Source organism: Dendrobates tinctorius, unplaced genomic scaffold (genome assembly GCF_039654945.1).
Source record: "Dendrobates tinctorius isolate UK_male_01 unplaced genomic scaffold, ASM3965494v1 ptg000196l, whole genome shotgun sequence".
NCBI classification, from domain to species: Eukaryota; Metazoa; Chordata; class Amphibia; order Anura; family Dendrobatidae; genus Dendrobates; species Dendrobates tinctorius.
The window spans coordinates 15341378-15413466 of NW_027361863.1; the positions used below are offsets into that span (position 1 = coordinate 15341378).

The following is a 72089-nucleotide window of genomic DNA, read 5'->3' on the forward strand; positions in this document are numbered from 1 at the left end:
TCCGCTGACTCCAGGGTGGCAGACTGGGCAGTGGAGGCACGGGACATTTGAGACCGCACTCAGGATGCTATCCGTGCCTCTAAGGAAAGGATGAGGGCGTCCGCCGACACGCATCGGCGACCCGCTCCAAGCTTCTCCCCTGGCGACATGGTGTGGCTCTCCACCCGAAATATCAAACTACGGGTCGAGTCCCCCAAGTTCGCGCCGCGATATATTGGACCATTCAAGGTCCTGGAGCGACTTAGCTCGGTGGTCTACCGCCTGGCTCTTCCTCCACATTTAGCCATTTCAGATGTGTTCCATGTGTCCCTCCTCAAACCAGTTCACATGGCCCGGTTTTCCGAGTCATCGGCCGGGTCGTCAGACTTGTCATCTGACGAGTTTGAGGTTAATGCCATCGTGGGGCGCAGGTTTGTGCATGGCAAAAAATTCTATTTGGTGGATTACTGCCCTGAGGCTCGGACCTGGGAGCCAGTGGAAAATATCCACGCACCGCTCCTAATTGCGGCCTTTGAGCGCAGTGGGCCTTAGGAGGGGGGGTAATGTTAGGCGTCGGATTCCTGACGCTGCACAGCGGGAATCCAGAACCAGACATCCGGTGGTCCCCCATTCCGCTCCGACCGCTCGGACTCCTGCTCAGCAATCACAGCGAGCAAGGCATTTTGCTCAGACTCGTTCTGTGAGCCTGGATGTTGCTGCCACCTCTGGTGCAGCAATGGTAGCGCAACCTGCTCTGCAGGGAACTGCTCCAGAGGCTAAGTCCTCGTGCCATGCTACTGGGCATGCCCGCAACTTGTCCTCTCAGTGGAGAGCAGGGGTCACATGTCCAGGTCCTGTGTCGGATCTGATTGGTTCTTCCCAGGTTACTGGAAGGTCCCGGAAGCGCATGGCTATAAAAAGCCCGCATGGCGGCTCGGCCATGCGCTACTGTAGACCTATTATGCTATGTGTGAATGGTGATGGATGCATGTTCTGGTGACTGACTTATTGGAAACCCCTACCCTCTGATATTACGAGTGGTGACCGAGTGTGTATAGTCAGCTCCAGGTAGTGGCTTGCTATTGGCCACTGTGCTACCGCACCTTGCACTAGCGCCCGTCGGTGTCCGCCCTGTCGGCACCGTCGTCTAGCGGCGATCATGCCATTCCTGCGCTTAGCAGTTCTGCCACGCTGCGCTTAGCAGTCCTCTGGCGTTCGCGGTTGCGACGCCACCCACTGGTTACCTTGTGCGCTTAACAAGGCCAGCGCCTTTGTATTTATTTCTTTAAGGTTCTCTGTGTCTGAACAGAGCCGGCCTTAGCAGCTCGGGTGACGTTAACCCGAGCGCACTACTTCACCCTTTGGAGTATCTGCCATTGTCAAGCAGCGGTATTATCATCTACCGCACGGTGGAACCCGGGCGGCAAACGCACCTTCTATTATTTTTATTAGGTGCGTTCCGCCGTCCATAACAGAATGACAAATCTTGACAGAGAATAAAAGGTGGTTGTGGTCAGAGAGCGGGAGAGGGAAGTTAATAAAGTCATACACTGAGAAGACCCGGGCGAAAATAAGGTCAGATGAGCGGCAGGTGGAGAGAGGGGATCACCAATGGGGGTGTTAAAGTCCCCATCGTGAGAGTGGGGATGTCACAGGATACAAAGTTTAGAAGCCAGGTGGAAAAGGAATCAAGGAACTTACAGGAGGAGCCCGGAGGGCGATACACAACCACCACTTGCAGGGAGAATTGCTGGCAGTGTCTGACAGCGTGGACCTCAAAAGGAAAGATAAGGGAGAGTACTGGGCAATGACCTGAAAAGTACATTTTGTTACATGAATTAATCTGGGTTTATTCGACAGAGGAATATACATACAAATATTAGGAAAGTGTTTATCATTTTATCTTTGGAGGCAGAAAATAGGGGATCATTGTCACGCAATGCTACTAAAGCATTTGATTCTTTAGGATGGGATTATTTGTGGCATGTGTTAGAAATGTTTGGGAAATGGGTGTAATTGTTATATACGTTATTAGTCATGAATGTTGCAGTAAATGGGACCATGTCCCTGCCTTTTGTTGTGGATCCAGGAATTGACCTCCAGATCTCTGCTTCTGTATGTGTTAGCAACTGAGTGACTAGCATGGTGTGAACGTGAACATACTGATGTTGAAGGGTATAGATATGGGAATCATGAAGAAAAACTCATATATACAGATGATTGTTCACTGTTATTTTGAGATATAATACAGCTTTGAGAAAGGTGATGTCATTAACCACATTTGACTTTACGGACCGGGTCTCATTTTTCAAACTTGACATATGTCACGTTATCTGGTAATGACTTTGGAATGAATCTTCCAATGAAAGTGAACAAAAAAAGTTTGGTATGACCCTGAAGTACACAATAAAGCTATTATTAAATACTACCAGAATACTAGAAACATACAGGCCATTAACACCCAGAAACTTATGAAGAACTTGCAGTCTTCATTGGCCCCTATCTCCTCCCTCTCATGTCCGGATTCTGCATTGAAGCATTACAATGAAACACTTCAAAGTGCCCTGGATGAATTTGCACCCCCTATAAATAGAACACCTCAACGCAGATGGCGACAACCCTGGCACACGGTGCAAACACGTTTCCTGCAGCGGTGCTCCAGGTGCGCCGAACGTCTGTGGAGAAAATCCAATCTACACGATTTCATCCATTTTAAGTTTATGCTTAGAACATACAACACTGCCCTTCACCTCTCCAAACAAACCTATTTCAACACCCTCATCACCTCACTGTCAAATAACCCGAAACGTCTCTTTGACACTTTTCATTCTCTACTCAATCCAAGAGTACAGGCCCCAACCACAGAGCTCAGAGATGACGATCTGGCCAATTACTTCAAAGAAAAAATTGACCAGATTCGACAGGAAATTATCTCCCAATCACCTCATACCACGCACTGTCCTCCCTCCCCCACTGCATCTAGCTCACTCTCTGATTTTGAACCAGTCACAGAAGAAGTAAGCAGGCTCCTTGCATCTTCTCGCCCAATTACTTGCACCAGTGACCCATTTCCGTCACATCTCCTCCAGTCCCTTTCCCTTGCTGTCACCCCTCACCTAACTAAAATATTTAACCTCTCTCTCTCTTCTGGTATTTTTCCCTCCTCATTTAAGCATGCCATCATACATCCACTACTTAAAAAACCATCCCTCGACCAAAACTGTGCCGCTAGCTATAGACCTGTCTCTAATCTTCCCTTCATCTCTAAACTCCTGGAACGCCTGGTCCACTCCCGTCTTATCCGCTATCTCTCAGAAAACTCTGTTCTCGACCCTCTCCAATCCGGTTTCCGCTCTTTACACTCCACTGAAACTGCCCTCACTAAAGTCTCTAATGATCTGCTAACAGCTAAATCAAATGGTCATTACTCCATGCTAATTCTCTTGGATCTCTCTGCAGCATTCAACACTGTGGATCATCAGCTCCTCCTCACTATGCTCCTTTCCATTGGCCTCAAGGACACCGTTCTCTCCTGGTTCTCCTCCTATCTCTCTGACCGCTCCTTTACTGTATCTTTTGCCGGTTCCTCCTCCTCTCACCTTTCCCTTACTGTTGGGGTCCCCCAAGGATCGGTTCTAGGCCCCCTCCTCTTCTCCTTGTACACTGCCCCTATTGGTCAAACAATCAGTAGATTTGGGTTCCAGTACCATCTCTATGCTGATGACACCCAATTATAAGCTTCTTCTCCTGACATCACGCCAGCCTTTCTAGAAAACACCGGCGATTGTCTAAACGCTGTGTCTAATATCATGTCCTCACTATATCTGAAACTGAACCTGTCAAAAACTGAACTCCTGGTGTTTCCTCCCTCTACTAATGTACCTATACCCGACATTGCTATTTCTGTGGGTGGCTCCACTATTACTCCCCAGCAACAGGCCCGCTGTCTTGGGGTCATACTTGATTCCGAGATTTCCTTTGCCCCCCACATTCGATCACTGGCTCGCTCTTGTCATTTGCATCTCAAAAAAATATCTAGAATTCGACCTTTTCTTACTTTTGACTCCGCAAAAACTTTTACTGTTTCTCCCCGTCTCGACTATTGTAACTCTCTTCTAATCGGTCTCCCTCTTACCAAACTCTCCCCTCTCCAATCTGTCTTGAATGCTGCAGCCAGGATCATATTCATCACCAATCGTTACACCGATGCCTCTACCTTGTGCCAGTCATTACACTGGCTACCCATCCACTCCAGAATTCAGTATAAACTTATTACCCTCACCCACAAAGCCCTCCATGGCTCAGCACCACCCTACATCTCCTCCCTTGTTTCAGTATACCACCCTACCCGCGCCCTCCGTTCTGCTGATGACCTGAGGTTAGTATCCTCAATAGTCAGAACCTCCCACTCCCGTCTCCAAGACTTTACACGTGCCGCGCCAATTCTTTGGAATGCACTTCCCAGGTCAATACGATTAGTCCCCAATCCCCACAATTTTAAGCGTGCCCTGAAAACACATTTATTCAGACTGGCCTATCACCTCAACACATTAACCTAATCTATACCTGTGTGGCACAGCCAAAAGTTTTACCATAACCAGATTTCCCGCATCATGTTCCCACATGCTTTATGCATCCATTAGCCCTCTGTGTCTGTACTGTCACACACTTAACATTATGGCTGGTCCATACAATCAGGGCAACTGTTACCACCCACCTTTCGTGTCTACCTCTTTCCTCATAGACTGTAAGCTTGCGAGCAGGGCCCTCATTCCTCTTGGTATTTGTTATAATCTACTGTATGTGATTATTGTTATGCTGTAATGTCTATTGTCTGTACAAATTCCCTCTGAAATGTAAAGTGCTGCGGAATATGTCGGCGCTATAAAAATAAAATTTATTATTATTATTATTACTACCACAGCGTGGAATGACTACTTTTCCAGCGTGGGCAATTAGAAACATCAATTGCTTTTACTCCTCACTGGCTTTTTTAAGACTACTTATTTATGTTAGTGGTAAATTTAGGGCAATATGTTTTGTGTTTTATTTAAAAATATCTGAAATGTACTAAAAATGTAGAAAAATTTGCAATTTTCAAACTATGAATTTTTATGTCCTTTGAACAGATAGTCGTAACATACAAAAATGTTAAAAATCAATTACCTAGTTTCTCCTTTTATCAGTATCATTTTACAAGTGTCATTTAATTTTCCTTAAAGGATTAAAAGTTTAGCAGCAAGTTTTCATTTTTTCAAAGAAATTAAAAATCCTATTTTTTCAGTGCACTCTTCACTTTTGAAGTGACTTTGATGGACAGTCAACCCCAACCAAGACCCAATTTTAAAACCTGCTCTACTCAAATTATTCAAAACCGCATTGGGTATCCCTCAGATACTTCAATGGAATTAATTGAAGATGGAATAAAAAAAAAAAAAAACTACATTTTTCCACTACAATGTTGTTATAGCCTCACACTTCATTTTCACAAGTAATAGGAAAAAATGGACACCACAATGCTACATACTTGATTATTTTATTTTTTTTTGCATTTTGTTTATATAGTTGTTAAGTGGACATAAGGCAGCTCATTCGAAATTAGTGAGAAACCAAAAATACTTGTGTTCTAAAAAAGTGGATACAAATATAAATTATATTACTTAAATAAAATATTGATTTTACCCCAAATTTTTCAGTTCTACAGCTTCAACAAACAGCTACTGGCTGATATAATCAGACTGGAAAGATCCTTGGTTATTCGTCCCTTCTTAGCCTAAAAATACCATCTCGCAGCCCCACCAAAAGTTATGCATCATATGAGATGTGCCAATTCTGGTGCTTCCCCTTTGCTGTTCTCATCAAAAACACAGCTGGCATCACTCAATGGTATTAGAAATGAAGAGATGTCTATCAGACACCCCCCATTATTAACACTTTCGTTTAAAAAAAAAACCAAAACACAAAAAACACACATACACAAAAAAAATACTTTATTTGAATAAATCCTCCCCGACATTTTCCCCCCAGTTCACCAACTTATCAAAAAAAAAAAAAAAAACATTCTGGTCTGACTTAGTCCACAAGTGGAAACCTGGAAAAACATAAAAAGAGAGAAATAAAAACAAGACACTGTGCGTCGTTCACCAATTTATTAGAAAAAATGTTTCCACGCAGTTTCAACGTAGTCAACGCTTACCACGACGTTCCCTGAATCTGGCTCATGCTTCGTTCAGTGAGACCCAGCAACTGTGATGAGCGGTGACGTCAGTACCGGTTGACGATGATGAGCGATGATGTTATTAACTGCTCATTACAATTATCGGGTCTCGCTGAGCAAAACATGAGTTGGATTCGGTGATCATCGTGGGAAGCGCAGGACTATGTCGGACTTGTGTAGGAACTCTTTTCTAATAAATTGGTAAATGAGGGACAGTGTCTTGTTTCTCTTTCTTTTTTATGTTTTTTTTTTAAGTTTCCATTTGTGGACTAAATCGGATTTCCTGGACTACGTCAGACCTGCATGGGTTTATTTATTTATTTTTTTAACAAACTGGTGAACCAGGGAAAGTGTGGGGGAGTGTTTATTCAAATACGGCATTTTTTTGTGAGTGTCTGTGTTTTTTTATTCCTGGGTTAATAATAGGGGTGACTGATAGACACCTCTCCTTTACTAACACCAGGGTTTGATGTCAGATATGTTTTTTGACAATTCACGGCTGAAATGAAAACACAACCATCATTACCCCGTTTGCGTATGCACCAGGGCAGAGCAAGGGGAAGTGACAGAATTGGCGCATCAGTGTATTACTCTGATTGTACAACCCCTGTTATTTCTTGTTACATATCCAGTTGTAATGAAAATTTCCTCCGTCACTTCCCACATCTCTAGAATTGAGATAAACATATTCAATGTTTTCATGAGACGATCTTCTGATCCTTGATCTGGAAAAACAGGAGAGCGAAATATCACATCAGCGTGGCTTTATCACATCACCAACTTTGTGTTTGATAAGTTATTGCTCACAGTGTAACAATTTTACTATTAACACGTAGGTGTTACATTTTCAGAAAAACACTTATACAATATACTTTCTGTATCAATTCCACATGCTTTCAAGATCTCTACTTGCTGTTGTTTAATCTAATAAAAGAATCTGTTTTAGGCCGGTGTCTCCGGTAGGTGTAGTGACAGTTTTCTCACATACTGGAGACACTGACACACGTAGACCCATTCAAATGAGTGGGTATAAGCAGATGTCAGCATGTTTTCACGGACCGTGTGTCACGGAGACATGACCGTTTTAACAATGAATGGGGAATAAATGGAGCAGAGCACAGACTCACCGCTAGTTACTGAGCATGCGTCGGCTGCTCCCATTCATTCCCCAGTTATTTACAGTCGGGAGCGGCTCTGACAGTAAATGTATTAACCCCCGAGATGAATTTACGTGACTGAGTGCTGGACAGATAATGTATATTGCTGGTTTATTATGTTCACCTTTTTTTCAGAAGATCGATGGCTTCGCAAAGGAATTACCAGTGTAATAAAGATTATAAAAATGTGTGTGTTGTATTCTTTAATTAAAATAATTTATTGTGTGTGTTTATTTAACCCTTTATTTACTGTAGGATTAGTAATGGATCGGTGTCTTATTGACACCTCTCCATTACTAAGCCAGGATTAATGTCACCTTATAATAGAAAGGTGCCATTAACCCCTTATTACCCCACTTGCCACCTCTACAAGGCAAGTGGGAAGAACCGGGCAAAGCTCCAGATTAGGCCCATCTAATAGATGCACCTTTTCTGGGCAGCTGGGGACTGCTGTTTTTAGGCTGTGGGGGGCCAAGATCAATGGCCCCTTACCAGCCTGAGAATTTCAGCTCTCAGTTGTCGGCTTTAGTCAGGCTGGTTGTCAAAAATAGGGGGGACCCCACGCCGTTTTTTAAATTATTTATTTAAATAATTTAAAAAAACAGCGTGGGGACCCCTCTATTCTTCACAACCAACCTTGATGAAGCTGACAGCTGAGGGATGCAGCCACCAGCTGTAAGTTTCGTCTGGTTGGTTCAGAAAATGAGGGGGGCCCCACGTTGGGTTTTTATTCATTCTTCTCTCCTGCCAGCAGAGCAGGAGAGCAGAATGACAGCCGTGGTCAGCACCAGTCACCGGGAACAGGGCTTACTGTAGCGCTTCTTCCCGGCGCCGTCCGTGTGGTCCTGATGCGGCACACGTGTGCACACGGAGGTACCACGTGTGCACACGGACAGCTCCGGTACCGGAATTATCTGGACGTGTGAGACCGGCCTTAGACTGGTGGGGACCACACAGATGCATGGCTGGTTACAGTATCAGAGCTGTAGCTGCACACCTGTATACTTAGTGTTATACTTCGGCAACTAAGCTTGATAGCCTAATGGCATGACCCATATCAGGTCCAGATAAATCCAGTACTGCCATCTTCATAAAATCTGAATTTAATTAAAAAAACTGTAAAAGACAATCAGCTGTTACAACCTCCGTCAGCCGCCGTATGTAAACACATCGTTCACAGCTGAGCTGCGCAGATGCATTCAGTGTGTAGTGACCACTGCCAGGAACTGAAGATATGATTAAATAAGAACTGTTCTGTAACACCTAGCAGTGGGCACTTATTCAGGTTCTTAGTCTTAAATAATGATTGGCTGCAGTGGTGATGTGCACTGTAGTTGTGAAATTACCACTGCAGCCAATAAACAGAGACAGGGCAGCCGCAGAGACAGTGCTGGACTTAGGGAGGATAAATACTCTGTGATTTTATTAGCATTGCCGTCTAGTGGAAGCCAAATCTCTAAAAGTGGAAAACCTCCTTGCAACATACTTGTGTGCTAATTAATGCTTGCTGTCAGGGCCGCCATCAGGGCATTACTGCCCTTACTACTGTATGGGGCCCCATGAACAGTAGCAAAAAGAGGGGCCCGGATGCGCTGGCAGCCCGGGCCCTCCTCTCTTCATACTGCTGTTGGGCTACAGGTGCAATAGTTCATGGCCGCTGCAAGCCAGATACATAACAACACTGGGTGATTTACAGATACACCTACAGTGTTGTTAGTGAATGCAGTGGCCAGAAATCGGTGCTGTACCTTTAAAGCAGCAGCAGGACCAAGTGCATAATGGTCCGGATCCTGGTCAGGTGACACACTGCGTGCTCTTCTTCATTCTCCAGCAGAGCAGCAACATGTAACGTTTCTGGGAGACAGAAGATGCTGAAATCGGCGATGAGGCCGAGGAGGCGGGCAGTGTGTGAGGAATTGGAGGAAGTTGTAGAGGGGAGTGAAGTGAGGAGATGGGAGGCTGCTGAGGAGAGGAGATGGGAGGCTGCTGAGGTGTGGAGATGGGAGGCTGCTGAGGAGTGGAGATGGGAGGCTGCTGAGGAGATAGGAGGCTGCTGAGTTGTGGAGATGGGAGGCTGCTGAGGAGATGGGAGGCTGCTGAGGAGATGGGAGGCTGCTGAGGAGATGGGAGGCTGCTGAGGAGATGGGAGGCTACTGAGGAGATGGGAGGCTACTGAGGAGATGGGAGGCTGCTGAGGTGAGGAGATGGGAGGCTGCTGAGGTGAGGAGATGGGAGGCTGCTGAGGTAAGGAGATGGGAGGCTGCTGAGGAGATGGAAGGCTGCTGAGGTGAGGAGATGGGAGGCTGCTGAGGTGAGGAGATGGGAGGCTGCTGAGGTGAGGAGATGGGAGGTTGCTGAGGTGAGGAGATGGGAGGCTGCTGAGGTGTGGAGATGGGAGGCTGCTGAGGTGAGGAGATGGGAGGCTGCTGAGGTGTGGAGATGGGAGGCTGCTGAGGTGAGGAGATGGGAGGCTGCTGAGGTGAGGAGATGGGAGGCTGCTGAGGTGAGGAGATGGGAGGCTGCTGAGGTGAGGAGATGGGAGGCTCCTGAGGTGAGGAGATGGGAGGCTCCTGAGGTGAGGAGATGGGAGGCTGCTGAGGTGAGGAGATGGGAGGCTGCTGAGGTGAGGAGATGGGAGGCTGCTGAGGTGTGCAGATGGGAGGCTGCTGAGGTGTGCAGATGGGAGGCTGCTGAGGTGAGGAGATGGGAGGCTGCTGAGGTGAGGAGATGGGAGGCTGCTGAGGTGAGGAGATGGGAGGCTGCTGAGGTGTGGAGATGGGGAGATGGGAGGCTGCTGAAACGACCAAAAAAATTCTAGAATTCCTTTTCAATTTCACTGCACTTTGAATTTTTTTCCCATTTTCCAGTACGCTATTTGATAAAGCCAGTCATGTCATTCAAAAGCACAACTCGTCCTGCAAAAAACAAGCCCTCACACGGCCATATTGATGGAAAAATACAAAGTGGGTATATATGACTGGGAAACATCTTTATTTGGGGAATTGTGGTGCATGGACTGGGCGCCGATCTCCTGGCCTGCATCCTCATACATGCTGTGAGGCTGCTGAGCTCTAGTCAGGAGACCCACGGCCCGTCCATGCACTGCGGTCCGAGCGCAGATCGATATCCACCGACAGCTTCATACATGTACAGAAAACAATACAATAATCTGCAATCAGAAATACAGATTATAAAAAAAGTCACAATCTGGTTTCAATTATTTTTAAAAAAAAAGTCTGTGACGCATTTCCTTAAAGAAAAAGAAAAATATACCTAAACAGAGTATTGGGTATTTTAACCAATGATTAATAAGTTACAGTAGAGTAGAGCTCATCCAGAAGAGTCTACCTTGTGGTGGTGGCGGCTTAAAATTCTTTTGGCCAGAACAAAAGCTGCCGGCTATATGTATGATCTGGGAAATGTTAATGTGTGATTGGTGAGGACGGGGTGCAGAAGTGGAGTTTTTCCAAGAGTGGGCAGTGGGACTCTGGAAGATTTGAGGGGTGGAGGCACGGCTGGGGTGGAGCCTGGGCGGAGTCTCAAGGGGGCCCAAACATTTTTACAGTATGGGGCCCTGAAATTCCTAATGGCAGCCCTGCTTGCTGTTGATTGACACATCAATTACATGTTCGTGTATTTTATCCTTGTTACGCTTATATCCCTTAACCAAGATTTGGCTTGAAATGTGTAAGTGGCTGTATTATCTGTTTTTTATTGTGCTTTATTAATCTTGTGGTTTTAGGGCTCACTCACAAGAGCGTATTACACAGACGAGTGCTGTGCGATGTTTTATTTGATAACCCTCGGACCAATATTAAACTATGGGGCAGAGCAGATCTGTGATTTCTTTCTACAGTCCGAATCGATTTTGATAAAACGGGTAGTTGCATCCACAAAATACTGATGTGAATTACACAGGTCACTGGCTTCATGTACAGCTCCGTGTGGGTTGTGGATGTGTGACAGAGCTACATTTACAATGCATGCATTATTAAACAATAGGTATGCATGTAAATATGGCCAGGTGCACTGCTTGTGTGGACTGTGGCGCACACAGACATCATACGGATCAATTATACTGTATGCTCATCTTATTGAACCCATAGTATCAGCACTGTGTCTTCTGCTTACTGGGGCTTTTGTGTGCACATGATGAAAAATATTTTTATCACAATAAATTATTCTAAGCAGGTATCTTATAAATTATGAGCAGTCGGTACAGAAAGTAGTTTCAATGGAGAAAATCCAGCACTAAATGCTGCCTGAGTTGTCTGTTAAGCCCCAAATCACAACTTCCACACAACAGGGATCTTGGGTGCCAATCAAATAGGTAACAAACATTGGAATGTGAGAGAAGGGGATACAATTGTTCCTTTATTAGAAAAGGTTTAGAACATAGCAGCAGACTTGGAATGTGACTGTTTTGGTTGATTTTTCTCTGTGCACATTGCTCAACTACTCTTTACCCAAGGATATGGAAATGCAATTCAGGCAAGTAAATATGTTCAATTGGGAGTTTTAACTTAGAAAAGGGCAGTAAAATAATTTCCAGATTTCACCCCAAAACCACATTGGTATTGTATGCCTGAACTGCAGAAATCACTTTTGGCACCTCCAGGATGACCAATACTTTCAGGGGTGGGTTCTATAACAGAACCTTTGTCGAAATAGGTTGATTAGCTTCTACGCCTCCCCTCCTGCCAAATATCCCTTCTTATTTGAAGAATTTGGGTCGCCCCGTCCCAGGGCCGTGGGGTACTCGGTACCGGGCCGGTGTCAGGGGGGATGCGTGTCACAGCAGCAGTGACCCGGTCCGTGGCCCTGGGCGCCCAAATCAATGGTAGTTTGTGATATAGTTTATATGAATAGTTTGTGACGCCACCTGTGGTGTTTGGCAAGTAAGATGTTAAGCCAATGCTGCATGCAGATCCGCTGGGACTGATGGTGTGGTGCAGCAAAGGTGGTGTAGCTCCCCACAGGTGGAGCTGTAGTCCCAGGGCAGTGTAGGTGCAATGGATGAGGAGAGGCACAGAATGGTATGGATGCTGGTACCCAGATGTAGCGTTGCTGAAGGTGTTAGCGACGAATGAATGGAGGACACCAGGGCTTGCAGTTTCAAAGCTTTACTCACAGTTCGTGGTGCACACTGGTGCCTGCCTCCGTGCCGTGTCCTCCGGGGTAGAGACTCAATAAACCTCCCGGGCAAGTCAGGGCTCTCCTCTCCAACACTCCGCCAACATGTACCTTCCTGAACGACTCCGCCAAAGCACCTTGTGGTGTGAAGCACTCCAGTACTTAGTTACCCTGGAATGCCTCCTTACTAGATGTTCCTAGAACTCTCCTTGTACAGCAGACAGCTGTAGCCTACTTCGGGGACTCCCTTCTCCTGAGTCCCGGCTCTCTATACAGTTGCTGTTGTGCCCCAAGTCTTGGATGGGAGTAGTGCATTTACAGCCAACTACTCCACCGGTGTCTGCTGCAGAACCATAAGTGTCCATACAACCTCGGGGACCGGGCCCCGGCCTTGCGCTGAGAACCTATAGGCAGGGTTCCTCTTCCAATCCACAACTCCTCTCTGTTCTCTCTACTCCTTCGTTCCGTACTTGTCTTTCTCTCTTATGGATGCTTAGGTTGCAGTTCTATGTCTTTCTCTTCTCTTTCCTGTGCCAGCTGGCTCAGATCACTGAGGCAGCCGCAGCACTCCCTCTTTCTCCCCTTCTTCCAGGGATCCTCACTCCTGTATGAGTGGCTTCTTTCTCTCTATCCTGCGGTCAGACTCCTCTGACTGCCTGACCTCCCGGTCTGAACTGAAGTCCTACCTAAACCTTCCCACTCTTTTATATGGATCTAAACTCCACCCACCTCCCAGCACATCTCGTGTTTCGAAGCAGGGAACCACCAAAAGTGCTCTGCTACCCTCTGAGCTAAGAGCCGCAATGTGGCTGTGCCTATCCTGTATGTGGGGTGCAGGTGTTGGAGTGTGGAAAGGAGTTCCCAACTTACCAGGATGGTGGGATACCACACCTTAGGAGAAGGTGCAGTACCTATGTGGCGACTGAGCCTCGGGGTGCCACAGATACATGCAATTTTTTAAACACTTTACAAGAGGTCAAGTGGCAGAATGACTTTGTCTTAGCATCGATGTCGCGAGTCTGTGCACTAGAATGCCACAGGAACAGGGAATTGAGGCTATCCACTCTATTCTCATCAACAAGGACAAAAGCCAGGAATTACTAAAAAAATGTTATTTGTGATGCCATAGGATTTATTCTTATTCAGGTTTTTGGATAAGTGGTATCTACAATTTACGATCACAAAGATGAGTACGATGAGAGCATGTTTGTTTGTTAATCTGTTCTTAGCCACTTTGGAGGACAGATATGTTTTTTCATTGAAAAACCCTTATATCAAATTCATTAGAACTTTTTTGACGTATGTCAACGTTGTTTGGTTGTTGACGAGAGATCAATTTGAGGATTTTGTTAGGTATGTTAATGACATTAATACAGTGACCATGTGATTCACTAATATTTTTGGAGGCCATAATTTAGAATTCTAAGATGTAAAAATCAAAGTTCACGAAGGTACACTCCTTTCAGTGGTCCACAGAGAGCCTTGCTCAACTAAACTCGCTGCTACATTTAAAAAAAAAAATGCTCATCCCCAACATGCAAAGTAATCCCTTCCATACATTCAGTTCCTTAGGTTGAGAAAAATTAACAATGAGGCACATTTTCAGGAACAGGCAGAAGATTTAAAAAGAAGGTTTCAGCAAAGAAGGTATCCAGACCCACTATTAGACAACACCTTACAGAAAACAAGCTCCATCTCTTAAAAAGATTTACAATAGGACGGTTGGAAAGCCAAAAAACAAAAGAGGAAAAAGAGAAAAGGTTTCTTTTTCATTTTAAATATGGTCCGATGGAGAGATACATTTGATCTGTTATTGATAGGAACTGGCATTTATTGGAAAAAGACAGCGATTTACTGGATGTTGCTACACGAAAGAATCTTAAAATCTTCAAACTTTATTATATAATATTAAAAGTCACTAAATAATTTATCACTATACCAATAATGCATCATACCACCACAAACAAAAGATAGAGCACCGTAGGGGGCTAGCCTGCCCCTACACTGACCTACTTGCCCCTGCCTATCAGCGGAGCTTGGAGCCCTATAACCTGCGCAATGCCCCCCCCCCCCGGCGCCTCTCCCTGCTCACCCCAACCACTTGTGAAAATCCCCCCCCAGAAAACATTTATAACTCATTTATAAATCCTGATGAACCTTGGAAGATGGGAAATGCATTGAGTTGTAATATGACCTGGAGTGTCATCTGCTTGTCATATTGTGTTCCTTTGAGCAGTATTATGGCTTAGAATATCATATCTTGTCTGTTCTGATATCTGTGTGTGTTAGGGACAAGAATAGGGACAGTCAGTGGCAGTGTTAGGTCAGCATTGGTAAGGGTTATGGCATTGTAGTTGTGGGTTAGTATTAAGGGGGGCACCATAGAGCTGTATGCCAGATTCAGATTTAGATAAGACAGAAATAGTTAACTGGTTTCAGCCAGAATAGTGATAGTTAAATGTTGGTAAGTGATAGACCAAAAGGAAGGTAGTATGGGAGGCGTTAGTAAAAAGGGTGAGTAGAGCTAGTCTGAGGCAGTGAGGCAGTGGGGAGTTGATGCTGAGAGAGAGTAGAGAAGAACTAGAAGGAGAGTTCTGAAGAATGAGAAACGACGAGGCACAAGCGGATCTAGGCAGTCGGAAAGGATCAGTGGCTAAGCTGTGGGATAACCTCCATGACGTCCCGGACTTACAGTCCAAACAGGATTGGCAGAGGCATCCTGAATTTTCGCCCAAGATGGGGAAAGAGGATGGGAAGCATCTAGAATCAGTTAGCTTGATCGCTCAGGGGACTGCGGGACTTGATACCATGTTGCCAGGACTTGTGATGACAGAGAAGATCAGGGAGAACTCAGGAGGAGAAGTTCTTATGACTCTGGATGATTGTTGGATTAAATTTGTTTTGGAAATTAGTGAAAGTTTTGGGAAAAATGAACTTGGACTATGATAACATTTGGGTGTGCTTGTGACGGATTGGAGCCCTGTATGCTGTGGAGGATGCTGACCCACAGATAGGTGAATTGCATGACACACATTATAAACCACAAGATGGACACTTAAATTATGAAGCGGAGCGTCGGGGTGCTGTGATGGAGCAGCAGCAGCCCCTTGGCATGACTACCACCCTGGCCCCCGTCAAAGATTTTTCCATGGCAAGTCTATAGTTTGCTAACAGTAGAGTTGCACTTTAGTGTTCTGAGTACTGATAGACAAGTAATAGTTCAACTACATATTGTACGTTATAATTATCTGTCATGTGAGGACTTACAAGCTTTCATTATATAATGATCCATCAGTCCAAATCCAGGCCGTATTATCATCAGTACGTCTCATACCGATCCAGTGATTGTCTGTACTCTTACACCGGAACAGAAAATCCTGAAACAATATGGATATATAATTGTTATTATATATTATCCTGTCTGGATATAACAGTTGTTCTATATAATCCTGTGTGGATATATTATTGTTATTATATTAATAATAATCTTTATATAGTGCTAATATATTCCGCAGCGCTTTACAGTTTGCACACATTATCATCACTGTCCCCGATGGGGCTCACAATCTGAATTCCCTATCAGTATGTCTTTGGAATGTGGGAGGAAACCGGAGAACCCGGAGGAAACCCACGCAAACACAGGGAGAACATAGAAACTCCTTGGAGATGTTGTCCTTGGTGGGATTCAAACCCAGGACTCCAGCTCTGCAAGGCTGCAGTGCTAACTACTATCATACGGTTATTATATAATCCTGTGTGGATATTACATGTCTGTTCTGTACATTATCAGTTTCTCACCAGTTCCTCTTTACTTTCTATAATCGCCAGTGATGAATTATGTGAGATGCAGAATTTCTCGCTGTTTCTCCAGGTGTCACGTTCTGTAGAGAAGTAATAACACTTTCCCCGGAACCAGATCCAATAATCCTCACATGGAGCAGATTTCTCGATCTTGATATCAGTTCTGTCTGTACAATGAACACAACATGATTTACACAAATTCACCAATTTATAATTTATATTTGGAATAAAAGGTTTTGATCTTCATATCGTCCATTATACAATAATAATTCCGGTTTTCGCACTGGAGATCTCTGGGGTCTCCGGAGATCACAAGATCCACTGACATTTCTGGTTTTCTGCAGATTATTTTCTTGCAGATTTTGGTCAACAGGAAATTACATGAAAACAAAACTAAATATATCAAATATTCCCTGTGAGATGACACAATACTGATATTACACCGCACAGATCTCGTCTCCCAGGACTCGTATCTGTAGCTGAGGATCCAATGATCAGACGCGCTGTTATCAGTGCATTATATGGTGGATATCGGGGCTGCAGGATATTTCCCCCTCTGATATCTTACAGATCTGGATTATTCCCTGTGTTTCTGATCACAGTGTAACCTCTGAGGACCCCGGAAAGCTGCACTATAGCACAGAGACGGCCGATGTAAGAGAGAACGTGGGAGACACCGAGATATCTACTCACCTGCTGCAGGGGTAATGGTTCGGTGTCCACCGACATCATTATTACAGTCACAGGATGTGGAACCTAAACAGACAAGTATTGGATATTTAGCTATATGCATGACGGTCTACTCACTTTATTTATATCAATTATATTATATCAATCAATTAAGAAACTCTACCACCATCTGACCAGTAATGCTCTATAGTTTTGGTCTCTGCTTCTCCTAAACACTCTGCACATCTCATCTGCTGCAGAACCTCATGTTAGGGTTCATACCCATATGTGAGGAAAAAAAACGGTCCGATATTCCCTGACCGAAAAAACGGACGAGTGCTATTCGAGTGTCATGTGAGTGTCACACAATTTTTAAATGGAACATCAGTATGACATGCGTATGCAATCCGTATGCAATACAATTTTAACATGAGCTTTTACATACAGCAGTTCTCTGTCATTTACACATCGTTTGAAAATGAAATATTCTGCAAAACACACACACACACACACATATATATTTTAGACAGATTAAAAGCCATCAAATGATCTGCCGCATACAGTATAGAATAGAGTAGGTTAGAATAGAATAGATAGAACACATACTGTATATATACACAAAAAATAGTTGTATATATTGTAAAGTAGCGCTTATTGTTCGTGTTGGGGACACTCACTTGGCTGAGATTAAACCAGGTCCGGCACAGGTTTTTTCTCATAAATCAGTCCATGTGGTTTATTAGGCAGCATAAACCATAAACAGAAACAGGCTTATATCAAACAGCATAATGTTCATGACAGAGCTCCGCTCTGTTAAACCTGTGGTCACACAGGCTGTGCTATGTCCGGCACGCAGGCTCTCGCCTAAAACCTAGTTAGTTCACCCTGTCTGGGGTTACCTTCATAGTTGCTTTCTCATTCAGGACGTCCATTCCCTCCTGGGGACTGTCCCAAAACACACAGGCCAATATACACAGGCCTCACCAGGTCCGCAGCCTCAGCATGTGCGCTCCAGGGAGGCAGCACACCTTCCAGCACCTAGGCCTTCCAGGACTTTCCACATGGCCCAATCAGATGTAGGCACACTCTCATGTGACCTACCCTGGTCACCTTATATGGTCCGTAGCCACGCCCACCGGATCACATAGCTATGACCTCATTGCAGGTCCTATTTCACACACCCAGCCATACACACATATACACAGGCTTACTACGGGTGTTTAGACACATGCCCCTGGGTGGGTTTGTAGGTGACTGGTCCCACCCATCTCACCAGCCACCTGGAAGCTCTCCCTGATACTCTGTAACAAAAACCTCAGCAGTACCTCTGCTGATCAACACACAAGCTTCCATCCCAGGGCCACCCACCCTGGGATACATAACGGTCATTCACCATCCTATCTCCATTACCACAATAGATATGCCTGTGTGCACGACCCATACAGTGCCCGCCCCCTAGCTGTCACAGCGGTCACTGCACCACAATATATACTGTATATGTCTGTGACATATATATATATATATATATATATATATATATATATATATACTGTATATACTTTATATTGCATAGAGAGATAGATAGAAGAATAGATGGTAATTCATTTACCGGGTTCTGAGAAATCACAGCCGGAACCGACAGGATAGAAGTCATGGATTACATACACTGAATACATACAAAATAGGTATATATATATATATATATAGATGTCAGTGACCAATACAATTAGTAGTGTGTGTTTGTGTGCGCAAATTAGGGGACATGTATTTAATTAATAAAAGATTCTTTTTTGTGAAAAAATGACGTGGGGGTCCCCCTATAATTAATAACCAGAAAAGGCTAAGCCAATAGCTTCGGGCTGATATTAATAGCCTAAGAAGGGGCCATGGATATTGCCGCCCCGACTAAAAACATCAGCTTTCAGCCACCCCAGAAGAGGCACATCTCTAAGATGCGCCAATTCTGGCACTTAGCCTTTCTCTTCCCACTTGCCCTGTAGCGGTGGCAAGTGTGGTAATAAATGTGGGGTTGATGTCACCTTTGTATTGTAAGGTGACATCAAGCCCACAGCTTAGTAATGGAGAGGTGTCAATAAGACACCTGTCCATTACTATTCCTATAGTTGTTACATGTTAAATAAAGACACAGCCAGAATAAAGTATTTTAATGAAATGAAACACAACACAGTTTCCCATTTTTATTTTACAGCTAATCCATGCGACACCCTCGATCTCCTGTAATAAACATAAAATAAAAAAGCAACAATATACCATACCTGTCCGTCATTGTGTCCCACACAGTAATCCATACCTGGGGTATATACAGTTTTCAACCAGGACAGTGCTAAGATGTGACAGCCCCAACTGAAAACTACTGGTGAATGAGATGCTGCCGGCACTTGCTTCAGTGACTAGTGGTGATGTCACTGAAGCTGCGCTCCCTCACAGCCTGAACTCAGGATCGGCGTTAGGGGCAGGCAGCCCAGGCAGCTGCTCCCCCAGGGGCCCCCAGCTAGCGGCACATCATGCAGCCGCTATGGGGCCCATGAGGCAGAGGGGCCCGCCTGCTGCCAGCGCCGACTCACCCCCGCCGCATTGAACTACACCGGTGTCATAGATGCTGGTACAGTTCAAAGCAATGATGGAGGAGAGATCCAAGATGGCTGCTGAGGGAGCAGGACACGTTCAACTGTGCTCCTGCTCTATCTGAAGCAATCCCCCACACCCAGCCTTGGAGCCGGCGACAAAAGGATTCCGGGACTACCAAGACCATCTAGCCTCATTAGTGGCTACCTTATTTTAGGTCTAAAGCTCATCAGCTCACTAGCGGAGGAGTTTACATCTGGCACACGTGAGAAGCAACAGAGCGTGGAGTGGGTGCAGGATCCCCCCACGGCTGACCGCAAGCTGCAGGAGAGCTGGAGAGAGAGGAGTGGAGAAAGCTCATGTGATAGCGGTGGAAGCAGATGACTGAACGGGAATCCCCGGAGAACTGAGGTCCAGAGGAGCTGCAGACCGTGTGAAGCAGTAGGTGTGGGACTGGCGTCCCCTTTCCCCCACAGCTGCACACGCAGCTCACAGGCATAAGAGCTGAACTGGTTCATTAACCCCTCGTCTCTGGAGAGACTGAAGAAGCGACGCTTCCAAGAGGTGGGTGACAGGTGAAATAGGGGAGCGACAATCTGCCCTAACAATGTGGCAAGAAGTAAGCGCTGCTGAGACCCACTAGAAGGCCCTGATATAAATTCAAAGCGACTTACACCTATACAGCACCGCATAAAGCCTATTCATCCCCACAATAAGCTCTCACCCCATCCCCAAAGGGAAGAAAGATATATAGTAGACTCTCTCAGACATTCTGAGTATATACCACCATCTTCCATTAATATTGGAGGTAACGCTATACGCGGCACCTCCCACCGCTTTATCAAGAATATTTCTCTGAACAATTGCTCACTCTCTCCGTCCCTGACATGATTTAAGGAGCGGATAAAATGCCCGCCGAGGGGATGCATTAATATTAAAAGATTAAAAGAAGAAAAAAAAAAAAGTTCCATGGAGAATGAGAGTACTGGAGCTCCCATGAGTCAGGGGAAGCTACTTACACTCTCATAAAATAATGCTCTCATAATAATGCTAACTGCTGGATAAAATGCCAAGTAGCTGGTAAATAATTATCTTTTCATGCACTGAAGTTTACTACTACATGGGCCACAGAAAAGCCTATGAGTAAAAAACAGAGGGTGATCCCCATCTAGCGGTACTTCTGGAATACATTAGCTAAGAAATTTCATTGCACTCTTGTCCCAACTCTGCTGCAAGATACCACATTTTACATACAGTTCTGATACCTGACCCCAGACCTCTGAATCGCACTACAATACCTGTTTTTTTTTTGTTTCTTCAACAAAAACTGACCATGGTCAAGATTGGAAGAACAAATAACACAGACGTCAATAGTGGGACACAAACAACTAAAAAGATGGAAAAATTTTTCACAAAACAAAGTGGACCTAAACAAGGGCCAACGCACCACAAAGACTCTGGTGATGACCTAGATGAGTCGCAGGAAGATCCTTCTGACATTGTGGATTCAGATAAGCCTATTTCCAGAAGCTTCATTAAAAACATCCTGTCTTCGGCCTTGGCTCCCCTAGCTAAAGATTTATCGACAATCAAAAAAGACTTCCAGCAGATAGGGGGCAGAGTGGAGGAGTTGGAGGAGGCACAATCAAAGTTGTCTGCCTTTGCCGGGGAACTAAAATCAGGTCTACAACAGCAAGAAGACCATATCAATTCCCTCTATACAGCACTGGAGGACGTTGAAAACAGGAATAGAAGAAACAACCTTAGAGTCCGGGGGGTGTCGGAGGCGGCAGACCGGGAGGATGTACCAGCCATTCTTCATGAACTCTTTTTGCCCATGCTGGACCCAGATGAAAGAAAGATGTTAATCCTTGAGAGGGCACACAGGGCGCTGAAGCCCAAGCCTAAACAATCAGAATTTCCGAGTGATATAATTTGCAGAATACTGGACTTCCGTATGAAAGAAAATTCTTAAAAAGACAAGGGCACTAAATTCTTTGGAATACATAGGCTCTAAAATTAGTGTTTTCTAGGATCTAGCGCCGTCAACCTTGTCAAAGAGATACCTATTGAAACCTTTTACGGATGCCCTCAAGCAGAGACAGTTTCCCTTCCGTTGGTTATTCCCATTTGGCCTCTTTATCACAGCGGGCGGCAAAAGATTTACAGACAAATCATCTTCTGACATTGCCAAAGTATGTACAGAACTGGACATTCAACTCGACAGGCTGCCCGATCTTCGCCTCACCCGTACTGATTTCTGTATCCCGGACCTGTCAATGCAAGAACCCTGGAAGAGAGCGGGTGGTTCTAGAGAGCAGAGAAACAAGAAAAGACAAGCAGGAAAGCAGCAATCCTCCAGCGATTGAATGGAAGACCCTGGTCCTCTATCCTTCTATGCATTAATCTTTAAATGTAATCCATAATGACTACCAAGTTAATAAGTGGAACAAATTGAAAAATTGTTATGTTTTGACCTATTGCATTCCCTGATGGGTATTACAGTATTAATAGTAATTTTACTTATTACAATGAAAGTGGTTAATTTAGGGCAACAAGCCCTTTTTGTTGAACACGTGTTAATGTTTTTATCTTTTACCTCTCTTTCTTCCCCTCACCTACCCTCCCCAAGTCCATCGGCGGATTATCTGTTATCTTTATCTGAGCCCCGACGCCCACCGACCCGATATGGCTGACCGAATGCAAGAAACGACAATAGCTTCATACAATGTTAGAGGACAACGCGCCAATTAAAAGAGCTCAGGTACTAGCACATATCAAAAAACTGGGGACTGATATAGCACTCCTGCAGGAGACCCACTTTATACAGGAAAAAAACCCGAATTTCGAGAAACATCACTACAACACATGGTTCCACTCATTTTCCTCTTCTAGGAAGGGGAGAGCGGTGGCAATCACTCTAGCAAAAAACACACCATTTCAGTATCTCGACAGGTTCCACGATGGAGATGGTAGATATATCTTCATAAAAGGGAAACTGGCACACAAACTAGTCACGATAGGGTGTGTATATGCCCCCAACATAAAACAAGACACCTGGTTTTCCAGAGTTATGAGAGAGGCAGGCCAATTTATAGAGGGCACTTTGATTTTGGGGGGAGACTTGAACGTTCCTCTTGAGCCACCAATGGATTCCTCTACTGGGAAATCTAGTGTTCCCAAGAATGTACTAACATGCATCCGAACAACCTTACATCTAAACCAACTGATTGATGCCTGGAGATTTCTCCATCCTACTGAACGAGACTTCTCACAAGCACAATCGTCCTATGGTAGAATTGACTATCTCTTTGTCCCATTCCAAATATCCTCGTATCTAAAAGACACACAAATAGTGTTGAGCATTCCGATACCGCAAGTATCGGGTATCGGCCGATACTTGCTGTATCGGAATTCCGATACCGACTTCCGATATTTTTTCAATATCGGAAGTCGGCATCGGAATCGGAAGTTCAACGTTGATTGACAGCCTGACGTCATCATGATGCGCGGTGTGTGCGCATCATGATGCGCCGTCATTTCGGGCCTTCCGGGGGTCTCTGCCGGCCTGCCGGGGGGCTGTGGACTGCCCGGGGTCTGTACCGGCCTGCCGGGGGGCTGTGCCGGCCTGCCGGTGGTCTGTGCACCCTGTGGGGGTCTGTACCGGCCTGCCGGTGGTCTGTGCACCCTGTGGGGGTCTGTACCGGCCTGCCGGGGGGCTGTGCCGGCTTGCCGGGGGGCTGTGCTGATGTCCGGGGGTCTGTGCAAGCATCGTCCGATGGGACTACAAGTCCCATCTGGCGATGCCTGCTACCATGACAGTGATTGACACATTAGCCAATGATGGGACAGTAGTAGTCCCATCATCCGGCTAATGTGTTAAATGTTAAAAAAAAAAAAACTACATGCATACTACATGCTACATACATACCACATACATACCACATACATACTACATACATAACACATACATACTGCATACATAACACATACATACTACATGCATGCTACATACATACTACATGCTACATACATACTACATACATACTACATACATACTACATACATACTACATGCATGCTACATGCATGCTACATACATACTACATATATACTACATACATACTACATGCATGCTACATACATACTACATGCTACATACATACCACATACATACTACATGCATGCTACATACATACTGCATGCTACATGCATGCTACATACATACTACATACATACTACATGCTACATACATACCACATATATACTACATACATGCTACATACATACTACATACATACTACATACAATACATTCATACAATACATACATAGACATACAGTACATATAACATAGAGTAACATACTTACCAATACTTGTCACATTGTTCCCCGAAGCCATTGTCTTTTACGGAATAAATATTAACATAACAAACCACAAAAATACTCACCCACGATCCGAAGCAGTCCACGAGTGTGTCCCACGACGATCTTGGGTAGAGAACTGCAGCATCAGCTGTTGCTGCCGTTCTCTACGGGCTGCAGGAATCCAATGACGGAAGGTAGGTATCCTTCCGCACTGTATTCCTCCCCCACTTAAAAAAAAAAAAGTCCCTAGTCTCACTTTATGCCATTGCTGTGTGGGAATTTCCCACGCAGCAATGGCATAAAGTGAGACTAGGGAGTTTTTTTTTTTTTAAGTGGCGGAGGAATACAGTGCGGAAGGATACCTTCCTTCCGTCATTGGATTCCTGCAGCCCGTAGAGAACGGCAGCAACAGCTGATGCTGCAGTTCTCTACCCAACATCGTCGTGGGACACACTCGTGGACTGCTTCGGATCGTGGGTGAGTATTTTTGTGGTTTGTTATGTTAATATTTATTCCGTAAAAGACAATGGCTTCGGGGAACAATGTGACAAGTATTGGTAAGTATGTTACTCTATGTTATATGTACTGTATGTCTATGTATGTATTGTATGAATGTATTGTATGTAGTATGTATGTAGAATGTATGTAGTATGTATGTAGCATGTATGTGGTATGTATGTAGCATGTAGTATGTATGTAATATGTATGTAGCATGCATGTAGTATATATGTAGTATGTATGTAGCATGTAGTATATATGTAGTATGCATGTTGCATGCATGTAGTATATATGTAGTATGTATGTTGCATGTAGTATATATGTAGTATGTATGTTGCATGTAGTATATATGTAGTATGAATGTAGCATGTATGTAGTATGCATGTTGTATGTATGTAGCAATTTTTTTTTTTTTTTTTTTACATTCAACACATTAGCCGGATGATGGGACTACTACTGTTCCATCATTGGCTAATGTGTCAATCACTGTCATGGTAGCAGGCATCGCCCGATGGGACTTGTAGTCCCATCGGACGATGCCTGCACAGACCCCCGAAGCCTGCACAGCCCCCCGGCAGGCCGGCACAGCCCCCCGGCAGGCCGGCACAGCCCACCGGAGCCTGCACAGCCCCCCGGCAGGCTGGCACAAACCACCGGAGCCTGCACAGACCCCCTGGCAGGCCGGCACAGCCCCCCGAAAGGCCCGTACAGACCCCAGAGAGGCTGTACAAGGGAAAAACAGGATTTTTCTTATTCCGATACCGGAAGTCCCATAGACTTGAATGGGACTTCCGGTATCGGAATCGGCGATACCGATACTTTTTTTTTTAAGATCGGCCGATACATTCCGATCCGATACTTTGAAGTATCGGACGGTATCGCTCAACTCTACACACAAATAATCCCGAGCGTTCACTCCGACCACTCCATCTTAATAAACAAACTCGTGATAGGTCATAGACCAAACAATAACCCTTGGAGGCTGAATGAAACTTTAATTGCAGATGAACCTTCCAAAAACAAAATAAAAAAGAAAATTCAGGAGTTCTTTGAGATTAATCTGAGTGACAACATCCAATTTGCAACTACTTGGGAGGCCCACAAGGCCGTAATAAGAGGTGAATTGATTTCTATGGCTTCGCATAAGAATAAAAGTAGAAAAAATAAAATTGACTCTTTATAAAGAGATCCAAACACTAGAACGAGACCATAGAACGACACTTGACCCCAATATTTTAAGTCTGCTCTCCCAGAAGAGACAAACTCTTAGAGACTTACTAAACAAAGACTCGATAAAAATTTATACTAGATGGAAACACAGGGTATTCTCTCATGGAGACAAAATGACAAAATTTATAACATCCATGATTAAAAAACGTAAGGCTAAGTCTCTTATTTACACGGTAAAAGGTCCAGACGGAGCGAAAATTACAAGCCCAGACGAGATAGCATCAGCCTTCAGGGAATACTACTCCACCCTTTAACATTTTACGGCCGGAGGAGAGCGCAGATCAATTAGAGAAAAGACGAATCAATATAAGAGATTTTCTACAAAATATAAACTTCCCTACATTATCTGAAGCGCAACAACAGGAGCTATCGGCCCCTTTCACGATCGGGGAACTCCAGTCCACCCTGTCGGACTGCCCTATGGGCAAGAGCCCAGGCCCTGAAGGCCTCCCGGCATCCTACTATAAGACTTTTCAAGATGCGTTGAGTCCGTATCTATTGAAGCTGTGTAATGATGTATTAGGTGGGGCAGCTTTTGCCAGACAGACGCTGGAAGCACATATCTCCTTAATACACAAAGAAGATAGAGATCCTGAATTATGTAGTAATTACAGACCGATCTCGCTATTAAATAATGATCTAAAAATATTTGCAAAAATGATGGCCACAAGGATTAGTCTGATCCTTGACACACTCATTTCACCCGAGCAAGTGGGTTTTGTGAAAAATAGAGAGGGGAGAGACAACTCCCTGAGAGTACTGTACCTGATGCATGGAGAGCGCCCTATGTATCCTGGATAGGACAAAAGAACCTCATTAAAGGGTTCATGTTACCCAAGTACAGTTATATATCTAGAATGCTACCTATTAAAGTCCCATACACGTTCATCCAAAAGGTCAGATCTCTTTTTTGAAGTATATATTCGGTGGCTTAAAACCGAGAATAAGCTATAATACACTTTCCCTACCTAAACATAAAGGGGGCATGGGAATGCCAGACCCACAAAAAAGACCACGCGGCAGCGACTCTGTCGCTGCTAATTGATTGGGTGAGAGATAGTAACCACAAACTATGGACAGGGATTGCGAACGAGTCATTAACAGTACCAATCTCTGCTATTCTCCACACGTCTACGGCTCCCACAATGAGAGCTTTTTCCCCAAACGCAATAACAAGAAATTTAATTAAAACTTGGGCCAGATTTTCCTCACTAATGCCGCTTCCGTCACCACTAATAAAAGTAAGAGACCTGCCTGGCCTATATCTAGACCGCCCTTTAAGTAAGGACACAGACTCTCTACATAAAATAAACGAAAGTCTAGATGTTTTTATAGAAGATGGTGTAATCCTCTCTCTGCAAGATCTACAAACTAAATTCCCACATTACCACATTAACTTTCTTCATTACAACAGGCTCAAAAGTGCGATCAGATCATACTTACAATCAGGACTACCATATAGAGAGTTGACAGGCTTTGAAAAGATGCTGACCCAGAGGAATAAACCAAGGGGTGTGCTGGGTAAACTCTACCAGATGCTCCTAGCTCACTCAACCTCTGCTAAATGGGCGTTTATATTGCAATGGGAAAGAGACCTGGGGGTGGAATTGCAGGATTGGGAGGTGGAAAACATATAAAAACTCGCATGGCCCTTCTGGTTGTGTGAGGGTTCAAGATCCTTACCAAGTGGTATACCACTCCTGACACAAGGCAGATTTGGCAGCCTGATGCTTCCTGATGCTGGAGATGTATCAGTGAGAGGGGATCATTTTTGCACATATGGTGGCAATGCGACAAAATTCAACCTTTCTGGAGTAAGGTACTTAAAATTACGACAAAACTTTGCCAGCTGCCGAACCCCCCACCCTTGAAATTGATATTTCTGAACTGGTCAAGTGATATTGCACAATACAAACACAAAAAGCTTCTTGCGTATCTATTGGCAGCAGCTAAAATGCTCATCCCCTTGCATTGGCTATCACAGAAGAGACCCACCCTGTCAGAATGGTTACACAAGGTCAATCAGATATACCACATAGAAGAAATAATAGCTAGCACGTCATTCAAGCTAGTTAGATTCGGTTTGACCTGGGCGCCCTGGACACTCTATAGCGAAACAGACGAATACTTAAATTTGCTTAACTCTAAGTAAACAAGATTAGTTTGCCTTAAGACTAGTGTTGAGCATTCCGATACCGCAAGTATCGGGTATCGGCCGATACTTGCTGTATCGGAATTCCGATACCGACTTCCGATATTTTTTCAATATCGGAAGTCGGCATCGGAATCGGAAGTTCAAAGTTGATTGACAGCCTGACGTCATCATGATGCGCGGTGTGTGCGCATCATGATGCGCCGTCATTTCGGGCCTTCCGGGGGTCTCTGCCGGCCTGCCGGGGGGCTGTGTGGACTGCCCGGGGTCTGTACCGGCCTGCCGGGGGGCTGTGCCGGCCTGCCGGTGGTCTGTGCACCCTGTGGGGGTCTGTACCGGCCTGCCGGGGGGCTGTGCTGATGTCCGGGGGTCTGTGCAAGCATCGTCCGATGGGACTACAAGTCCCATCTGGCGATGCCTGCTACCATGACAGTGATTGACACATTAGCCAATGATGGGACAGTAGTAGTCCCATCATCCGGCTAATGTGTTAAATGTTAAAAAAAAAAAAAAAAAATACTACATACATACTACATGCATGCTACATACATACTACATGCTACATACATACTACATGCTACATACATACTACATATATACTACATACTACATACATGCTACATACATACTACATACATGCTACATACATACTACATGCTACATACATACCACATACATACTACATATATACTACATGCATGCTACATACATACTACATGCTACATACATACTACATGCTACATACATACCACATACATACTACATGCTACATACATACTACATATATACTACATGCATGCTACATACATACTACATGCATGCTACATACATACTACATGCTACATACATACTACATACATACTACATACATACTACATACATACATATATACTACATGCATGCTACATACATACTGCATGCATGCTACATACATACTACATACATACTACATGCATGCTACATACATACTACATATATACTACATGCATGCTACATACATACTGCATGCTACATACATACTACATACATACTACATACATACATACTACATATATACTACATGCATGCTACATACATACTACATACACTCACTGGCCACTTTATTAGGTACACCATGCTAGTAACGGGTTGGACCACCTTTTGCCTTCAGAACTGCCTCAATTCTTCGTGGCAGAGATTCAACAAGGTGCTGGAAGCATTCCTCAGAGATTTTGGACCATATTTACATGATGGCATCACACAGTTGGCGCAGATTTGTCGGCTGCACATCCCTGATGCGAATCTCCCGTTCCACCACATCCCAAAGATGCTCTATTGGATTGAGATCTGGTGACTGAGGAGGCCATTTGAGTACAGTGAACTCATTGTCATGTTCAAGAAACCAATCTGAGATGATTCGAGCTTTATGACATGGCGCATTATCCTGCTGAAAGTAGCCATCAGATGTTGGGTACATTGTGGTCATAAAGGGATGGACATGGTCAGCAACAATACTCAGGTAGGCTGTGGCGTTGCAACGATGCTCAATTGGTACCAAGGGGCCCAAAGAGTGCCAAGAAAAAATTCCCCACACCATGACACCACCACCACCAGCCTGAACCGTTGATACAAGGCAGGATGGATCCATGCTTTCATGTTGTTTACGCCAAATTCTGACCCTACCATCCGAATGTCGCAGCAGAAATCGAGACTCATCAGACCAGGCAACGTTTTTCCAATCTTCTACTGGCCAATTTCGATGAGCTTGTGCAAATTGTAGCCTCAGTTTCCTGTTCTTAGCTGAGAGGAGTGGTACCCAGTGTGGTCTTCTGCTGCTGTAGCCCATCTGCCTCAAAGTTCGACGCACTGTGCGTTCAGAGATGCTCTTCTGCCTACCTTGGTTGTAACGGGGGGCAATTTGAGTCACTGTTGCCTTTCTATCAGCTCGAACCAGTCTGCCCATTCTCCTCTGACCTCTGGCATCAACATGGCATTTCCGGCCACAGAACTGCCGCTCACTGGATTTTTTTTCTTTTTCGGACCATTCTCTGTAAACCCTAGAGATGGTTGTGCGTGAAAATCCCAGTAGATCAGCAGTTTCTGAAATACTCAGACCAGCCCTTCTGGCACCAACAATCATGCCACGTTCAAAGGCACTCAAATCACCTTTCTTCCCCATACTGATGCTCGGTTTGAACTGCAGGAGATTGTCTTGACCATGTCTACATGCCTAAATGCACTGAGTTGCCGCCATGTGATTGGCTGATTAGAAATTAAGTCTTAACACACAGTTGGACAGGTGTACCTAATAAAGTGGCCAGTGAGTGTATATACTACATGCATGCTACATACATACTGCATGCATGCTACATACATACTACATACATACTACATGCTACATACATACCACATATATACTACATACATACAATACATTCATACAATACATACATAGACATACAGTACATATAACATAGAGTAACATACTTACCAATACTTGTCACATTGTTCCCCGAAGCCATTGTCTTTTCCAGAATAAATATTAACATAACAAACCACAAAAATACTCACCCACGATCCGAAGCAGTCCACGAGTGTGTCCCACGACGATCTTGGGTAGAGAACTGCAGCATCAGCTGTTGCTGCCGTTCTCTACGGGCTGCAGGAATCCAATGACGGAAGGTAGGTATCCTTCCGCACTGTATTCCTCCGCCACTTAAAAAAAAAAAAGTCCCTAGTCTCACTTTATGCCATTGCTGCGTGCATTGCTGTGCAGGCCGGCACAGCCCCCCGGAGCCTGCACAGCCCCCCGGCAGGCCGGCACAGCCCCCCGGCAGGCCGGCACAGCCCACCGGAGCCTGCACAGCCCCCCGGCAGGCCGGCACAGACCACCGGAGCCTGCACAGACCCCCTGGCAGGCCGGCACAGCCCCCCGAAAGGCCCGTACAGACCCCAGAGAGGCTGTACAAGGCAAAAACAGGGTTTTTCTTATTCCGATACCGGAAGTCCCATAGACTTGAATGGGACTTCCGGTATCGGAATCGGCGATACCGATACTTTTTTTAAAGATCGGCCGATCCATTCCGATCCGATACTTTGAAGTATCGGACGGTATCGCTCAACTCTACTTAAGACCAATTATACATGAAGCAACACCAGCTGACTATCTAGATTGGCAGGGCAGAACATCTAACGACTGGACATCCCTCCTGACTAGAATTCCTTCTCCATCCTTTAACATCCCCCCTTCCTCTATCCTTCCTTTCTACCTAACTGTTGTTTTTCCCCCTTAGTTTAAGACTTGTACTTCGTGCGACTGGTATGCACATTTCTACCTGCGCTCTACGTCAAGGTCTTTCCCTTTGACTCAAGATTTCAAATATGAAAACTCGGATAGACACTGTCTGACCTGTTAAAAGATTGGGTACTTCAAGTGATATTGCTTATGATGTTAATATATGTACAGCAACGCCGGACTGGTAACTCATGTAAATAATGTTACTTGATCTTTCTAGTCGCATGTATTGTTTCACCCTTTTGTTAAAACAATAAAAAGATGTTTAAAACAAAACAAAGCAATGATGGAGGAGAGAGCACCAGCTGACGCTCCCTCTCCCATCATTCCCCGCTCTGCCTCTGACACTGCAGGTGCGCGATGATGTCATCTCGCATTCACTGTGTGCCAGGCAGTGCAAGCTGAGACAGGAACTGGGAACAGCACGGGCACGAGGAGAGGTGAGGAGTGTGTTTGATTTTTTAAATGTAACAGTGAGTACTGGACTGTGGGGCCATTCTCCCGGGGGGGGGGGGGGAGATGCAGGCTGTGCTATATACCACGGTGCTGTGCTATATACCATGTGGTACTATGCTATATACCATGGTTCTGTGCTGTATACAATGTGGTGCTGTGCTAAATGCCATGTGGGGCTGTGCTATATACCATGTAGGCTATGCTATATACCATGTGGTGCTGTGCTATATACTATGTGGGCTGTGTTATATACTGTGTGGGCTGTGATATATACTGTGTGGCTGTGCTATATACTATGTGGCTGTGTTATATACCATGGGGAGGTACATTATACATTATATTGTATGGGGGAGGCTGTTATATAATATGGGGGGCTACATTATTTTCTATGGGGAGGTGGGCTGTATTATATTCTATTCGGGGCTACATTATATTCTATAGGGGGGCTGTATTATATTTATTATATTCTATGGGGGGTGATCGCATCATACTCTATGAGGGGGCTATATTATACTATATGAGGAGGCTACATTGTATTCTATGGGGGCTGCATTATATTCTGTGGGGGGCTAGATTATATTGTATGGTGGCTTCATGATACTTTATGAGGTGGCTACATCATATTCTATTGGAGTTGCATTATACTACATGAGGAGAGCTATATTGTATTCTATGGAAGGGCTACATTATACTATATAAGGGGCTGCATTATATGGGGGCTGCATTATACTCTATGAGGGGGCTGCCATATATTCTATGGAGGGGCTCAATTATACTATATGAGGGGGGGCTGCATTATATTCTATGGGGGGTTACATTATATTCTGTGGGGTGGCTGCATTATGCTATAAGGGGTGGCTGCATTATACTATAAGAGGGGGGGCTGCATTATATTCTATGGGGGGTTACATTATATTGTATGGTGGGGCTGCATTATGCTCTGTGGGGTGGCTGCATTATGCTCTATGGGGTGACTGCATTATACTATATGTGGGCTGCATTATACTGTATCGAGGACTATGGGGAATACGTTATACTATATGAAGAACTATGGGGTGCATTATACTATGGGAAGTGAATTGTAATACATGGATGACTGGTGGTGTATTATACTATATGGAGCACTATGAGGAGTGTATTATACTATATGGAGAACTGAGCAGTGTATTTTAATATATGGAGGAGTGTATTATATTATATGGAGGACTAAGTAGTGTATTATACTATATGGATGACTGTGTATTTTAATATATGAAGGGCTATGAGGAGTGTATTATACTATATGGAGGACTATGAGGAGTGTATTATACTATATGGAGAACTGAGGAGTGTATTATACTATATGGAGGACTATGAGGCACATTATATTATATGGAGGACTATGGGGTGTAAACTGTAGATGTGCTGCTGATAAAATGATACTGTATGGGGACAGATTGATCCATTAGTGATCGTTCTGTCCCCATCATTCTTTCTCAGACGGTGGAAAGAGGCTGGGAAACAAGTGTTGAACGACTTCAATATTGTCGATCACACTCAATTAGCATCCTGAACTCAGGGCATGTAAATACAATCGAAATGCTTCTGTGTGATGTTCAAAATGTTAGCATTTGGGGCCCGATTTTAAACTTTGCCTAGGGCCCCACTTTGCCTAAAACCGGCCCTGCTTGAACTGCTCTGAACTCAGGAGCGTGGGAAAATGAACTGGCATTTTCCCATGCACCAGAGTTCAGCACAGTTCAGGCTGTGAAGGAGCACAGCTTCAGTGATGTCACCGCTAGTCACTGAAGGCCTGTTTCACACATCAGTTTTTTTAAATCCGTCAAAATCCGCCATTGTGAAAAAAAAACGGATCCGCCATTTTGTTTGGCGGATCCGTTTTTTTTCTCATTGAGTTGCATTACCGGTGGATCTTAACGGATGCCATCCGTTCGATCCGTTTTTTTGCGGATCCGCCAAAATTTTGTCGTCCGCCGACATGCCTGAATGGACCATGCAACGTTTGTTATGCAGCCGGATCGGCATTTCACATGCCTGGAGGATTTGCCTCGCTCGGAAATTTAACCCTAAACTCTATTCTGGTGGCAAAAAAATTCTCTCTCTCTCTCTCCTCCCCACGCAGCAGTTCCTTTAAAATTCTTCCTTCGACGGATCCTTTAAAATCACTCCAAGAACGGATCCGCTGTCCGCCATTTTAGCGGATTTCAACTGAAGCAAAGAACTGATGTGTGAAACAGGCCAAAGCAGCACCGGCAGCATCTCCTCATTCACCAGTAGTTTTCAGCCGGGGCTGTCGCTTCTCAGCACCATCCTGGTTGAAAACTGTATATACCCCAGATATGGATTACTGCATGGGACACAATGACGGACAGGTACGGTATATTGTTGCTTTTTATTTTATGTTTATTACAGGAGATCGAGGGTGTTGCATGGATTAGCTGTAAAATAAAAAAGGGGAAACTGTGTTGTGTTTTATTTCATTAAAATACTTTATTCTGGCTGTGTCTTTATTTAACATGTAACAATTATAGGATTAGTAATGGATAGGTGTCTTATTGACACCTCTCCATTACTAAGCTGTGGGCTTGATCTCACCTTACAATACAAGGGTGACATCAACCCCACATCTATTACCCAACTTATCATCCCTACAGGGAAAGTGGGAAGATAGAGTCTAAGTGCCGGAATTGGTGCATCTTAGAGATGCACCTTTTGTGGGGCGGCTGAAAGCTAATGTTTTTACCAGGGGGGGCAATATCCATGGCCCCTTCCTAGGCTATTAATATCAGCCTGCAGCTGTCTGCTTAGCCTTTTCTGGTTATTAAGTATAGGAGGACCACACGTCATTTTTTTTTTTTTTTTTTGGGGGGGGGGGGGGCTCCACTATTTTAATAGCCAGTAAAGGCTAAGTATACAGCTATGAGCTGATATTAATAGCCTGGGGAGTTCCATGGGCATTACCCCCTTCCAGGCTATAAACATCTGCCCCCAGTCGCTGGCTTTCCCTCTTATGGTTTTGAAAATTCCACGGGAGCCCAACGCAATTTTTTCCCTTAAAATAATGTTTAATTAATTAACTACATGTACAGTAATTTGCACACATACTATACTAATTGTATTTGACACACATATCTATATATCTACCTATTCGGTATGTATTTACCGTATGTAACCCATCTATTCTATCATTTTCTCGTATTTATCTATGTAATATAAATACATATATACATGTGTGTCACTGACATGTATATATATATATATATACACACAGTATATATGTGTATTCTATGTGTATATATCTATTCTATGTTTTCTATTCTACTGAAATCTGTCAGTGTGATTTTACTGTAGCAGAAAATGAATTGCCGGCTTTTCAAAGGAAACCAATGCGTAAAAATCGAACAGCACTCGCATGGTGTGAGTGCGGTGTGATTTTTTTCTCGCACCCGTTGACTTGCATTGTCAAGTCTCGCCCGAGATAAGCTGCAAATCGCAGCATGCTGCGATTTTTTTTTTCCTCAGTCCGATTTCAGCTGATAAAAAAATGGCAGATAAGATGTAACCCATTGAATAACATTGGTCAGAATGCAATCCGATTTTTTATCAGATTGCACTCGTCCATATTCCTTGCAAATGGATATGAGCCCTTACACACCTCATCTGCTGCAGAACCTCATGTTACAAACCTCATCTGCTGCAGAACCTCATGTTCCACACCTCATCTGCTGCAGAACCTCATGTTACACACGTCAGCTGCTGCAGAACATCATGTTACACACCTCATCTGCTCCAGAACCTCATGTTACATAGCTCATCTTCTGCAGAACCTCATGTTCCACACCTCAGCTGCTACAGAACCTCATGTTCCACACCTCAGCTGCTGCTTAGCCTCATGTTACACACCTCATCTTCTGCAGAACTTCATGTTACATACCTCATCTTCTGCAGAACCTCATGTTCCACCCCTCATCTGCTGCAGAACCTCATGTTACACACCTCAGCTGCTGCTTAGCCTCATGTTACACACCTCATCTGGTGCAGAACTTCATGTTACATACCTCATCTTCTGCAGAACCTCATGTTCCACACCTCAGCTGCTCCAGAACCTCATGTTCCACCCCTCATCTGCTGCAGAACCTCATGTTACACACCTCAGCTGCTGCTTAGCCTCATGTTACACACCTCAGCTGCTGCTTAGCCTCATGTTACACACCTCATCTGGTGCAGAACTTCAACTCAAAAAGGATGAGGACATTTTATAGCAATAAACGAATTGTGAGCAGAAAACTTGCTGAGTCCTGCTTCCGACATTCACAGCCCAAGTACAGACCACAATGTCCGGACTGACTGCAGGATTCCCGACCTAAATTGAACAGCTTCATATAACCCTATGAGACTGAGTTTGGGTCAGGAGATACAGGGATTACTGTGCCAAAAATAAAAAATATACATTAGTAACCGCTCATGTCAGTTTTGTGTGAAATAAAGATGAGCAGGAGTTAATAAGTTTGGTGTGACCTTTCTGCAGTGTTTCTGCAGCACAACATTATAAGATTTATTAATCTGTAGAATAGCGCACGTCCTTCATACATTTCACTCAGAACTTTTCTTGGGCATTTTGCTTGACAAATATATGTAAAAATGGGAAAGGTGTAATAATATTGTCTTATAGTTAAAGGGAAACTGTCAGCAGGATTTCACCCCAAACTATTTATATGCGCATGAAGTTCTATCAAAATCAAGTCCAGCAAAACCTTTCCATGGCCGCTGGTCTGCTCCTCCATTACTGAGGAATCAGGGTCTGAATTGATATGTAAATGAAACTGAAGAGCTATTTGTAGATCTGAAGCCTCCGTCACCCCAGCTCTATTCCTCACCCAGCGACACCTCCTCCTGCGTCACTGACAGTCTCTATATTGTGTTACTTCAGGCAAAAAAGATGTCAGTCAAAGAAGGAGGAGGCAGCGCTGGGCGGGGAATAGAGCTGGGGTGACAGAGGCTTCAGATCTACGCTAGCTCTTCATTTGCATATCAATTCAAACCCTGATTTCTCAGTAATGGAGGAAGGGACCGGCCGTGTAAAGGTTTTGCTTGACTTGTTATTCAAAAAGTTACATGAGCTTTATATATGAATGGTTTGGAGGGAGGTGAAATCTTGAGTCCTTCAATCAGTAATTAGACTCCTGCTGGACATGTGCGACTCTTTCTTTTTTTCACTTCCCCTCTTAGTCGGGTCCCAGTGCACCAAGATTAGAGGCAGAATATCGGCACTGATCACTGATGTGTAATGTACAGCGCTAGTTACACAGACTATTTTACACTCAGTTTTGGAAACCGTTTAGTTGGAAGCAAAAAAAAATGTCTGAAATACATAATAGATCTTGTACACAGCAAGGACACCAAGTGTTTTTACGCAATTTCGGACAGATGTTTTGCACATTTTGCTTTGATTCCCCTCAATTACCATCATGTAAAAAGCTCTTTTAGGCTGTGTGCCCATGTAGCGTTTTTTTAAGCATTTCCGCAGCGCTTTTAGACGCACGTTTCTGCTGCTTATACGCTTAAGAAAAGCATCCAATGTAATATAATGGAAAATGCACATGTTGTGCTAATGATGCTTTTTTTTTCCGCTGCGGAAAAGCTAATTGGAAAAAAACGCAGCATGTTCATTAATTTTGTGGAAATGCACACGTTTTCACATACATACAATTGTATTGCAAAAACGCATAGGAAAACGCACGCTAAAACGCTTAACAAAAGCACTTCTTAAAACGCATGCGTTTTCCCGGGAAGAGGGTGTGCGTTTCCGCTCAGGAATATTCTGCTTCAAAAGCGCAGTGTGGGCACATAGCCTTAAATGGTAAAGTGAAGACCCCAAATAGTCACATTATTTTAGCTTTAGGTTATAAAATATTGATACTTACGAGTCCAGACAATGATGAGAGCCGCTATCAATACGATTATCACTGATATCAAACCAACAATCCGGAGACGCTCTGCAGGAGACACAATGTGGAGACCGATTGTCACTTGTGGATCAATAAGAGAAGAGAAGACAATGACCCAATGTAACAACCCGACAACTGCGGAGCAGAATCTCCAGACGTCACTGAGGAGGCGACATGTCAGGGGCCGTGTGCTGTGTGCAGAGAACTTCTCTCCTATCACTAATGATGACCGATCCTTCCACTTCGGAGACATTGGGTGATGATGCCGGCTGCTCCTGGCCCTGCAGGAAAATAAAAGCTTATCCTACAACTATAAGTAAAAGATTTCAAAACCTCTCATGTGGGAGAAATGCTGAGCCGGAAGATAATGTGCAATGTTTTCTTAATTCTCTGATATTTTTGTCTTCTCCAGCATCTAGTGGTCATTCTTGGTACTGCAACCATATTTTAGTGCCTAGTCTCTGACCTGCAGCATAAGTATTGGACCCCTCAAGGTACTAAGTGACGAGGACACATGACTGTAGGAAAGGGGGTTATTATCTATATTTATGGGGATGAATTTAGGCTGGGTAGTTGTCCTTTTATAAACAGGAGTCTGTGTGGCTTCTACGGTAGGAGGGGACGGTTTATGAAGGAAGGGAGTTCACTGTCTATTTCACTCACCAGAAGAAATGACAGAAACATTTCTCCACCTAAAGGAGTTTAATACGGGGGAATGATCTCACAGAACTGGGAAAATTCACCTCACACCTCATGTACTGGTGTAGTGTCATCTACCTCACATACCAATAGTTTCCCCTCAGACACTGTGCGCTCCTCCGCCATCACCTCATGTACTGGGGAAGTGTTGTCTGCCTCACATGCAGAAGATGGTTTTACCTCAGAAAGTGTTCGCTCCCCCACCATCACCTCACGTATCTGCCTCACTCCTTGCCCTTCATTTTGTAGTACGTGTGCTGACCGGGGGGTGCTCCCTTTCAGCCACGGAACAGACTGGAGGCAGAGGCAGAAATCCATTCAATCAGGTCCAAACTTTATTCGGTGTCCTCTTGACATCCACAGCAGACCCAACAACTTCTGTTCCCTGGCCTGGGTACCTGTCACCTTTCTTCTGCTTCGATTGGCAAAGACCCTCCGGGTTCTTTCACCGTGGCTGCCATTAGGCCCACGGCCACAGCGCTTCCCCTGGCTAAGTCTGCCCGCTGAACACCTACTCACTCTTCGGTGTCCCGGCCGTCCGGTACCCCAAACCTTCCATCAGTCACTGCCGTCCCTTCCTGCGGCAGCCTTCTCAGGACCACCCCACTCTCCGAGTCACCGTTTCTGGCTCTCCTCTATCCTTCCTGAGCTTCTCCTCTCTCCATCTTCTCCTGAGCTCTTCTCACTTCTCTCTTCCCTGTGGGTGTCTCTCTGCCCTGCCCCCTGGGACTCTCCTTCCTTATATCTCCTCTTTTTGGAAATCCCCTTCCCAGTCCCGTAACTCCACCCACCATGACTATACAGTTTCCCTGCCCTAAGGCCTGCTGTTGAGTCATTTTCTCACTACTCTCTGTCTCCATCTTGTGGCCAAAACCCGGTACTACGTTGTCCTGCACTAATTCCCAGCTGTTAACCATCCACATACAATAAAGCATAGTGCACATCATCCTTTACATGTTCTTCCCATCTCAGACAGGTCCATAGGTCAGTTCACCCCCTATAATTTACTGACCCTTCTATGAGCGCTGGTATCAGACACCATGTTATCAGCACTGTATACTGATGCATGGCAGAAAACCCTCACTTCCGTGATAAAACAGGCAAAGAAATATGTTACCTCAGAAAGCATCAGGTACGAGCCCCTGAAGTGTTGTCTATATTCTCAATTATCATCAGTGACATGCTATCTCCCCTGGCCAGGAGCTGTGGTATGTGCAGACCATAATATGTTCATATGTATAACCACGGACAAAGTGAGCACTAGAAATACTTTAAGAACAGTAAAGTTTATTGATTATACAAAAATACATCTAAAATATATGGAAAATTAAAAGCATAGGTGCCTCACATATGAGGGATGCAAAAAATAGACCTGTTCCTATACAGTACCAGTACTGGACATATGTAACATATTGTATGCAAACCTAACTGTTCCTGTGATATCCCCTGCAATAACTGCAGCACCATGTCCAACTATCAGATACGGTGTAGGAGCAGGTCTATTTTGTGTGTCCCTCATCTGTGAGGCACCTATGCTTTTTCATATATTTTAAATCTATTTTTTTATATATAATCAATAGACTTTACTGTTTTTTAGGATTTTTAGTCTTCACTTTGCCTGTAGTATACATACAGTATGTATATTTACCTAGGCATTTTTTATATATCCTATATTTTGAAGTGCAATCCAATATATGGCACTGTCCCATTAATTAGGGCACAATCTTCTGATATAAATAAGAAAATATGTATCATGGTCACATTAATAATATTATCTCAGCACAGGAATAATCTGCAGCACTCCTGTGCTCCTCAAGTGCTGCAGAAAAAAAGTTTTATCTGCTTGCAGTACAGAAAGGCGCACGAGACTCAACCATGCCGCTAGTCCGAGCTGAGTTATCAATCGAGTAGAAGCTCAGGAAGCTGTGAGGCAGAGGAGCTGTGCGCTCCTGCAGAAAAAGAGGCAACAGGCCCTTTAGTGTAATAGTGTACATTTGAATATGTTTACATATATTCTGTATGTATTTCTTATTTCTGGTTGCTATTGATGAGTCCCTTGCAGAGTTCTTTGCATTGCTCATGTAGTAGCTCATGCAGTGCAAATCACACGAACTCAGGTCGCCTGCGCTGAGATAGACAGAGGGGAGCTAGATGCCAGTCTACCTGACAGCAAAAGTGACGTCCCGTCGACAAATCAGAGCGGAAGAGAAGGAACTGCTGGGTTGGTGTGAGGTCACAGGAAGTGCAAGAATCGCCGCCGGGAGAGGTTCTATGATTGGTACAAGGGCAGAATAGGCAGAAAGTTAGCAAATATCCAACAATAAATGCTTAGCCCCACAGAAGAAAAAAATCCTGGATAACCCCTTTAATATGCTGTTTGTCTGAGGTACTTGTCCTCTTCATAGGGAGTCTGTCACCAGATTTTTTTCCTCCCCCATCTATGGGCAGCATTATATAGAGGCAGAGGCCCTGATTCCAGCAATGGGCACACTTACTGGGCTGCCTGCTGCAGTTTTGATAAAATCCCTGCTGCAGATTTATCAGTTCTGTGAATGCTGAGCGGTGTATAGCCCCACCTACAACACTGATTGGCCACTTTGTGTGTAAACTGTGCATAGGCAGAAAGCTGCCAATCAGCAGGTTTACTAGTCCTCTTTTGATAAAATCACTGTTTTGTCTGAAAGAGATTATCAAACCTACAGCAATCATCCCAGTAAGTGACAAGTTGTGTCAGACTCATTAGTCATTAGTACGTTTAATACAACCTCTGAGTACATGTAAATTATTTATTAACAAGTTTATTATTGGGGAATAGAACTAAAATAATATCTTAATATCCAGCACTGCCGCCGCACTCGGGAGCGGAGCGTGCAGTTGCATGTAAGTCTATGCAGTCGCACGCTCTGTTCCCGAGTGCGGCGGCAGTGCTGGATATTAAGATACGAGACTCGTCTGAGTTTCTCACATGTGTGATCCCGGCCTAAATCTGAAACCAAGGAAAAGGTGCAAATATAATAAAACATTGAGCTTGAGTCTGAAATCTTATGATAAAGTGAACAATCTATAAACTTATTGTTCTCAAACTATTCACCACAAAGCCTCTCACCAGCCAACCAGGCTCCTACTTTGCACTGATGAGGGACAGGAACCTGGAAACAGCTGTCTGCAAGTGGAGATGTCTCTCCTTTGGCTGAATATCATGTCACTGGTGCTCATTTATTGGTAGGGAGCCTAACTCCATTAGGTGGCACTAGAGATCTGCGCTCTCTTTTGGAAGAGTCTGTGCCTGCAGTAAGCAGAAGCCAAGCACTGTGTGGTGGGAGTGTGGGATGGAAACAGTTTTGTGTCTGAAATTTCTGCAACTGAAAATCATCTCAAATTTTCTGGAGGGAGATATTTACAGCACATCATTTTCTGAGCGCTCCATTCAGATGAATGTGATAGAGGTAGACATTTCCAAAACAAATCTGCCACATGTGAATAAACTGTAACATGAGACATAAAACTGGAATTCACTGCAGAAATGGATGGAATGTGGCAGCTATTCTTATAGGAAAAGCCATGACCAGGTCCTCCTGTATGATAACATCACAGCGGAGGGTGACTTTTATGACATGGGAGATTCTGGAGTTATGTGAGGAATTACTACTTCTTCCTCATGGCTCATTATAAACAATTGAATCATTGGGGAAATTTCTGAGGAATCTGATGCTGAATCCATTATAAACTTACTACCCTCACCCACAAAGCTCTCCACGGCTCAGCACCACCTTACATCTCCTCCCTCATCTCAGCCTACCACCCTACCCGCGCCCTCCGTTCTGCAAATGACCTGAGGTTAGCATCCTCAATAATCAGAACCTCCCACTCCCGTCTCCAAGACTTTTCACGAGCCGTGCCAATTCTTGGGAATGCACTACCCAGGCTAGTACGATTAATCCCCAATCCCCAGTTTTAAGCGTGCCTTAAAAATGCATTTGTTCAGACTGGCCTATCGCCTCAACGCATTAACCTAATTATCCCTGTGTGGCTCATTTCTAAATTTTTTACTTTAACCTGGTTCCCCGCATCATGTTCTCACATGCTTTTTGCATTTAATAGCCCTCTGTGTCTGTACTGTTACATATTTAGACTGTTAACTGGTTCATGCAGCAACAGGAACTCCCGATTCTTAAACTAGGAATGGTCCAAACAATAAAAGAAATGAAAGCAACTGTTACCACCCACCTTTCGTGTCTACCTCTTTCCTCATAGGCTGTAAGCTTGCGAGCAGGGCCCTCATTCCTCTTGGTATCTGTTATGATCTATGTGATTATTGTTATGCTGTAATGTCTATTGTCTGTACAAGTCCCCTCTATAATGTAAAGTGCTGCGGAATATGTTGGCGCTATAGAAATAAAATTATTATTATTATTATTATTATTATTATTATTAATATTATTAGATGATGTATCTGTTGGTTCTAACCTCTTATTTGTGTTTTGTATGTTTTTATTTTGCTTTTAACTTAAAAATAGAAATAATTTGGAACTTTTGTAAATGACTGATTACCCTGTAATATTATTATTTTATGTCAGTCTCTGTGATATAAATGAGTGGTTACATCTGATGATACCTTATGTGTGTATGTGTATAGGACAGAAACCAAGAGAAGTGACGGATATACAGGTATCATTCAGCTTTGTGAACACTGAAAAATGCAATATCACAGACTAAACAGAATAAAGAAACGGAGCCGGATTCCTCTTAAAAAACAGCAAACAAGTGACTATAATTACTGTATATGACTCATGAAGGAGAATTGCATCACTGTAAATACAGGATGGACCAGCAGGGGGCAGTGACGGGCGGTAACTGATTCTTGTATACTTCTGACTCTCAGGATAAGGCTACTTTCACACATCAGGTTTTCGGCGTCAGGCGCGATCCGGCGTCGTGCCGGAGCGCCGGATCCGGCAAATATTTCGTAAAACCGGATGTGACGGATCCGTTTTTCTGCCGGATCCGTCTTTTTCTTGACAGACAAAACCGGATCCGTCTCATCCGGTTCATCCGGTTTTTGTTCCGTTTTTTGACGGATTACGCCGGATCCGGTTTTTAAAATTGACCCTTGTGGCCTTCCGAACGGGATTGGCTACTGGAAAACTATATATAGCATGTTCCTACAGCCCTTCTTTGACAGGTTGTAGAGGAGAAAGTGCAGGTTGGAGAGAAGAGCAAGTTACTGGCGAAGATGGATGTTGTCATTGGAAATATTTTGAAGAATTTGGCGGATTTTACAGCGGAGGCGAATCGTTTGAGGGTGATTGTTCTGGAGAAGGAGAGAGCGAGATAGCAGCGCATCAGGCATCGTAGACGACGTTTGTGGATCCACCCCATCACAGCCAAGAGAATGACGCGTGGGGTCTATTCTACACTCTGCATGGACCTTAGACGAAACCCGGATACATTTTTTGGATATGTTCGCATGAAAATGGAGAATTTTGATTACTTGGTGGAGTGCATTGCACACCTCATAAGAAAAGCGGACACCTATTGCCGCTTCTCTGTTTCACCCGCAGAGCGTCTGATGGTGACTTTAAGGTAAGCCACATTTATTGGATGTGATCGCATCAGAGCACACTTTCACTGCAATCTTGTTGGTGGTAGTTTGTATCTCCAAGTCTTATAGCTGAGTTTTGGTATGTAATGCTGTGATTTTAAACTAATTGATTGTTTTTTAATTCCCCACAGATTTCTTGCAACTGGAGAATCCCTTTCGTCACTGCATTTCCAGTACAGACTCGGGATTTCCACCATATCTGGAATAGTGAAGTACACATGCCGTGCACTGTGGGACTCCTTAGCTGAACAGTTTTTACCAGAGCCCACAAAAGAGAGGTGGATTGAAATTGCTGACAAGTTTCAACAGATATGTCAGTTTCCCAACTGCTTGGGCGCTGTGGACGGGAAACATATCCGCATTGTAAAGCCAGCTGGATCGGGATCGGAATATTTCAATTACAACAAATATTTTTCAATTGTCCTCATGGCCATCGCTGACGCGGAATACAAATTTATTGCTGTTGATATTGGGGCCTATGGCCGCTCCAATGACTCTCAAGTTTTCAAACTGTCTGCCATGGGGCGTAAACTGTATGGAAACACCTTCCAGTTCCCACCACCTAGACCGCTGCCGCAAACATCTGGTCCACCTATGCCATTTGTCTGTGTAGGGGATGAAGCCTTCCAGCTGTCAGAACACCTTTTGAAACCGTACTGTAGCAGAGGATTGACAAGAACAAAACGCATTTTTAATTACCGCCTCACAAGAGCAAGAAGAATGGTTGAATGTACCTTTGGTATTCTGACAGCCAAATGGCGGGTCCTATTGACTGCGATCAACCTCAAGACAGAAACTGTGGACGAGGTGATCAAAGCGTGCGTGGTACTCCACAATTTTGTTATCTGCAAGGAACCCATTTCCATTGAGGACACCTCTGAAGAAACCACCTTGCAAGATTACCATGACATTACCACTAGAAGTTCTGTGACGGTTTCAGTAATGAGGGACAATTTTGCACTATACTTTATGTCACCTCAAGGCAGAGTACACTGGCAGGATGACAGAGTGTGAAAGATTTGTGCCCTAACCAAACTTGTGTACCTTCTGTACCAACAGTATATACCTTTGCCAACCAAAGTTGGCTATCTTGTCATGGTCTCTATTTTTAGCTTTAGGCCACAGGTGTGTACCTGGTTGTGTTTTATGCAAAGTATTTCACCTTTTAACAAAAGTTGTGTACATTGTTAGGAAATCACCAACAATAAACACAACTTTTTAGGTGAAATACTTTGCTTCAAACACAACCAGGAACACAACTGTGGCAAAAAGCTAAAATTTACCCACAGTTATATACCTAGTTTTGAATACCATTTCACCTTTTAAATACCCTGTATTTAACCTTTTTCGCCGCAGAAAGAAATGACAGACAACCAGTGTAAAATAATTTAACTTTTATTGAAAAATGTTTTTTTTAGTAAACTTTTTTAAAATTTTAATAAACTTGTTTAATAAAGCTTTGAAACCATAAAACTGAAACCATAAAACTGGTCATTTTTATTTAAATACACACATTATAAATCTGTGTAGTGTGTGGTGGAAATACTGCTGTAGGGGCTGCGGGACACTTCGACACTGGGAGTGTGGAGAGAGGACTGGGATCGTGGTGGGGAAGGAACAGTTAGAGGTGAAGGTGTGGAAAAAACTACAGAATGGGTGGACATGTGGGAAGCAGAAGAGGTGGTGGGTGGTGGAGTGGAGGGTTGGGCAGGGACTGTAGGAGCAGATGATGTTGATGGCAAGTTGTATGGGGAAGGAGTTTGGTACAGGGCAGGTTGCTGGAAGTGGGGAGGAGTTTGGTACGGGGCAGGTTGCTGGAAGTGGGGAGATGTCTGGTACGGGGCAGGTTGCTGGAAGTGGGGAGATGTCTGGTACGGGGCAGGTTGCTGGAAGTGGGGAGATGTCTGGTACGGGGCAGGTTGCTGGAAGTGGGGAGATGTCTTGTACTGGGGAGGTTGCTGGTACTGGGGAGTTTGCAGGTACTGGGGAGGTTGCTGGTACTGGGGAGGTTGCTGGTGCTGGGGAGGTTGCTGGTGCTGGGGAGGTTGCTGGTGCTGGGGAGGTTGCTGGTGCTGGGGAGGCTCTCGCCGGATCCGGCGCATTGCGGCGCTCATAGGCTTTCATTGTGTGAAAAAACAGTAGCCGTTTTTTCCAGACGCCGGATCGCGGACACATTGCCGGATCCGGCGAAAACCGGATGAAACGCATGGCCATCCGGCTCGATCCGGCTCTAATGCAAGTCAATGGGGGGGAAACCGGATCCGGCATTGCATTTCGCCGGATCCGGTTTTTGTCAAAAGCGACGGATCGCGCCTGACGGCGAAAACCTGATGTGTGAAAGAGGCCTAAGCATCAGATCTAATTTCTCCGCAGCCTTAAGGGCCTGTCACACTAAGCGATATCGCTAGCAATATCGCTATAACGTCACTGGTTTTGTGACGTTATAGCGATATTGCTAGCGATATCGCTATGTCTGATACTTACCTCCGACCGGCTCCCCCGCTGGTTATCGCTGATCGCGCGAGAACGTCCTGGACCGTTTCTCGTCATTAGCTTCCTGCTGTGGAGACAAGCGACGCGTGGACGCGGGCGGGAGGACGTCAGGATCACCTCGTCTGACAGGTAAGTAGCGACCCCCGACTGCTGCGATGTCGCTGGTGAGATCTGCCTGTGTGGCAGCTCACTAGCGACCACTTAGCGATGCACCAGTGATCCTGACCGCGTCATATCGCTGGTCGGGATCGCTGGTACATCGCTAAGTGTGACAGTACCTTAACTCCTACGCACCAGGGATTATTTGTGCCTTATAAACCAGAATAATTTTTGTCATTGTTTTTTGTCTGAGATCAAAGAGTCAGAACTTTTTTATGTTCTTTCTTTTCTCATGAACAGACAAGTGACTATCAGAAGCTCCTCATACACTAATGTCTCTGCATTCCCTATGGCTACACCCTTGGCGAATTAAGAGCCTCACCTATAAATAATATGGAGATTGTCAGTACTGGAAATACAGGTATGAGTTATATACCGGAGATTATGAGGTCGCTCCTCCTGTATTTGGATCCACTCCCTGGTTGTAAGTAGAGGAGTGACCGCCATCATCTACACACAGATGTGTCCGCACACTGCGACCACTGAACACATGAAATTCAATAATACTACAAATGCTACAGATACAAGAAACATAAGAGCACAGAAGCCGCCGACCACATCATGGTGCACCGAAATACGGCTGGTCCCCGTCACTAATATCCTGCCTCCCCATGTGCCAAACCAGCCTCATCTGGATGGGGAGCGAAAGAAATCGAGGCTTAGCTCACAATTATAGTCTTGTCTGGGGAAGATCGTCCTGTGTTTTGGTTATAATTATTGTGTGAATTCAATGACGTATAAAGAGCGGATAAGTGTATCACGTATTATTACCTGCTTTATGTTTTCCTGCTTTATGCTTTTCGGAACAAGTCAGAAACTGCTTTATTGTAATATCTTCTGGATTAGCTGAAAAAAAAGAAAGAAAGAAAGATAGACAGAATAGCCTATAAAGAAAAAATTCTGATGTAGAAAGCAGCAATAAAGATTAGTGAGGAATAATAGTAATAAATATCAGGGTATAATGACAGGTTTGTTTTAATCAGAACAAGTCCAAAGGTAAAGTTACAATAGCTAGAAATGACTGATAAAGGTGAACAGGAGATAAAGAATCCAATGTCTGCAGCAATTATTGCAGGAGGCAGAAATCAGGCGGGATTAATATATAACTGGTAAAGGAGGGTGGGGTGGGGAGGAAGGATGTTAGCTAGGGTGGTGTTGGATCTTTGCCAGTGACCCTCACTGATCCTTCAGTGTTAAGACCTCTTTCACACATCAGTTTTTTGCCATCAGTCACAATCAGTCTTTTTTTGAAAAAAACGGATCCAGTGAATTTTCCCACTGGATCTGTTTTTTTCTCATAGATTTGTATTAGTGGCAGATTGTGATGGATGTCCGTCCATTTCATCCGTCATATGACGGAACCGTCATAAATTCTTTTGTCCGTCGGCCGGAAACAACGGACAAAGTAACGTTTTTTGTGTACGTCGAAAAGTCAGACAGCGACGGATCCAGCACTGTCCGTCATTGGCTATAATGGAAGCCTATGAGCGCAGGATCCATCACTGGATTCCGTTTTTTCAAACTGAGCATGCCCAGAACAATTTCTCTTCCTTTAATTTAACCCCCACAGCCTTTCTGGTCTCTCTCTCCTTCTCCCTCTCTCTCCAGAATTCTGTTCCTTTAAAATTCCTACAAATGCTGCTTTGATGGATCCATAAAAAACGGATCTCTCTCTCCCTCTCTTACTCTATATATATCTCTCTCTCCCTCTCTCTCTCCCTCTCCCTCCCTCTCCTTCTCCCTCTCTCTCTCTCCTCCTCTCCCTCTCTCTCCTTCTCTCTATTTCGCTCTCTCTCTCCCTGTCTCCCTCCAACTCTCTCCCTCCCTCTCCCTCTCTCTCCCTCTTTCTCCTTCTCCCTCTCTCCAACTCTCTCCTCCTCTCCCTCTCTCTCCTTCTCTCTATTTCGCTCTCTCTCTCTCTCCCTGTCTCCCTCCCTCTCTCTCCCTCTCTCTCTCTCTCTCTCTCTCTGTCGGATCCGTAAAAAAAAACCGGATCTAGTGCATCAGTTTTTTACAATCTGCACAGGATCCGTTTTTCAACACTTTGACGGATTGTGCCTGACTCCTGACTCCTGACTCATAGACTGATGTGTGAAAGAGGTACAGAGTATGTGGAGAGGGGGAAACAAAGTGTCAGCTCCTGCTGGGTACAATGTATCAGTCCTGGTCTGGAGATTTGTCCTCTTCATGTAGATCAGATCCATGATATTATGGAGGATCTGTGACCTCTCCTGTCTGAGCAGAGTACAGAGGAGACACCGAGCTCAGGGAGAAGAGATCCTCTATATATCAGATCCTCCCAGTATGAGAATATTCAGGGTGATCGTCTGTATGAGACCTAATTATAGTAACAGGACTGATAATAATTAATATAAAATATCCTGCCATCCTCACCAGATTTCTCTTTGTTCCTCGTGGTCTCATGGTCTAACATTCCGTCTTCTTCGCTCCCCCCCATGGTTTTAGTAAAGTTTCATACATTGCAGAGTTTAGACTTGGTGTAACTGCTGAGGCAGTGAGTCTACTCTGTGACTATCTAGTTCGTTTCAGTTCATAGATTACAGAACAACAGCCAAGAGCCCGCCCTGCTGCCTCATACCACCAGGCAAGAAACGACTCGTCAGCTCTAAGAATCGAAAATATTTATGCTCAGAGACTAACGAGACTGAACTCCTGCTTTGGAGCGCCTGCATTTTTCTCTATTTTGCTCAGGAGCTGTGAGAGTACACAAGCAGTAATAATGAGCTCAGATTTCTCACATTTTTCTGCCCTTTCTCTATTTGGCAATAGACCATAAAGCAGACAGTGACTAATCCTCTCAGAGCTGCTGCTGATCACACATCTGGGACAGTTCTCATGATTGTTGATCTCCACCCGGCTCTAAACTACAATTTAGGCCGGGGTCACACTGGTGAGGAATACGGGCGAGTGAGAGGCGCTAAAAGCCCGCATTACACATGGACCAATGATTCTCTATGGGGTCACTCGCACCAGCCGTATATTTCTCCTCAGTATTCTACGGTCCGTGCCACTCGCAGCATGCTGGGCCTGTCAGCGTACTACGCCCGTAATACGCCAATGCAAGTCTATGGGTGCGCAAAAAATACGGATTACACACGGACCACACGTGTGACTTGCGAGAAATACGCACCCGGTGTCTCTTAGCAAAGCCGGCAATTCAGTGCACTATACAGTAAACGCACACTGACAGGTTTAATAAAGAAACAAAAGAATAGATATATACACATAGAATACACATATATATATATATATATATGTATTCTATGTGTCTATATCTATTCTTTGGTTTGTGTTTTAAACCCTGTCATTGGGCTCCATTCTATGTCCATTTTGCAAGCCTGTGAGAAAATCTCGCTATACGGATGCCATACGGATGCTGACATGCGCAAAATACGCAACCACACCTTGATTACGGATGCCATACGGATTACATAATAAGCGACCACACCTTGATTACGGATGTCATACGGAGCAGTGTTTAGGGGCCATTCATCCGTATTACACATGTAAAATACTGACCGTATTTTGCGTCGGTTAGTGTGACCCCGTCCTTACTGGAAAACTCAGATGTTATAAGGATCCTGCAGGGTGTGGTGATATAAGGGTCATATAAGGTAAAGAGCAGGGAACGTTCCTGGGGCTTCAGTGGTCTCTGATGATGATGTGATAGCGTGTGATCCATCAGCTGACCATTGCAGCCAAACATTCACCTCAGCAGTGATATCTGTGTGTCCTGTAATGTTTGTAACCTTAGAATAAGGACAGTATTTAGATCCCATTGTGTACTCAGCTCCTCTGCAGAACGATGCACCGCAATGGTAACAGACTACAAGCAAACTCCGTGTAGTCATACTCCGATCTACAGATGAGAGGGCGGAGGACTGCAGGAGCAGACTACAGTGATTGCTGTCTGTCACATAATAACTAGCAGCTTTATATATAACTGCCATATGGCTTAGTGATCTTTGTCTTGTAATCTCTTTTTTTCATCTTCTTTATTTTTTAATTTTGGCTATTTTGCACAATGCTAATTGTATTATGATGTCACAGGGGGTAAAACCTCCATATATTACCTCCACTGTCATATACTGCCATATTCTACGATTAAGGGCTACGGAGAGAAATGCATTACAATGACTAATTCCTTGTAATCTGTCTGGACAATATTATCTCTTTTTTAAATAAATAAAAACTGATTTTTTTTTTACTTAAATCCAGCCCATAGATCCTTTTTCCTCTATTTTTTTCCTGATTTTTTTAATTGGTCAACAAATTTGGATCCTAGCTACACTATAGAGAAGGAACCATTCATCACACGGTGAGGCTTATTTCCAATGTTTTATTTCTTTCTCTGTGGATGTCACTGCTGGTCACTGTGTAGGAGAGAGGATCCCTGCCGAGTGTCCGGGTCGGAACCAAGGGGACCATCACCTAGGTTCCGGGGGGAACTGTTTCCGGGGGAAAGAGTTCAGGGACAGACCGGTGAGACTGACAGAAGGGCTGGGGGAGGAGAGTCACAGTGAGTCATCAGAACGGGACAGAAGGAGCAGGAGACCGTGGGAGCGACTGAGAGCTAAAGCAACTTACCGAAGCCAGAAAGGAGGACAGAGGCAGGAGAGACACTAACCCTGGACATCAGTGGGACGGCATCGAGACGACCGTCCGAGAACCGCTGCTCTGCATCGACCAGCGGCCGCTGCCGCCTCACTCCGTCCCGTGGCTGCGGCCTGCCAGCAGTCACTTGCAGCCGTTGCCACCTCGCTCCTGCCCGTGGCTGCGGCCTGCCCGTGGGTCCCAGCAGCCGTTGCCGCCTCGCTCCTGCCCGTGGCTGCGGTCTGCCCGTGGGTCCCAGCGGCCGTTGCCGCCTCGCTCCTGCCCGTGGCTGCGGCCTGCCCGTGGGTCCCAGCGGCCGTTGCCGCCTCACTCCAGCCCGCGGCTGCGGTCTGTCTCTCGCCGCCCGCAGCCACCCCACTTCCACCTGTGGCCGCGGCTAGTTCAGCACCGTCGGCGGCCACCACTGTCCCGCTTCAGTCCGCGGCAAGGGCCGGGCCGGTGCTCGCCGCGGAACCCCCATTGCAGCCACTGGCTACCCCGCATCACCGCTGCTTGCCCCTATCCGGGGGGCTGCGGCCCATCTGTCCAAGAACTCCGGGGCCTGTTGTGCCCCTGCTTCACCGGAGAGTCGGAAGGCTCAAAGACTACGACAGATCTTCAGCGGCTGGGCCCAGCGACTGCTACGCCGAAGAACCATCGTTCAGGACACCGAGGAACGTCGGGACGGATAAGTGACACTATATAGCCAAGGACCCGTAATCGGCCACACCACGGCCCTATAGTGACTGGCTTCTGCCAGACGTAGTCGTGTTGTTATATTTCCGTGTTTGTTGTGTGTATTGAGTCCCTGCGAGGACAATTCCTGTTATTTGTTCGGTTACTTAGACTACCCCTGTGGATATATCATCAAAAAAGAGTTACGGAAGCATATAGCCATAAAATATTACCATTTTATCCAATCAGTACAAAAAACACATAAACACAGACAAATATAATAAAAGGAGATGAGTATCCAATATCACGCCCCAGAGTACGTATGCACTATAGTGATGGTATATATATAGTAAACGTCATGTACACCACCTATGAGCAATTAGGTGTCAAAATGATATAAGATAATGTTGAGTGATATGACCAGTACAACTAGAATCAATAGCCTAGATAATATTAGCCCAAAGGTGCAGATCAATATATATATATAAATATCCCCAATATAGGGCATAAGAGATTGCACTAAACGTTATAAATAATGCAGCTTAATGGCACTGGCGTCCAATCATGGTAATGTACCACAAGGTGTTTCCACCATAATCAAAAGGCCAAGGCTACCAAAGTGTATGGAAATGATAAAATAATAGACAAGTGCCGTCTATCACTCTTGTCCATAACTAAGCAGGCTGTGCCCCAAAATAATACACGGACAATTCCATGACGGACACCACTTCTTCTCAGGAAAGATGTAAAATAACATATGGCTATAAACCTTACATAATCACATAAATATAGTTACCATGTGCAAGGTGGGCTATGTTATAACATGAAAGGCAAGTGCCAGTAGAGGTGTAATACAGATAGAGCATACGATCTGCGGGTATGAGAGTCCCCGACGCGCGTTTCGCGTTAGCTTCAACCAGGGGGATAAGTGCGTCTGGATACATGGGCTCATAGATTTTTTAAATAGTGTAATACCAATAAAGACATTCAATACATCTGTGTAAAGATGGAGCGGCAACCTCCAGCGTGTGATGTCATTGCCGGCCACGCCTCCTTCACATGATTGTACGGCTGCTCCCCCTCCCAGCCCGACGCGAAGGGTCGCAGTCCGCGCCACCCAACCGCTGAGTCTCCGCCCCTCACGACGTGCCCTGATATAAAAATAACCAGACAGTGATCGCCGAAGGTAAGTAAGGGGATGACAGAATAAATGCACCTGGAAAATAACCAGAAAGCCGACCGGAGCCTGAAACACTGTTGTCAAAGACGCCCGCCCTTCGGTGCAGCCAATCCCCCACACATCGCGCTGCACGGGGTGGGAGGCCCGAACACACCAGGCAAGCCGCGTTGCTGAGGCAACGATCACCAATGGTGGGCGCCACCACCGCTCGCGCCGCCCGGTCGTCCGGCCACCACCCCGAACAGCACGACATAAGGAGGAGCCAGCCCAAACAACCGAGGGACAGGGCATTGTCAAGGCAACAGTCAGCGTTATCATGTGCCGTTGTGGTAGCTGAGTTGCACCAAAAAATATAGAAATAGATGGTATTAGTTGGAACTTCTACATATACCTGAGTCAATATGACCAAAGGAAAAATGGGCATGCAACACCCCCCCCACGGAGCGCCACCCTCGGGTATCCAGCCCCCCCCACTCGACACGTCAGAGTAAGAAGGGAGCTAGAATTTGCCAAGGAAGCTGCAAAGCGGGGAAGGTGTGCTAGCACCGTGCCATGTCGTCGCAGTCCATCAGCTGGCACTCCGTCCGACGTGTCAGGACAGGGATGCCTAACCAACACAAACAGCAAACGTATGTGTCACGGGGTTTGCCCAAAAAGGGACCATATGTAATGACCCACACTAATGCGGGCAATTAAACAAGGTGCAACATCCGTACCATCAAAGGTAACATGACAAAGCGGGCAGAAGGGAGGCAAACACTGTAAATATTGGGAATCACCATAGATTTCAATAGAAAAGATGTGTGAAAGGAGCTGAGAAGCTGAAACAGCCCCAGTTAGGGCAGAATATACAGTCATGGGAGCAAACCTGCCCCGTGAAGGACTCTATGCAGAAATTGAACATATAGAGAACAACTTCCAGGTTCCATAGTACAAAGTGTGACAAAGATAACACCCAGCAATAAAAATAAGGGCGCCTAGTTACCAAGAACAGTGAAAAAGGCCATAGCGGGCTAATCACCGTATGCGCCATATAGCAAGATAGATTAATTAATATTTTATGGCTATATGCTTCGGTAACTCTTTTTTGATGATAATGCTGTTGGAAGAGCCACTTTCCTAGGCCTAATTGCGTTGTATACTGAATGGTTATTCTGTACTTTGTTACAGTTAAGGCCTCTTTCACACTTCAGTTTTTTGCATCAGTCAAGATCCGCCAAAAGGACGGATGGCGGATCCGTATTAGTACTGATGACAACGGATGGCACCCGTCCGTTTTTTTGACAGATCCGACAAATGAAGAATTTTAAAGGAATCGCAGCCTGGAAAAGGAGAGAGAGAGAGAGAGTTGGTTCATAGTTATCATGGTGGGCTGAGGCCTGAAAAAGCTTTTAGGTCCAAGGGCCCTAAGGGGGTTTTTTTTCCATATAAAGAATGCATCTCTTGCCCCAATATGATACAAGCATATTCCTTCACCTCTAGTGATGGCAGCAAAGTGTACGACATCACACAACGCATTACTTGCAACTCGTTTGGAGTAGTTTACCATGCCACTTGTCCGTGTGGGAAAATATATATTGGTATGACCTCTAGGCCTCTAAAAATCAGAGTGAGAGAGCATTACAGAGATATAAAGAATGCCCTAGAAGCAGATGACGAGCTTGCCCTTAAACCAATTCCCAAACACTTTAAGAGATATCATGGGAGTGATCCCAAACTCTTGAAAGTGATGGGGATTGACAAAGGTTTTTATTGATCAACGGGGAGGGAATTGGAAAAAGAAATTGGCCCAGGTAGAAGCGGAGTGGATTTATAGGTTAAATACAGTCCAACCACAGGGACTCAATGAGGTCCTAAGTTTTGCCCCCTTCCTATAAGTGTTTGTTTGGTTGTGTTTTTATGAAGATTTTTAATGCATTCTTTTTAGTTTTCTAGTATCCACGTATGTTCGATGAACTTTCCATGGGCTTTACGATTTTTTTGAAGAGATGATAAGTGATGCTACATGTGCAAGTAGTGACTTCTACAATCAAATCTCTGGATGCTCAGGATGGTCAGACTGGACACCTCCACCTGGACGCAACCCTCATTTGGATAAATATATAGACTCCTTCAGACATTTGATAAAATCCACAATCATAGACACTAACAGGAGACAAGCATCCAACATCAGTGCCCAGGAGAGAAAGGCCATACAGTCTTTAAAAACCAACAAAGAAATCATCATTAAACCTGCTGACAAGGGAGGTGCAATAGTCATGATGAATACGTCAGACTACATGAAGGAAGCAAACAGGCAACTTATGGACACATGCTACTATAGAAAATTGGAGTCGGATCCTACACAGGACTATTACAAGGAACTAAACAAGTTGGTTTCTTGTCTGCCTGACCAGTCCATAAGAGCTGGCGATGACCTGATACCAGAGACTCCAAGAATAGGGACATTCTACATGCTTCCCAAAATCCACAAATCTGGAAATCCAGGAAGACCAATTATTTCATGTGTGGGCACCCTCACTGAGCAGGTATCTGGATGGGTAGAGGGTATTCTTAAACCACTGGTGAAGGATACATCCAGCTACATTCAGGACACAACTGACCTATTGAATAAACTAGCAGCAATAGGTCCTCTACCAGAAGGAACCATCCTGGCCACCATGGATGTGGAATCTTTGTACTCTAATATCCCACACCAAGATGGTTTACATGCCTGCAAATTCTTCATGGAAAACACAGGGACTGATGCTGATGCCGTGGTGAAACTTATAAAATTCATCCTCACCCACAATTACTTTGAATTTGACAACAGGATCTATCTACAGGAGACTGGCACAGCTATGGGAAGTAAAATGGCTCCACAGTATGCAAATCTTTTCATGGCCAAGCTTGAAAGCGATTTTTTGTCCTCATGCCCCATCAGGCCCCTGGCCTACTACCGCTTCATTGATGATATTTTAATCATCTGGACGGAGTCTGAGCAACAGCTAAAGACGTTCCACGAACAGTTTAATCAATTTCATCCCACCATCAATTTAACACTCAACTACTCCAGTACCGAGATTAATTTTTTGGACACCATCATTAAGCTAAAAAACAATGAAATAGAGACATCCCTGTATCAGAAGCCAATCGACCGTCCAACATACCTTAAATGGGACAGTTTCCATCCAAAACACATAAAGAACTCTATTATCTATAGCCAAGCCATCAGATACAATCGTATATGTTCCAACCCCATGGATAGAGACAAACACCTTGGTCGCCTCAAAAAAACCTTTTTGAATCAGGGTTACCATCCAAGAACAATTGAAAACCAAATTACAAGAGCCACCAGATTGTCAAGGAATCACCTGCTACATTACAAAGCTAAAGAAGAAAATAACCGAGTGCCTCTAGTAGTCACCTACAACCCAAATCTGGAGGTGCTAAGGGGAGCTGCACGGAAATTACAACCTTTACTACAAAAAGATGCCCGATTAAAATCAATTTTTCCAGACCCCCCACTGCTGTGTTTTAGGCAGCCCCCAAATTTAAGAAGCATCATTGTCAGAAGCTCCCTGTCCTCTCCAACAGCTGCAGGAACCTTTCCTTGCAACCAGAAAAAATGTAAAACCTGTCCATTTATAATGACCACGGACAAGATAAAGATCCCCAACTCACATCAGGACTACAAGATCCCAGGTACTTTCACCTGCATTACATCTAATGTGGTGTACTTAATTATTTGTACTAAATGTCCAACTGGGGGTCTGTATGTGGGGGAGACAGGGCAAAAGCTTAGAACAAGGATGAATGCTCATCGTCACACAATAAGAGAAAAAAGAATGGATCTACCTGCGGCCAAACATTTCTGTATCCCTGATCACAGCAGCATGGATATGAAATTACTGGTATTGAAAGGTAACTTCACATCTCAGATAGAGAGACGAGTTTGGGAGTACAAATTTATGACGAACTTTGACACTCTCAGTGCTGGAATGAATGTGTCGCATGGATTTATGTCTTTTTACATCAATTAAGGAATTTCCTTTTAAAACCTTGCAGGGCAACACAGAACTAGACCCCAATCAGAGGACCATAAAACATCCAGACTCCTTATCTATGAACTGGTCCAATGTTTATATTTATGTTTCTCCCTCTCCCATATTGATAGTTCTGCTTCACGTCACTTGTCTTATCTATTGCATTTTTTCTAGGCTGTATTGTGCATAAATATGTGACTTCAGATTTTGTATTAGTCTAGCCTGATGAAGAGACCTGAGTAGTCTCGAAAGCTTGCAATGTATTACCATCTTTTCAGTTAGCCATTAAAAGGTATCAACTACTGAGGACTCTCAATCCTGAATATTTTTGGATGCTCAGGGGGACTCAAGAAACAAGCTTTGAAGACTTTTTGATGCAGGAAATATGGCAATTTGAGAGACGGACTTTGTAGTACTATTATCAACTCTGTGAATATGGACTTATTATACTATTCTCGTTTATTATGTAGTCGTCTAATCTATCTTACTATATGGCGCATACGGTGATTAGCCCGCTATGGCCTTTTTCACTGTTCTTGGTAACTAGGCGCCCTTATTTTTATTGCTGGGTGTTATCTTTGTCACACTTTGTACTATGGAACCTGGAAGTTGTTCTCTATATGTTCTATTTCTGCATAGAGTCCTTCACGGGGCAGGTTTGCTCCCATGACTGTATATTGTGCCCTAAGGCTATGTGCCCACGCTAGCGTTTTTAAACGCTCAGGAAAAGGATCCCCTTTCCCAGAAAACGCGTGTCTTTTTCCGCGCGTTTCTTGCGCAGTTTTTGACGCGTTTTTTACGCGTTTTTTGACACGCGATTTTTGGGAACATTGGGGATGGCTAAAAACGCTGAGCAATGCGGGAATTAATGAGCATGCTGTGTTTTTAGCCGCTAAGCGATTCCTGAGCAGTTAAAAACGCATGCATTGGCACAAAAAGCCAAAAACGCATGCTAATTAATTTGATGCATCTTTTAAGCATTTCTGCAGCGTCTGATCCAGCACAAACGCTGCAGAAACGCTTAACAAAACGCATCGTGGGCACACAGCCTAACTGGGGCTGTTTCAGCTTCTCAGCTCCTTTCACACATCTTTTCTATTGAAATCTATGGTGATTCCCAATATTTACAGTGTTTGCCTCCCTTCTGCCCGCTTTGTCATGTTACCTTTGATGGTACGGATGTTGCACCTTGTTTAATTGCCCGCATTAGTGTGGGTCATTACATATGGTCCCTTTTTGGGCAAACCCCGTGACACATACGTTTGCTGTTTGTGTTGGTTAGGCATCCCTGTCCTGACACGTCGGACGGAGTGCCAGCTGATGGACTGCGACGACATGGCACGGTGCTAGCACACCTTCCCCGCTTTGCAGCTTCCTTGGCAATTTCTAGCTCCCTTCTTACTCTGACGTGTTGAGTGGGGGGGGCTGGATACCCGAGGGTGGCGCTCCGTGGGGGGGTGTTGCATGCCCATTTTTTCTTTGGTCATATTGACTCAGGTATATGTAGAAGTTCCAACTAATACCATCTATTTCTATCTTTTTTGGTGCAACTCAGCTACCACAACGGCACATGATAACGCTGACTGCTGCCTTGACAATCCCCTGTCCCTCGGTTGTTTGGGCTGGCTCCTCCTTATGTCGTGCTGTTCGGGGTGGTGGCCGGACGACCGGGCGGCGCGAGCGGTGGTGGCGCCCACCATTGGTGATCGTTGCCTCAGCAACGCGGCTTGCCTGGTGTGTTCGGGCCTCCCACCCCGTGCAGCGCGATGTGTGGGGGAGTGGCTGCACCGAAGGGCGGGCGTCTTTGACAACAGTGTTTCAGGCTCCGGTCGGCTTTCTGGTTATTTTCCAGGTGCATTTATTCTGTCATCCCCTTACTTACCTTCGGCGATCACTGTCTGGTTATTTTTATATCAGGGCACATCGTGAGGGGCGGAGACTCAGCGGTTGGGTGGCGCGGACTGCGACCCCTCGTGTCGGGCTGGGAGGGGGAGCAGCCGTACAATCATGTGAAGGAGGCGTGGCTGGCAATGACATCACACGCTGGAGGTTGCCGCTCCATCTTTACACAGATGTATTGAATGTCTTTATTGGTATTACACTATTTAAAAAATCTATGAGCCCATGTATCCAGACGCACTTATCCCCCTGGTTGAAGCTAACGCGAAACGCGCGTCGGGGACTCTCATACCCGCAGATCGTATGCTCTATCTGTATTACACCTCTACTGACACTTGCCTTTCATGTTATAACATAGCCCACCTTGCACATGGTAACTATATTTATGTGATTATGTAAGGTTTATAGCCATGTTATTTTACATCTTTCCTGAGCAGAAGTGGTGTCCATCATGGAATTGTCCGTGTATTATTTTGGGGCACAGCCTGCTTAGTTATGGACAAGAGTGATAGACGGCACTTGTCTATTATTTTATCATTTCCATACACTTTGGTAGCCTTGGCCTTTTGATTATGGTGTAAACACCTTGTGGTACATTACCATGATTGGACGCCAGTTCCATTAAGCTGCATTATTTATAACGTTTAGTGCAATCTCTTATGCCCTATATTGGGGATATTTATATTGATCTGCACCTTTGGGCTAATATTATCTAGGCTATTGATTCTAGTTGTACTGGTCATATCACTCAACATTATCTTATATCATTTTGACACCTAATTGCTCATAGGTGGTGTACATGACGTTTACTTTATATATACCATCACTATAGTGCATACGTACTCTGGGGCATGATATTGGATACTCATGTCCATTTATTATATTTGTCTGTGTTTATGTGTTTTTTGTACTGATTGAATAAAATGGTAATATTTTATGGCTATATGCTTCCGTAACTCTTTTTTAATGATAATGCTGTTGGAAGAGCCACTTTCCTAGGCCTAATTGCGTTGTATACCCCTGTGGATAGTTACCTAGAAAAGTTATTACCAAAAACACAAAACCGTCTCGCGTCTCGTCACTGCATCCCGCCTACCTGCTAGCACCACAACTGACGCTGCGCTCGCAGCAGCTCATTCATCCATGGTTTTCAGCCTGGATGGTCACATCCAGGTTGAAAACTATTTATGCCCTAGACATGGATTACAGCGTGGGACAGAAGATCAGACAGGTGAGGGATATTGTTGTTTATTATTTTTGCTTTATTACAGGAGACATTGGCTTCAATGGAATGGGCGTTAGGTGAGTATAACTGTGTTTGTTATTTTTAACTAAAAATGGAAAAGTGTGTTTTGTTTTTTATTTCAAATAAGACTTTCTTCTGGCTGTGTTTATTTACAATATGACTTTAGGATCAGTAATGGATAGGTGTCTTATAGATTCCTACCCATTACTAAGCTGTGGGCTTAATGTCACCAGAAAATGCAAAGTTGACATCAACACCACAAATATGAACCCTACTTGCTGCCACCACAGGGCAAGTGAAAAGAGCCAGAAAAGCAACAGAATTGGCACATCTATAAATGTGCCTTTTGTGGGCAGCTGCGGCCTGCTATTTTTAGGCTGAGGTGGGGTCAATATCCATGTCGTTTGCTAGCCTGAGAATACCATCCCCCGGCTGTCTGCTTTAGCAAGACTGGTTGTCAAAAATGGTGGGGACGCAAAGCCGTTGTTTTTAAATTAAATATTTTTAAAAAGTCACAGTGGCGACCCCTCTATTCTTGATAACCAGCCTTGCTGAAGCTGGCAACTGAGGGTTGCAGCCGGCAGCTGTCAGTTTTGCCTGGCTGGTTATCAAAAATACAGGGGAAACCACGATGGTTTATTTATAGCACAGGCAGCGGTTGATGAATATGCTTATCAGCCACTGCCTGCTTTCACTGTTATCGGGTGAGTACAATTCTCAACATTGTCTCCTGCTAGCGCTGATAGCTGGCAGAGCAGAGCAGAATGATGCGAGCGGTCTTCAGCACTTTGTGCCGTGGATCAGAATGAACAGGACTGCTGCCTCCCAGGCGCCGGTATGTTTGGTACTGATGCAGCACATGTATGCCACCAGTATTACAATGGACTCATATTGCCGGTACTGGTTTTTCCGGTACTGGAAATATCCGGACATGTGAAAGAGGCCTTAGGGCTCATGCACATGACCGATTACCTCGGGCGAGTGGCATCTGTGGTTTTCATGGATAGCACTCGTACCCATGTTATTCTATGGGGCTGTGCACAAGGTCAAGTTTTTCCTCTGACTGAGCGGGCCATAGAAACATCTTTGACATGTTTGATTTTGATCGGAGTGTAGGATCATAATTGGCAATGCAAGTCTATGGGTTTGTGAAAAAGAGACTGCACTCGCATGGCATCTGAGTGAGGGTCCAATTTTCAAAGACTCAAATAATAGGGACAGTGGAGCACCTTTTGTTTCTATTCTCACCGCCTCTGAGAAAAACTGAGACCACTCTATTCAAACTCTGATCACAATAATCCGACCAATTTTCTCAGATGGAGAGAAAACAGTCCTGTGCCCCTACCCTATTGTGAAATATTTATTTTAATCAGGACCAATTTCTTTTTTAAGATGCTATGAGATTATATAAAAAATCTGAGCGCAACTTGTAGATTATTAATACCACTTTTTAATTTACAATACAAAATGCCACTTTGACTTTGGTTTAGTTTTTACCTGATTCACCGTGCGGTAATGAAACTGAGCAGGTGACTTTATACTGAAGCTCCGCATGATTACGGTGATTGTGCTGGTCTTTCATCATGCGGTATTTTGTGGCCTTAAAAATCATAGGTTCAAAATGTGTAGTAACAAAATAAGTCCTTATGCAGACGACCGTAGTGTCAGTCTGAGTACGATCCGTCAAAACATCAGATCTCACCCGGACCAGTGTCATTCAATGAAGCCGTGCACGTCAGATATTTTCCTCGCACTGAGTGGTCCGCGGAAATACAACGCAGCAGGCGCGACTTGCCTTGGTAAATCTGATGCGACTCACTCATTCATGTCTATCGATGCAAGAAAAAAAGTCAGATGTCACAGTCTAGCATCTGATTTTTATGGATATATTGCTATTCTGTGTAGGTAACAGCAGGTTCGCAGGATGCAGTCACGAGACTGAGTGTTGTTTTGGAAAATAACGTTTATGAACTGGAGCAGCTAGGGCTATACTGAGCAACCAAAAAGGGGTAACACTAATTGTCCTCGCAGGGACTCAACAACAACACACTTTTCTTTAACGAGAATGTGACTGACCCAGCAAGGCCAGCTATTATGGGGCCACGAAACGGCCAACTACGGGTCCTTATTTCCTAAAGCCAACTTATCCTTCCTGACGTCCCTCGGTGTCACTGATGTAGCTGCTTTGATGTCGCTGATGTGGCTGCTTTGACGTCGCAGCTGCTGGGCCCAGCTGTTAAGGAACTGTTGTAGTCTTCAGGTGTCCAGCACCCAGGAGAAGCTGGGGCACAACAGGCCCTAAGGGAGTCTTTTGTTGTGGTAACCCCCTGTAGTCACAGCAGGGTCCCGTTCGATAGCGAGTCCACGGGGACTCCAGGTCCCCCAAACAGGGTAGTGATGTAGTCTGGAAGAGTGGCGGTTGGTAGGCCATGCGCACGGACTGGGCCTGTGCAAAGAGTCTCTCTGTAGGCGAGGAGCAGGCCCCAACTGTAGCGGGGCAATGGCAGCCCGGGGCAGTGATGCACAGGCTGCAACTGCGGACTGTAGTGGGGCGAAAGCGGGCAGGCTGCCGCTGCGGGCAGGTTTGAAGTGGCGTCGGCCGCAGGAGACAGCGGGCTGGAGCACAGCGGTACCGGCTGCGAATGACCGTGGGCAGGTCGTGTCCCCGACTTGGCGGGGGGTGACAGTCTCTGGTCGGTAAGTTCGGTACCTCCTCTCTGACGGGCACTGAGAGTCTCCTCTCTGCTGCCGTTCTCCCCTCTGGTCACCGTCGGCCGCTCTAGCTCTCTCACAGTCCCACAGCCTTTTGTTCAGTGTCTGGCGTGCCACCAACTGTCTCCCCTGCGCACCCCCTGCTCCTTTTATACTCCCCCCTCCCCTTGCTGCCCAGTCACGCTCAGTCATCTGCTCTCCTCCTTTGTTCCCCAGGTACTGTTTCCCTAGGAACCCAGATGGCGGATCCCTTGGTTCCGGCCCAGGCAACCTATGGGGGTCCTCCTCCCTACATCTGTAACATAGAAAACTGTAAATGGTCCTGTAAAAATTATTAAGAGCTGCAAAGTTAAAAGTCAAAATTGCATATGGATCACAAGTGAGAAAAAAATCGTCCCACTTTTCTGGATGGTAATCAGACGGATTTTTTTATACTGTCCCGTGACCTCAGCAGTGGCTATGTAGGAAGGTTAAAACAAGTGTGGTGGGCTACTTTTAACACTTATTTAATTTATATTTGAGGGACGAGGTGACCCCAAAACAGCTCATTTAAAACTGCTGTATTTATTACTTTGTATGTCATTATCTATTGTTTGGGAACTGGAACCTGCGATCATGTGATCACTGGTGCAATGTATTGCAACAATTCTTTATTCCAGTGTATTCTTCTGCCAGTTCTCCTCTATTAAGACCTTAATAGTCACTACAAAGATGAAAGGCTCCTATGACAATCTGTCAACACCCCATAATCACAGAGGGTACGACGGATTGTCATAGTAGGACCTGTCTTCTTCAGGGTATCCACTTAGCTGCCAGGACTACAGGTGCAGCTCACAAAATTAGAGTATCATCAAAAAGTTAATTGATTTCAGTTCTTCAATACAAAAAGGTCGGGGCTCCTTTGTCATCAATTACTGCATCAATGCGGCGTGGCATGGAGCTGATCAGCCTGTGGCACTGCTGAGGGGTTATGGAAGCCCAGGTTGCTTTGATAGCAGCCTTCAGCTCATCTGCATTGTTGGGTCTGGTGTCTCTCATCTTCCTCTTGACAATACTCCATAGATTCTCTATGGGGTTAAGATCAGGCGAGTTTGCTGCCAATCAAGCACAGTGATACTGTTGTGTGTACACCAGGTATTGGTACTTTTGGCAGTGTGGACAGGGGCCAAGTTCTGCTGGAGAATGACATTTCCATCTCCAAAAAGCTTGTCGGCAGAGGGAAGCATGAAGTGCTCTAAAATTTCATGGGAGACGGCTGCGCTGACTTTGGTCTTGATAAAACCCAGTGGACCTACACCAGCAGATGACATGGCTCCCCAAACCATCATTGTCTGTGGAAACTTCACACTAGACCTCCAGCAGCTTGGATTGTGGCCTCTCCACTCTTCCTCCAGACTCTGGGACCTTGATTTCCAAGGTCTAGTGTGAAGTCTCCACCATCAGTGATGGTTTGGGGAGCCATGTCATCTGCTGGTGTAGGTCCACTGTGTTTTATCAAGACCAAAGTCAGCGCAGCCATCTACCAGGACATTTTAGAGCACTTCATGCTTCCCTCTGCCGACAAGCTTTTTGGAGATGGAAATGTCATTCTCCAGCAGGACTTGGCACCTGTCCACACTGCCAAAAGTACCAATACCTGGTGTACAAACAACAGTATCACTGTGCTTGATTTGCCAGCAAACTCGCCTGACCTTAACCCCATAGAGAATCTATGGAGTATTGTCAAGAGGAAGATGAGAGACATCAGGCCCAACAATGCAGACGAGCTGAAGGCTGCTATCAAAGCAACCTGGGCTTCCATAACCCCTCAGCAGAGCCACAGGCTAATCGCCTCCATGCCACGCCCCATTGATGCAGTAATTGAAGCCAAAGGAGCCCCGACCAAGTACTAAGTGCAGTTACTGAACGTACATTTCAGTAGGACAACATTTCAGATTTTAAAATAATTTTTCAAGCTGGTGTTATAAAGTATTCTAATTTACTGAGATAATGACTTTTGGGTTTTCATTGGCTGTAAGCCATAATCATCAACATTAACAGAAATAAACACGTGAAATAGATCACTCTGTGTGTAATGACTCTATAGAATATAGGAGAGTCACTTTTTGTATTGAAGAACTGAAATGAATTAACTTTTTGATGATATTCTAATTTTATGAGAAGCTCCTGTACTATTGACTGCGGCATCTAAGAAGTCATTAGGACTGTGACAGACAAGGAGTATCTCAACTCCTGAACCCGCTCCATACACCCGATATGTGATGTGAATGTTTGGCCAATGTCACTAAAGGGTTAGGAGTAGGACCATGGGATCAGATTATAAGGGGTTTCTGTTGTGTAATTTGCCCAAGTTACATTTTCTTAGAAATGAAACATACCTTCTTTCACTTTTGCTGGGGGAGTGAACATTGCGGTCACTACTTTCACTATGGATTGGTCATTAGTTTACCCCTTTCCTCTTTCCATTGATTTAAAATCTTAGAATACAGACGTTCATAGCAGATACAGGAATGTAAAAAAAAGAAATCACCCCAAAAAACGCTCTCACATGCAGCTTTACCAAAAATTGGGAACATTTTAATATATTGTTAATATACACAGTTTTTCCAAATAAAACTACTGTTTATCAAGAATAAAAACCCAAGTGCAGATTGATAAGTGTATACTTATGTGATTCTTCAGATGTTGTATTAGTCAATGCCTGATGAAGAGACCTGAGTAGTGTCAAAAGCTTGCAATGTGTTACCATCTTCTCAGTTAGCCATTAAAAGGTATCAACCACTGAGGACTCTCAATCCTGAATAGTGCAGATTCACAAATTTTGGGGCAGCCTTAGGATTTCATTTTAGCCTACAGAACATGGTAACAGCCTCATACTCATAATACCTCTATAGTACGGCACCCTTTGGAGAATGAGGATTATTTTTTTCCCTGTACATCTGCTTCTCACATTAGAATAACATGGAAGTGCAGAATCATATACATTTATAAGGTTCTGTCATCATTTTAATTACCAATCACTGACATAAAGGGAGTGTTACATTAACAACATTTGTCACCTATCCACAGCACAGGGAGAGATTAAGAGCCCGGCGCTGCCCAGGCATAGTAACTAACTGTGGTTAGTTATAATAATTTATAATGATTATCCTCCATCCCATAGTCCCGTGCCCATATACCCATCATACATATCCACGATCCCATAGTCCTGTGCCCATATACCTGTCATACATATCCTCCATCCCATACTCCCGTGCCCATATACCCGTCATACATATCCTCCATCCCATAGTCCCGTGCCCATATACCCATCATACATATCCACGATCCCATAGTCCCGTGCCCATATACCCATCACACATCCTCCATCCCATAGTCCCGTGCCCATATACCCGTCATACATATCCTCCATCCCATACTCCCGTGCCCATATACCCGTCATACATATCCTCCATCCCATAGTCCCGTGCCCATATACCCATCACACATCCTCCATCCCATAGTCCCGTGCCCATATACCTGTCATACATATCCTCCATCCCATAGTCCCATGCCCATATACCCTTCATACATATCCTCCATCCCATACTCCCGTGCCCATATACCCGTCATACATATCCTCCATCCCATAGTCCCGTGCCCATATACCCATCACACATCCTCCATCCCATAGTCCCGTGCCCATATACCCGTCATACATATCCTCCATCCCATAGTCCCATGCCCATATACCCTTCATACATATCCTCCATCCCATAGTCCCGTGCCCATATACCCATCACACATCCTCCATCCCATAGTCTCGTGCCCATATACCCATCATACATATCCTCCATCCCATAGTCCCGTGCCCATATACCCATCACACATCCTCCATCCCATAGTCCCGTGCCCATATACCCATCATACATCCTCCATCCCATAGTCTCGTGCCCATATACCCATTATGACATCATCTTCGCCATGGCAACCTATCATGACATCATCGTCACCATGGCAACCTTTATGACATAACCGTCACCATTGCAACCTATTATGACATCATCGTCGCCATTGCAACCATTATGACATAATCATGAGGGGCGGGGCTTGATACACACACACTCGTTTTTATATATAGAAACCTGCATGTCAGCTCCCCTGTATATAGTACTAGCTGAAGAGCCCAGCGTTGCCCGGGCATAGTAACTAACTGTGGTTAGTTATTACAAATTATAATGATTATCCTCCATCCCATAGTCCTATGCCCATATACCCATCATACATATCCTCCATCCCATAGTCCTATGCCCATATACCTATCATACATATCCTCCATCCCATAGTCCCGTGCCCATATACCTACTAGGACTTCATCGTCAACATGGCAGCCATTATGACATAACCGTCACCATTGCAACCTTTCATAATATGACATCAGCGTCACCATGGCAACCATCATAATGCAGGGCGGGGCTTGATACACACACGTATGTGTGTGTATTATGCCCCGCCCTGCATTATGATGTCATAATGGTTGTCATGGCGACGATGTCAAAATAGGTTACAATGGTGATGGTTATGTCATAATGGTTGCCATGTTGACGATGAAGTTAGAATGGTTGCCATGGACAAGATGATGTCACAATGGGTTGCCATGGCTGCAATGATGTCATAATAGGTTGCCATGTTGATGATGATGTCATAATTGTTGCCGTGGCTGATGGTTGAACATTGCTATATACAGGGGGAGATGACATACAGGTATATACTACAGTGCATTGCGAAATTATAATGATTATATCTATATACAGTGCCTTGTGAAAGTATTCGGGCCCCTGGAACTTTTCAACCTTTTCCCATATATCATGCTTCAAACATAAAGATACCAAATGTAAATTTTTGGTGAAGAATCAACAACAAGTGGGACACAATTGTGAAGTTGAACGAAATTGGTTATTTTAAATTTTTGTGCAAATTCAAAAACTGAAAAGTGGGGCGTGCAATATTATTCAGCCCCTTTATTTTCAGTGCAGCAAACTCACTCCAGAAGTTCATTGTGGATCTCTGAATGATCCAATGTTGTCCTAAATGACTAATGATGATAAATATAATCCACCTGTGTGTAATCAAGTCTCCGTATAAATGCACCTGCTCTGTGATAGTCTCAGGGTTCTGTTTGAAGCACAGAGAGCATCATGAAGACCAAGGAACACAACTGGCAGGTCCATGATACTGTTGTGGAGAAGTTTAAAGCCAGGTATGGATACAAAATGATTTCCGAAACTTTAAACATCCCAAGGAGCACTGTGCAAGTGATCATATTGAAATGGAAGGAGTATCATACCACTGCAAATCTAGCAAGACCCTGGCCATCCCTCTAAACTTTCATCTCAAACAAGGAGAAGACTGATCAGAGATGCAGCCAAGAGGTCCATGATCACTCTGGATGAACTGCAGAGATCTATAGCTGAGGTGGGACAGTCTGTCCATAGGACAATGTTGTAGCTGCTTTTGTTCTGACCAAGCGTCAGCTGTCCAGATCACCAGTGAGTCCGAATTGTGAGTTTTTTCGCCCTTTCTGTTGCAAGCGCTTGGAGACAAAGAGACTTCAACACACAAGCCGTGGACAAATCACTTTATCTGACGTAATGAAGTATAAGACATGTTTTTATACCATTTACAACAATATGTGACTCTATGGAGCTCATTTGGCCCCCACCATCACCTCAGGGTCGTACCTTGTTTACAATGTAGCCAGAACACGTTGTTGTGAACAAATATGATAACAAGTATAGTTTCCTTGAAGACAGAGACTACTAGTCTACATAAGAATGATACTAGCAATAATAAGGCAAAAGGCAATTGAAGTCTTACAGGCATTTAAAGGGATATAAAAGCAAACCATTAACTCTTCTATATCAATTTCCCCCTTTTGTAAATGGTATAACCTTTGCCACAGGGTCAGCTGATGTCCACAAAGGAGCTACTGTCTCATGGGTCTAGTACCCATAAGGGGGCTTCCTACCTGCTTCGCCCATCCACCATCAGTGTGGACATTCACTTTCCCCATCAGCAATGGCTATCTGGGGTCTATGATACACTACAGAAGGTTCAGCCTTAGATTCTTTTTTCACACATACATTATTCAGTAGCCTAAGTAATACATATATTAGCGCTTTTACGGCTACATAAAATAATAAGCAAAACAACAAACTTTGCATACAAGTCTATATAATGCCAAAAAAAATCCATCCTGCAAGGCCATTAACCCAATTTGCTGGATTTAGAAAAGAGAATGTGTTACCCCACCAGGAGTCTCTGTTTGCACTCTGTTGTTTTAACCATTGGTCTCTAAGTTCACCTATTTTGTCTATACTGGCCCCGATCTGGAGATTGCCAGCAGGGTCGATATAATTACAACAGGTGGGACCAATTATCTGACACATTCCTCCTTCTTTTGCTGTCAGGTAATCTAGTACTATAGTATGTTGGTTAGTAACTATGATTAATTGTCTCTGTATTGTATTAGTTTCCTTAAGAACTTCAAGAATCTGGAAAATCTGATCGTCCAGGTAGTCGGTAGCTTCCACTAATTTATCCCACATTTGGGTTATGAAGGGGTATATTAGCATACTACTGAATATTTTATTTGTTATCCCCATTTCTACTACATGCGGCCTACCATTTGGCTTATAGTCTGCAGCCCTTCTATACGAGGTGTGAATTGGAACTGCTGCTGTGTCTATTTTACTATGAGGAACTATGAAAGTGTCCGGTGTCAGTTTAGCAAGAGTGCAGACCCCTCTTATGTCCGGGCTCACCCACCTGTAGGTGCGATGTCCGCAAACCAAGAATACTCCTTTGGGGAGAACACAAACGTGACCCGGGGTCTGTATACATTGGTATAAACTCAAAAGTCCAGACATAGGCTTATGGGCACACCACGTATTATTAATTTGTTTTCCACTTACACCAGATGTACATTTACCCCTTTCTTACCTTATTATTTTACCCGTAGATGATTTACAGCCTTCAACACCATCCTGGTACACCGTCTCATTAACCTGTGTTTGAACGCGAGTGTATATGCGGAAGCAATTATTGTCCTCACCACAGGTGTCTGCTCCAGTGTGTTGAAGACTGTACCACAGTCCATCATTGGGAATGGGGTCTGAGTGAGGGATTTCAGTCCTCCTCCTGGCGACCATATTTCCGACATCTGAGTCATATTCCCGCCACCACATTTGTACCTTAGGCCGCGTTATATTAAACTGAAACCAGGGATTAGCGGCCCATTCGACTATAGCCAATGAGGCAGATATATCACGGGGCACACCTAGATTGAGTCCAAGTCTCATCGTGTATGCAGTGTGGGGTTAATACCTCCCATGGCTCCAGAGGTAAGGCTAAGTACGGCATAGTCCTCGCAGATACAGGGCTGTGTGTACAGATCCAACAGTCCTTCGGTTTCTGTCCTTCCATGTCCTTTATAAGAAGAGCATGATGCCGAATAAGTTTGTTGTCCCAATCAGCATTTAAGAGTTTGTCCTGTGTCTCTGTAGAGTGCAGTAACCCTGTCACTGCCAGCAAGGTGATGAGGAGTACAGTCATTCTGCTGTTGCCAGGACCTTCTTGCAATGACTGGCGTGGATCCAGGTGGACTTTCCCTCAAGTTTTACTGAAGTGGATGTGGTCAGCTGGACTTGGAAGGGGCCGTCAAATCGTGGGTCCAGGCTCCTTCTCACGTGTCTGCGTATAACCACCTAATCACCTGGATTCAGCTGATGCACATCTGCACTGGCATTAGGGTCTGGAATGGATGAGAACACATGTTTATGCACCACATTAAGTCTTTTCTGCAAGTCCTGGGCATAGGCTGTCATAGCACCGTGTTGCATTTGTAGCACCTGTGGGAAGTACAGACCAGTCTTTGGTGCACTACCAACAGGACTTCAGAAGGAGACAAGCCTGTGTTTCTATTTGGAGTGTGTCTGACTGAAAAGAGTGCAAGAGGCAAGCACTCCACCCAGCTCTTTCCTGTGTCTGCCATGGCCTTTTGAATTTTCAGTTTAAGTGTCCCATTTAGTCTTTCCACTTTCCCTCTACCTTGTGGCCTATATGGTGTATGAAATGTTTGCTGTACACCCGGGGCCTGCATGACTTCCCTCATTTCTCCCGTGAAGTGTGTACCCCTGTCGCTTTCTATGGTTTCTGGGACACCATACCTGCAGATCAGTTCTTTCATCAGTTTGTCTGCAGTCATTTTAGCATTTGCACATTTTACCGGATAGGCTTCCGGCCAACCAGAGAAGAGATCTACACATACTAGGATATTTGCATACACTCCTACCTTGGTAGCTGTATGTCGTCAATCTGCAGTCTCTGAAACGGGTAGAGAGGCCTAGGTGTCGCTTTCTTAGGGACCTGGGTTGTGCTGTGCACAGATGAGGCATGATTGTACAAGTTTCGCGGCTGCGTAACTGAAGCCAGGAGCGATCCAGAAGGCATCTACCATGGCACACATGTGACTATTTGAGGTGTGATTGGGGCCATGTGCTGCTTGCGCCATGATTGGGAACAGGGACTTTGGTGGGCACAATTTATCCTTATTCTCCCATACTCCATTTGAGTTCAGCTCAGCTCCCAGTCTCCCCCGGTGTACCTTCTCTGTTTGGGCAGCCTTTTGCAGGAGGGATTTCAGGACATCTAGACCCAATGTGGCTGGAATACGCTGACTCCCCGCCACCGTCCACTGCTCTCTCTAGGCCGCCTTGTGCTATTTTAGCAGCCTCGTTCGCCCTTCTATTGCCCTCTACCTCCATGGAGTCACCTTTGTGTGTGCTTTTACCTTGACAATGCCAACCTGGACTGGTAACATCAATGCCTCCATCAATTGTTTCACCAGCTCTGCATTTTTAATGGGCTTCGAATCTTTGAAAGTATTAGCGACTTTACCTGCAGCGGCTCTACACGCCTCAGTGAGTGCCTTCAACTCTGCCTCCTGCGCTGACATGTGAGGAGAGAGTGGTTCCGCTTGGATTACCTCATGTGAGGATACTACTGCATATCCAGTGTAGAATCGTCCATCCTGATGGTATCTGGGGCCATCTACAAAATAGAAACTCAAAGTCTGCATTAGGAACAGGTTTTTCATGAACGTGTGCAAACCCAACTGTCTCCTGACTCATCAGTTCTATGCAGACATGTTCATGCGTCATGTCAAAGTATCCTTCCTCACTCACTAATACGGTCACCAATTCCCCCTTTTCTGAATCCACAGGCAGGAGGGTGGCTGGATTCAGAACGTTACATCTTTTGAGGGTGACATACTCAGGAA

The 72089-nt window shown here is 44.7% G+C and overlaps 1 protein-coding gene across 1 annotated transcript; it reads right to left on the minus strand.

Annotated features, from left to right (window-relative positions):
- Nucleotides 1-5501: 5501 nt before the first annotated feature.
- LOC141056201 (C-type lectin domain family 2 member E-like) lies at nt 5502-48989 on the minus strand. Its single transcript, XM_073552907.1, has 7 exons — nt 48814-48989; nt 47191-47265; nt 37443-37514; nt 16981-17043; nt 16285-16454; nt 15754-15863; nt 5502-6921 (listed from the first exon to the last, which is right to left on the minus strand). Exons 1-7 carry the CDS (start codon nt 48875-48877, stop codon nt 6807-6809), a joined length of 669 nt encoding a protein of 222 aa, XP_073409008.1. The 5' UTR covers nt 48878-48989; the 3' UTR covers nt 5502-6806.
- Nucleotides 48990-72089: the final 23100 nt, after the last annotated feature.

What these genes read in the sequence shown, in the direction of transcription:
- LOC141056201 (XM_073552907.1), bottom strand. Translation starts at nt 48,877, where the DNA reads ATGGGGGGGAGCGAAGAAGACGGAATGTTAGACCATGAGACCACGAGG. An exon ending in AGCAGGAAAACATAAAGCAG is followed by an intron (nt 37,515 to 47,190) that starts GTAATAATACGT and finishes TGTCTCCTGCAG; the next exon opens with AGCGTCTCCGGATTGTTGGT. An exon ending in TCTCATCATTGTCTGGACTC is followed by an intron (nt 17,044 to 37,442) that starts GTAAGTATCAAT and finishes TTGTCTGTTTAG; the next exon opens with GTTCCACATCCTGTGACTGT.